The sequence below is a fragment of the Aedes aegypti genome, chromosome 1, assembly GCF_002204515.2.
Source record: "Aedes aegypti strain LVP_AGWG chromosome 1, AaegL5.0 Primary Assembly, whole genome shotgun sequence".
NCBI classification, from domain to species: domain Eukaryota; kingdom Metazoa; phylum Arthropoda; class Insecta; order Diptera; family Culicidae; genus Aedes; species Aedes aegypti.
The window spans coordinates 284,560,161-284,632,249 of NC_035107.1; the positions used below are offsets into that span (position 1 = coordinate 284,560,161).

Here is a 72,089-nt window from a genome sequence, read left to right on the forward strand (position 1 = left end):
CGTAGGTGGTTCAGTCCTAGACCATTGTATGAGGGTTGCCTCTTTCCCGTCAGTTACCAAAGCCAGAGACATGGGACTGATCTCTGCTTCTAAGACAAGATTGACGCATCTTCCAACAGTCTAAAACTGTCCTTGCCACGTCCTTGCGAATGATGAGGAATAGGTAGGAGCGATTAATTGAATACCTACTTAAGAACGATGCAGAGAACTCTATGACCTCTTATAGGTGTTACGGAATATTGTGGAATGTTAAGGGAAGGGTGCGGCCATAGAATACGTTTGGTAGATGTTCTGGCCAACAAGATGCGCCTTGGCAACAGATCGGAACAAACTCACCAAACTCCATCTTCGATTCTCCTCAGCGAATCATTGCTCGTAACTCACACACACCAAACACGCGTGAAACTTTGGTTGCTTTTCTCCACTGCAATACGACTTCAACATTTTCTCGGAGCACTAGACTTCAGCAATGTTCATGAAGATTTTCTTTCAATTACTTCGGCATAAAATATCATTCAAAAAGAGTAAGGTAGAATAAGAGGGGGCCCAGATAGCCGTAGCGGTAAACGCGCAGCTATTCAGCAAGACCAAGCTGAGGGTCGTGGGTTCGAATCCCACCGGTCGAGGATCTTTTCGGGTTGGAAATTTTCTCGACTTCCCAGGGCATAGAGTATCTTCGTACCTGCCACACGAAATACGCATGCAAAAATGGTCAGTGGCATAGTAAGCTCTCAGTTAATAACTGTGGAAGTGCTCATAAGAACACTAAGCTGAGAAGCAGGCTCTGTCCCAGTGGGGACGTAACGCCAGAAAGAAGAAGAAGGTAGAACAAGAGATTTAAGGGGGAAGCCCCATGTGACATAGTCATTTGGCGTAAGGTCATAACTGGGGTGCCACCATATTTATGCTTTTCGAATAGACTGCTCTTCATATTATGCAAAATGGTCGTTCTGCTATGTGGCCTTTGATCATACAATTAATTGTGTCAAATGACTTTAGGCCAAATCTCGCGCAACATTGAGAGGCTCTCTTTGTTTATTTTCTCTTTAATCAATAACTGAGTCACATTAACCTCTACTGTTGCGTTTTTTGTATGAAACGCTAGTCAAGGAAATTGCCTTTCGAACTATAGTGGAAAACATCAGAAAAGCTTTAGTATTCCACTGTTATAATCGAAAGAGAGCAAGAGAGGAGAGAATCTCTCATTTGTACATAGGTCCTTTAGTAATGTTCAGAGAGAAATGCCTTTATCCCAATTGAACTTAGGCTATGTCATTCGAGGTAGCCCTGTAAGAAGAATACCGTAACCACCAGAGTTGAGGCTTAGGATACGGACTGATAAGTTATATAACACACCAATAAGATGACTGGTTAGAGCTTTGGCTATGATATTATCACTGACAAAGAGAAACGTTTTGCGCCATTTAATGATTCAATTAGAATGACGAGTTTATTATACTCTCTTTGATCGGTACGATTTGTTTTGTTATTTCTCCGAACAAAAACGATTACAAAATTTTGCCTCGCAACGGAAAAGCCTAAACTGGATAGAACAAGGTAAATGCACCTCGTTAAGCTTAATGTTCTAAAAAAAAAACGTTTTGTAAATAGTTGCACAAATGGAATGTCAGATTAGCGAAAAAAACAAAATCAATCTCTTGTCTAAGCGAAAGGGCACATAAGAAAGGCCAATAACAATAAATAATTCGATAACTACACTCGCTGACCGTGTAGGTGTTTAATTCCTATCAGTTTTTGTTCAGTTCAATTATAATTAATCAAGTCACATCATTTTTTGAAAATGATTTCCATTTGACGCTTATCATCGCCTATATTCCATCTTTTTGTATTAGTGGAATAGTGAGAGGTGTATAATTAGTCCTTATTTCGTTCCGACTAAACGAGTGTATAGTTGTCCCGGATGTGTATGTTAGTAAATGTTACTTGAGTGCTAGTGGGTGGGCAATGTTTCGAACCAGAATAATATTTATAGGCTTTTTAAAATCTACATGAGACGTTACATTTTCACGTTTTTGCCTACCGGATGTCTAATTCGAATTTAAATAAATATCAGTAAATCGCGGTGTCCGACGGCAAATATACTTAACCTAGTACCAACAGAAAGTAGCTTTTCGCGCAAAAGACGAACAGCCCTAGTTCTTCAGTACATTATATAAATGGTTCTTCTTTCTCACTGTTTCGTACGCGACGCTAGAGGTCGGTGGTTGATCGATGGCATGTGGGATTCAATATCAACGGGAAGACGTCATTAAGCTTAAAATTGTTTGGGTCGAAATGATATGAGTAGATTTTAGGCAATTATCTATTGACGAATAAAAGTGAGGTTAAATTTTGCAAAATCTATGTTAAAGAATCACAATTGGCGTTTGCCAGACAACATATTAGTGATGAACATGTAGGAAAAACGTTTTTTTATTGGAATCTTGGCCAATTTTACATCATTTAGGCGACGGCAAATCAGAATTAGCTTATTCAACTTCCAAATTCTCGAAAACATAACCCAACTTTTATTCGTTAAAGTGGTGCAGTATTTTAGAAAAAGAACAAGTTATGTACGAGGTATTATACCTATAATAGGTATACCAAAAACTGTAGTACAAGAACAAATCTACACTGTTACTGCAATAGGGCCTAACTGACACGAGCGATTTCTCTTCATCTATTCTTCCTTTCGCGAATAACTTCGGTAAATAAGACAATATTTCTTGTTAATACAGCTAGATATAGTGATTGTTCATCGTACAGGACAAAAATATGTTATAAAAAGAGAATCAGTTTTCTGCAATAACGCAAAGAGAGCAACGATGAAGAGAAATCGATGAAAGCAGATAATCCCTTATCTATATAAATAAAAATGGAGTAGTGTTTATATGTCACGAAATGGCTTGAGAACGGGACAACCGATTTACACAATTCTTTCACTGTTGTTTTCTTGAAGGGTTCCGACGTGTTCGTGCGACGAAGAAGTTTAGAGAAGTTTTCGGGAAATTTGGTAAAACGGGAGAGTACTAATATGCCATTTTGTATGGGAGGTATCATTGACATCTTCCAACAGCCTACTTGATGGCAAGACGAAGTTTGCCGGGACCACTAGTGAAAAAATAATGCTGAAATAAGATCCTAAGTAACAAACAGTCAAACAAAGTCCTAAGTGAAACTGATTTGGGTGTTTGAACAAACATTCTGACTGCAGATAAGGTGTCATTTTTAGATTGATTGTAGGAATATTCTTTCCTTTAGAGGGATTGTACCGTAAAACGGGTTATGTTTGATAATGTGGGTGATAATGTGGAACCCAAAACATACTTGTAGAAATAAAATAATTTGTGTTAATTAATTGAGCAAAACGAAGCTATTTTCGTTTAAATCAAGAACATTTGCGGCTTTATAGGGATTTAAATTTTAAAAATCGATGAGGTTTCAGTACTATGGAAACGCCTACAAACAATCTGGTCTACGATCACGGTGGTGTGGTTAAAAAACGGCAAAGTTGTCTTGCGTAATTAGTAATTAATGAACAACCTCCTACTGAAATTGCATTACAGATTTCTTCTTTGAGAAATTGTTCAACGAAGTCCTCAATTTTGTCCTAAATTTTAGTGGGAATTTCTCTAATGCCTCTATGCCTTTATCAATAACTCCACAAATTCCTCTCCAGGAAAGTCTCAATTAAAACCTCAACCAATTTCTCCAGGTATGTTGTTCTTGAATTGATGGAGTAAACTCCAGATAAAATGTTGGATGAATTTCATGAGGAACCTGAAAGATTGGTGTGGCAACTTCAGAGCTTTTGTGGGTTTACATGGAGCAGTTCCTGTTGGAATTCTTGGTAGATTTCCTATAATATGCACAGAAATCTTTTTACTCTTCCAAAACTGGAGCGATATGTGAGTAGAAAACTGGAGAAATTTCTGGAGGAACTTTATGAGGAATCACTGAGCGTAAATGTTGAGAAATACTGGAAGAATTTATGTAGGAAACTCTAGATTATCCTGGAGCAATTATTCAAAAAAAAAAAAAAAACGAAGGATAAACTCCAGGAAGAGATCATGGAGAATTTTCTAGAATTACCAATAGGGAGTAATTCTTAGGAGAATTGGTGGGAACATTTAATAGTAAAAGGTACTCCAGAAGGATTTTTTGTAGGATTTCTTGAAAAAATATCTAAACGGGTTTCTTAAACATTAGAGCATTACGTATTGGAATCCTTATCTCCCTGATTATCGATTGGAGAATTTGGAAGAATAATTATCAGTAGAAGCTCTAAAATAAATTTTTGGATGATTCTTGAGGATAATAATGAATTAATTAGCGTTACTACTAAGGGTTTCTTAGAGGGGACTTCGTTGAGAAATTTTTTGAAGATATCACGGTGAAACTTCTCTTATAATTTCATGAAAAAAAGTAATCGATTTTTTTTTAAACCTGGAGATATCTCTTAAAGATTTTCCTGTGATGATTGGAATCTTTGAAATATTTTTTTTTAGAGTAACAACAGGAAAAATCGGAAGAACAATTATCAGTAGAACCTGTGGATGAAATATCTGGTGCCATCTCTGTAGGAAATCCTTAGAAAATTCAATCGTTTTCGGATCGATCCCCGAGAAAACTACTAGGAGCTTATGTTAAACTGCTAAAGGAAAGAGTTTTTTTTCCAATATACCTTCAGAAATTGTTTTGTGCGTTCCGCTTATAACTCTTTAAAAACATTCGTTCAAAGCCTATGCAACAATATCCTTCTAGTAATTTTCGTTGGAATTTCTACAAGAGTTTCTGGAGGTATCCTTGCAGCAAAACTAGCACAAAACTCTGGATAATACCCTACAAGGTCTTCTGAGAAGAGTCTCCTGAGTAATTTCTGAAGAAATTTTTGAAATATTTCTTGGTTAAAGTTTTTCAAGCAATCTATGTAGAAATTGCTTGAAAACAACTGAAAAAATCGGCGTAGGAACACCTAAAGGATATTATGTCGGCTACTCGAACAACTTTTTGAACAAAACTCTTCGAAATTCTTAAAATTTGTATGATTTCCTTAAACAATTTCTGTTGAAATCCTTGGATGATCTCCAGGAGGAACAACTGGAAAAGTTCTTGGAAGAACGACCGGTAGAATCTCTGAAAAAAGAAATGTCTCAACGAGATTTTGGGAGAATACCTGAGCAAATTACTTGATGTATCAGCGTTAAACTACTTAAAGATATCCGAAAGAAAATCCGGTACAAGAGGCTTTTGTTCCTCAGAAGATTATCATCAGCTCTACCAGGACGATGTATATGGTAGCGGGTAGAAACCGAGGCAGACCCAGATTTGATGTTGAGATAATGCTTGCTAGCCGGAAGAAAATCCAATCAGTACAATAGGCTTTTGTTTTTCAGAAGATTACCTAACATCAGCTTTACCAAGACGAAGTACATGGTAGCGGATAGACACCGAGGCAGATCCTGATGCTGAGAAAATGCTTTAGAGGGTTGTGCTTTTAAGTATCTTGGGTGAAGAGTCATATTACAGTTTCAAGTAGGGCTTGGCAAATGATGTAGCACCTCGAAATTGACAAACGGAAGCAAATTTTAGGCTTGTGTGAAACGCTGACTCTACTCTTCCAACATTGAACAAAAAAATCCAGCCTCCACTTTCCCCACCCAGAACCATTCGAACACCACCGAACCTAGCCCGAACGACTTCTAAACCTAAACCTACCGTAAGTCTATGCTGCATTCGGAATATATTAATCATCTGTGGTCTAGTCCTAAATCCTATCCTAAACGCAATATTAATAATCAATAATATAAATATACTTTTTTTTGTGGGAGTCTGCGACATCAGGAAAATATAAAGGCATTCCCAAATGCACGGGAGGAAATGCACGTACAAAAAGCAATATAGTACTTACGCACGCTCGTTCACACGGTGACCAACGATGATTACAACAACGGCGGCGGGTCGAGAAAATCAGACTTGGAAGTAGTCGCTGACGCCGGTGGATTCCAGTTCGCAAACCGACGGAGTGTTCGCTGCGCCGGCATCAGCCGGAGGGGTCACCGACGACCCCGTATCTTCGTTGGCACCCGGCGTAGCCGAACCCGCCGTGCCGGATTTCGAGAGGGAAGCATTCGACGAGGGACCGGCCGTCGAAGGCGTCTGACCCGAGGACGGTTCGTTGTGTAGTCGCTCGTACGGGTTCTCCTTCACGTTGAGGTACTTGACGGATTCGTAGTTCGGGTCCGATTCGCTGCCGGTGAGAGATTCGTAGTTGGAAGATAGTCGACTGTTGCTGTTGTTGGTAGCGGTGTTGTGCTGTTTGCTGTACCCTATCAGGTTATCCGGTGAGCTAGTGCTATCGGTGGAAGGAGTAGTACGGGTCTCCGAGATGCTCGAATAACCGGGCGACGAGGTCAGGTTCGGAGGCTCGGGGATCGTTGAGTAGTTCGGAACGGACCCGGGACCGATCGACGACGAGTTGACTGCGAGGGGGGCACTGGTGATGCTAGAGTAGATGTCCGATTCTTCACCCGGGTCCAGGTTATTGTTGTTGAGGCTCTGCTTTTTTCGCTTGGTCTCCTCCGTGATGCTGGCGTAGTCGTGTACAACTGCGGTGCTTTTCTTTTCCGATATCACACTGTAACCCGGATCGTAATCGATCTTTTCCTTTATACTGCTGTACCCTGGAGTACTGTCGGTATCGTCATCCTTGCCAAAGTCTAACCGATTTTTGGCTGTCCGCTTATCTCTTATGCTACTGTACCCATCGTTGTCCCTGGCAGGCCTTAAAATTTCGTAATTGGGATCGGAGTCCGACTCCGCCCCCTTTCTGTGCAACGTCTCATAACCCGGGTCATTGCTGCCAGGAAGACTCTCATACCCCGGTTCCCCATCCGCGGATTTGTCAAGACCGTGGAAAATTTCCAAGGAATTTCTCGAAACGCTTTGGATGCCCTGTGCCACCGCTAAGTTACCACTCCGTTTCTGAATTTGTGCGTAGTCTGCCGACTTTCGAAGCTCAGCCTTACCGTTAACACTATCCCCGGGAATCGTTTCGTAGCCCGGATCCTGCTGCTGTTTGTGTTGGCGGGTGTGTTTCTTGTCCAGCGTTTCGTAATCGTTCCCGCCGGAACTGATCGCTGGAAGAGGTTTTTTGCTCGGCGATCCATGCACGGATCCACTGCCTCCGTTCATATGGACCAGCTCCGGATCCGATAGGAACTGTTCGGCATCCGCAAGCATGGCGGTGGCACCGTCCTTCCGCAACGGTACGGGACTCGAGTTTTGCGAGGGTGCTTTCGAGAGCTTGTTCTTTTTCATGACCTGTGGAGGAACAATGTAAAGGGAGATTAGCAAGAAGGATCGCTGGGATAGTTTGGCTATTTTATTTAAACCCGTTGAAACGTTTTTTTATGTAAACCATGCAGCAGTAGAACATGTTCAACTAGATGAAATGGCCCATCCCTTCTGCAAGTATTAATGTATGTACGAATCTGCATATGAAAGCTATGATATTAGAAATCGACTAACCACTTTTTATTGAGCCAATTAATCATGAGCATCTGAAGTTACTTTAAAAATTTAATCCGCAATGCATTTTTTTTTTTCTTTGTCGTTTTCGTTTTTCTGGTGTAGCACTAATCCGGACTTCTCAACAGAAGAACAATTTCCATGTCTACTCAACACATCTGTGGTTGGTAAATAAACATGGTGTAGGGTGATTTTTTTTTTGTGTGGTATTCAGTTGGAGCTGCCTGACAGCTTAACTTGTCAAAGCTGAACCCTCGGTCTGGCTTTTGCCAAGTTTCCCCTCTACCAGGACCAATACTCAGACGGACTAGGCAATGGCGCCCACATGAACACTGTTTTTTATTAGTATTGTGACGTGGTAGTTTTTGAAAAGTACCCATATTCCCTTGCTTCTGAGAAAAGGAAGCATTATGAAAATCAGCAGCTCCATTAGAATTTGTTTGAAATAGTAGTGTAGATTTTGTTTGAAATAGTAGTGCATTACTAATACTGTCTAGTCGAAATGGTTTTGAATAATTTGTCATTCAAGTGCTATTCTGATTACTATTGTCTTTTACGTAAGATTAGAGTCTTAAATGTCAAGTGTCGTCAAGTCTTAACAAAATTAGGCTGTTTAGTAGTAGTTCTAGTTAATTTCATTTTTTGTTGTTATAAGTATTTATTGGTCATTACGTTCATATATCCTTAAAGAAAAAAGTCGCTTTCCTTGTCTGTTCAACAATTTTTCGAAACTAGCAAGTGTACCCTAATGATCGATCTCAGCGTCTTACTTTCCATAGTCATTTTTATAGTGAATATTGAAGAGTAAAGTTACCTTAGGCTTCTATTACAGTCTCCTACAAGATTCACTTTTCGGTGGCAAATGCAATGCTTCACAACGCCTACTTTCTACTTGTAAATTTTGCGAAAATGAAGCTGGAATTAGATTATTTATACCGCTGTTACAAAAGAGGTATTTCTTATTATGGCAATGTAAAAACCATATTAAAATAAGATTGTCGCCACTCATTTCTACTCAGTGAATCTACTAGTCATTTTCCTAAGAGTTCTTAAGTATTCCCTACGTCGTATATGATAACGATGTATCTAGCTAGCTAATAGTAAGAGTGGCTACGGATCATTCTGGTTAGCAAAAGGCAAACTGAACGTCACCAATAGTATTAATGTCCACTTGGAATAGATTAATTATAGATTAATTATTTGAAATGGGCATCAATTCTATCAATGACGCAGAATGTCCGTTGGATCACATCCGAGATATTATTGCGTCTATGCCATATGAATTATGACGCGGCTTTAAGCAAAAAATGCCAAAATGTGATACCACCACTACAGGTTACGCCTTTGGTTTCCATCATATGGGCTAATGGATTATGCCCTCCCATCGCGGCAAGGTCGCATGACCAAGGGGAGGGAATAAACATGGTGTAGGGTGATGAACTCGTTTTCAGTTGGGTGTAAAGGTAGAATTCCGGTGCAGCACTACACCATAAAAACGAAAACGACATTAGGAAGTCTTGAGAAATAAAATCAAACAATTGTTCTAAGAGATTTCTCAAAATGATCTTCACGCTCCTCTCAAGCTCCCACCATTTTTTTGGAGGTTCCTTTAGCAAGTTGTCTTTCTGAAGCTCTACGATAAATTCTAGGAACCCTCTTCAAAATTAATAAAAAAAAGCATTTCAGCATTGTTTTTTTTTAAAGGGCCTATCTGCATTCATGCATTCATTTCTCTTCATCGTTGCTCTCTTTGCGTTTTTTGCAGAAAACTGATTCTCTTCTTGTAACATATTTTTGTGCTGTAGGATGAAGAATCACTGTATATTGCTTTATTAACAAGAAATATTACAGATTTATTTAATTTAGCGAAGTTATTAACGAAAGAGAGGATCGATGTCAGTTAGACCCTATTAATGTAACAGCATAGATTTAAGAGTTAGCGGACATCAGACATCCACGAACTCCTCGGATTTGGAGCGTTAAGAACAGGGCTGGGAATGGTAATAGTAGTAGGCCTGAATTTCGCGAATATCACGTGGCTCTCTCACTACAGTAGTTTAAAATCGTGAATCTCATCAAGTAGCCTATGTTGGGTACCGTTGATGGGGGTGACAATGGGTCTAGGGGGTGAGATTGGATCAAAACGGAAAAATATGTTTTGTGAAATATTTCAGCTAATAACGCTGATATCACTAAAATTAATAATTCATATGTTGGGGAACATATTATTACACATAATTCATAACAATATACCTTTTTAGGAATATTAGTTTTTGTGTACTACATCATTAAACTTGCATGTTGAAACTAGACAAAATTTACAACATAAAATTTCTCCTGTACAAAGTATCACGCATGTACTCTAGCCTCTATCGTTGTATTAGTAGAATGTTGAAGGTCTTTTAATTACACATCACAGGTATTTTCCGGAATCTGTTTGATTTTCCCACAAAAAAAATCATTTTTTCGGTACGATGTCCAAAACATTGAAAACGGGGGTGAGATTGGGTCAAGCAAGAACGATAGTAAATGAAATTCCAAGTCCACTTTTTTGACATTTTACGGTGCCGGGTGTTCTCTTCTTTCATTAAGATGTGTTTATTCTTTCCAAATACAGCATCTCTGAAACATCAAACAAGTCTAGTTGAGTATTCCGTGCATTGAATAACAATACAACGCATTTTGACAACTTCTCAAACCAGCAACTGTGTTTCGTGCGCAGCAACATCGTAAATTTGTATCAAAAGGGTGTTTTTTTCTAAATTTGATTATTTATCAGTGTTTTCATATTATAGAAATATCTCACGGAAGTACAAATGAGTTGGATCGCTGAAATACTGGGATTATGACGTCAACTTCTGCCTGAAATTTATTGATCGTGGAATGTCGCACCGAAATTTAACTATTTTCGAAGGTTTAAAATAATCACTGTTTCAGTACACCTTTGGGGAAACTGAATGGGCTTGGGGATGAGACTTTGAGGGAAAAACCAAGAAAATTTATGTAAACTTGACGATAAATGTTGGGTTTCCATATTTTTTTTTTCATAGCTCTTCAATTTTCAGTATAATCTTTCTTTTAAGTGGGTTTATCATACTTGTGAAACATCTTAGATATCTTTTTGTCTTGTTTGCATCGTTTTTTGTCAAGATTTTTCAGTTGTGAATGGTTTTGAAATCATATTCTCAAAAACAAGTTATTTCAATTACAGTGACCCAATGTCACCCCCTCTATGGGGTGAGATTGGGTCATTTTTCATTCACTTGTGGTGCCGCTGTGAATAAATATTTTTCTTCAATGTTTTGAACAGTTGTTAATGTACCATCAAAGTACATACACACCAAATTTGAAGTTTATTGGAGTTAAATTGCGATAGTTATTCAAAACATAAATCGCACATATCCCTTTTTGACCCATTGTCACCCCCAACGACGGTACATGAATTTTCTAAATCAGTAGTGTCATTGAAGGCTATAAATGCGGGAAAAGCAGCGCGAAATAGAACATTTTTCTACAGTAGTTTTGGGTTGCCCTTAGCAACGAGTATTTTGCTATTTTCAAGACATTTTGCCTACAGCAGCAATAGGCGTGAGTTTCACTAGCCTCGCTGACTGTGGTTTTCTACGCTTGCCTACTGTAGTGTGAATCTCAGAACTTTTCCCAACTCTGGTTAAGAACTCTTCCAAATCCGACAGTCTTCTCTCACTTGAAACAACGTTAGTAAAAATCCTCAATAACTTTTCCTTCGAAACGCCATCAACCAATGAATGCCTTACCAAGTTCACAACAATTCAGAAAATACAACTGAAGGGTGGCCACCAAATTTGGATTTTGAAATTCCCGCTTTTTTCCAGGTTTTCCTGGTATATTTTGCCAAATTTTTCAGGTTTTTAACCCTTTCTTTCCCATGACTTTAATTGACTATTTCTATTTCAAACATAGTTTCTATAAAAAGCACTAGAACATTTTTTTAATCAGTTTAAAACTTATTCTGAAAGATTGGTGTGGCAACTTCAGAGCTTATTATTAGTTTTTGGCACCCACTCACCCTCTCGTATTCCTTTTTTTGTATGGATATTCTACACATTTTATATGTGCTGTAACAGTTATAGCATTATGAAAATGGTAAATGAGCCCTTATTCAAAACTTTGTTGATTAGATAGCTAGTGACAAATTAAAAGCTTTTAAAAATAAAGGATTGTTTTCAAGATTTGTTGTGGTACATAAAGTTAGCAACTATAGAAGAGTGCTATACCAATCTGCAATAATGAATTGAACATTAATTCCAAACTTTGAGTAAACATGTTAGAGAAATGGTTAATATTTATTAGCCCTGACAGTGCGAGACAAAAATTCAAAAAAATATTTCGAAACATTGCTAAGAAATATGGTGAAACATGTTTAAGGAATTAAATTAATAATTATTACGGATTCCTCATCACAATATCATTGAACATAACTAATTTCTACAACTTATTTTGGAGGTTGGTTCGTAAATAACAACAAATTCAAAACGATTTTCCCGTTTTTCCCGGTTCGGTGGCCACCCTGCCTTAGCGGGAGCGCCGTTGGCCCGGAAGCCAAAACCGTACGGGATTCTTCGGGTCAAATCCGGAACTCAAGAGGTAGGCTGATGGTACACAGCGCCTCGAGTAGTCGGTAGGACCAAAAGCCTAGACCTAATCAAAACGGCCGGACATTCCAAGGACGGAGATCTATCCAAAATGAAGTATCCAGCGATAGGTCCTGGTAGCTGGGTCACCGATACCTATTTCCATCAGGCCGTTCGATTTGAGGACTCATTAAGGGATCAACCACTGTCATGTGAAGAATAGCGTGGGATTTAGGAACGATCAGCAAGTTTTATAGCTTAGCTTAGCTTAGCTTAGACTGACTACACATATCAATGGTTGCTATTCCGTGATTGACCAAAGTCAGTGAAGATACACAAAGAATCAACTAGAAGTTCGGCTGGGATTGGCCATAATCTTCTTCAGTGTGCATAATTCAGTGCCTCTATTTATACATGGTCAATAATGGCGCCGGCCACGTCCTTGCAGTCAGGTGGGATTGAGGGAAGGAATGCTAGTGTGTAACCTTTGCTATTTGGAGACCGTGTTTTCCTCTGCATCTCCACAAAGGCTACTGGGAGGGATAGTTGTTAATGGGGAGGATTGTTGGGTCACAGGATTTACTTTGATAAGTGATTAGACCATGATAAACGATTATTTGTGAGATATAAACATGCTTAGGAATATAATATTTTCAATTGACATGAAAAATTTCCAAACAGGAGTAAATAATGTCGTTACATGAAGTGACGAACCATTCAAAGTTTGTTGAACAAATAGCTAAAAGCAACATTCCTACAGCTGTTAGGACGAAAGCTTGTGTAACAATATATTACTCAAATTGAAAAAATAAATCGATTGGCTGGACCACCACATAATATTCTTATGCCGACACTTACAGTGGCGAACCATTCAAAGTGTTTTGAATAAAATGAAAGTTTTGCAAGTCTATACTTCTAGCACAGACAAACAGACCGAACCATTCAAAGCTTTTTTTATATAAAAATAAAGGTAAAAAATGAATTAGAGTTTATGCCGACACTTACAGTGACGAACCATTCATAGTTTGTTGAATAATCATATTTATGTCTCACAGTTGTAACGATTAAATGTGCGGTCATATATATTTTATAGATTTAAAAAAAAGCATGAAACGAGCTCACCAATTGATCCTTCATTCTTGATTGAGCAGCCACAATTTTCAGTTTTATTTGAAGCATACATACTAACTGAGAAACGCGAAACTTTGTTCGCACTCACGCCACGCGGACCGAAAACAATTGGTCTTGATTCCGTCGCTCGCCCTGCAAGAGCATGTCACAGAATCGGAAGACCACACACTACTAACGTGAATATTTTTTCGCACTCGCATCACGCGGACCGAAAACATTTGGTCTAGATTCCGTCGCTCGCCCTGCAAGAGCATGCCACAGAATCGGAAGACCACACACTACTAACGTGATTATTTTTTTCGCACTCGCGTCACGCAGACCGAAAACAATTGGTCTAGATTCCGTCGCTCGTCCTGCAAGAGCATGCCACAGAATCGGAAGACCACACACTACTAACGTGAATATTTTTTTGCACTCGCGCCACGCAGACCGAAAACGATTGGTCTTGATTCCGTCGCTCGCTTTGCAAAAGCATGCCACAGAATCGGAAGACCACACACTACTAACGTGAATATTTTTTTGCACTCGCGCCACGCAGACCGAAAACAATTGGTCTAGATTCCGTCGCTCGTCCTGCAAGAGCATGCCACAGAATCGGAAGACCACACACTACTAACGTGAATATTTTTTTGCACTCGCGCCACGCAGACCGAAAACGATTGGTCTTGATTCCGTCGCTCGCTTTGCAAAAGCATGCCACAGAATCGGAAGACCACACACTACTCTTAGGAACGATCAGCAAGTTTTATATAAGAAAAAGTGCGGAAGAAATAAACATTGTAGGGACTTCCTGGCTCTTCCTAGATCAACTACATTTGGTACTGATCTGGCTTTATCTTATTCGGCTCACTCCGCAATTTTCCGACTTCCAGTACACAAACTGGTGCTGCCAACCGAATTAACACACCGAGTGACGTATCTACCGACAACGTTGATTTCTCCATGCTGATCCTTCCAAGGCTTGCCAATTTCATCGTTTAATAATTGGTTTCTGGAACAACATGGACGTCCACGCATCGTGCCCGTAGACCGCTACCGGAAGTATCAATGTTTTATGTAGGCTGGTTATTCAATTCATGAAAAGCTTTATTCGCAGCCGCTGCTTGCACGTAGCAATCTAATTAGTTTCGCCGGAAAATCATGTTCAAATGTTAAAATCAATAAACAAATGATGAGACAGCAATGTATACTCCTGCAATTTATATCTGGCCATACGCGACAGTATTTTTCGAGTTTGTGCCCTGTGGGAGGAAGAAAAATTGCCTGCTAGTTGGCTGGACGGCATCATCTGCTTTCTGTATAAGAAGTGACACATACTGGAGTGGGCCAATTACCGAGGAATGACGCTGCTCAATTCGGCGTACAAAATAATGTTACGTCCTTCGTCGGCGAATACCAAGCTGGTTTTCGTGAGGGCCGATCAACAAAGGATCGAATGTTTTCCGACGAAACTGGTTAAACTGATTCGTTAGATGGATCGAAATTAAGTGTGCGGGTACCGGATGAGATTTCGACCTCCTTTGTAACCTTAATAAGCGGTTTCTTCACCACCGCTTAGGCCTTAAACCTGGTTGAATCGTATGGGTAAACCTGGTTTACGGCTTAAGCGAAGGTGAAGAAATCTATCCTAAATGGATTAAAGCAAGGAGATGCGATTTCGCGTTCTAAGAGCACTTCCACAGTTATTAACTGAGAGCTTTATTTGCCAAAGTTGCCAATTTCGCATTCGTATATCGTGTGGCAGGCACGATGATACTCTATGCCAAGGAAATTTTCATTACGAAAAGATCATGGACCAACCGGGAATCGAACATAGATACTTTCAGCATGGTAGATACTTACAAAGCAACGGTAACCGCGGACTCTAATCATTCGGCTATGGAAAGCCCCACATCACAGTCATTGGCTCCCTGAAAAATTCAGGGCTCTACTCCCTACTCCCAAACCCAATCCTCGGTTTACATTTTTTGTTGTCGGGATATCTCTGCCGAATGACGGTTTTGACCTTCCTTTGTAAAAGCTCTAACTTGTAACTGTGTCCTCTCCATTTTCGATCCAGCGTAGAACAGCTATCTATTCGAAAATGTTGGAGTTCGAAGTTGCCATCTAAGGGATTCAGAGAACCTCCCAACCGTCCTTTCATAATGTATGCGTTCCACCCGCAGGCTTGATAGAAACTCCTTTGCGATGCAAAGAGCCCGCCGTTTTTCTGAGGAGAAAAATTTGCTCCCTCGCAAAGAGGCAAAGGCAGCACGCTGCTCTAGAGTATTTCACCGAACTCTGATGATGTTGAGGAGTATTATCAAGCCTGTCCACCCGAAAAATGTGTATTAATCTGGTTTTGTTTGAATGTGTTTCTAGCAACTTTGCAATCTGCGAGTTCCTAGGTTGAGATCGGTGGTACTACGGTTGACTCGCATCAACTTCATGGTTCTATGCATGCAGGAAAGTCTAACAGCTATCCGAAGCGTGAAGTCTTACAAGGCCAACGGGGTCGATCACATATCAGCAGATTTGTTGAAAGCAAGAGTCGCATAAACTATTTTGTTAAATCTGGGCCACTGATCGAGCTGGTAACCTCATGGAACTGCAGTAAGAGGATTTCATGTACAGAGTCAAGCACTTCGATACCTCGATAGATCTTATCTGGATATTTGAAGGGGAGATGCAGATATCACTGTGAAGCATTTGAACAGCTTCAATAGTAAAACCTTATTATCAATATTCAAAGTAAGCTCTGTGCAGGGCTCAATAAAAGTCAACAAATCTTAGAATATCAACACGGAAGACTCCTCCAACCACATGGTATCCAGGAACGTAATGAAGTATGTTGAAAATCTTTAGTGCTTTGACAGCTATATAGTTGCAGACGACGGAATCAGGATCGACACAACATCCATTTGAGTGACGGTCTTCGCATTCATCTCATTCAATCATTTAATATCAACGAACTGAAGACAATTGAAATAAACTCTCAATGGTTTTCAGGAAAATTCTTTGGGTCCATTTCTAGACTTCTCGAATAAGAGTGATAAACCCAAATCGTGAAATTAAAACACTTGTTATCAAAAATTACCCCCATCTCAACTCACCTTGGCGTACATTCCCTCCAGGTCCTTCGAGGGGCTCTTCTTCGGCTTGATGGCCGACCCGTTAGGTTGCTGCGTGCCGTCGTCCTTGACGCCGGAAACGTTCTCCCGCGAGGTTTTGTACTCGATCACCGACGCGACCGAGTTCCGCCCGGACTGCCCCGTCAGCGTGGACGTGTTCGAGCTGATCGAGGTGAGGTTCGAGTTGCTGAAGAAGCTGTTGGTCGACTGGTGCTTGAGGTTCTTTGGTGTCGGCGGGAGGGGCGAGTTGGCCTGGCGTTTCTCCGGCTTCGGTGAGCCCAGGTTGCCCACGGAGCTGGTGCAGCTGGAACTGCTGGCTTGCCGCGAGTGTGCGTAGGAAGGGTGTGCCTGGTGGGCACGGAGACTGTCGATCGGCGGCGGAGGAGGCTGGCCGGAGGATTCGTCCATCGTTCCACTATTGCTACTGAGACGGTTGTGGTGGGCGGTGGATATTGCACTTGCTAAGGAGTTTGGCGGAAGTGGCTGGAACGCGTCCAGCGAGTCTTCCTGGGGCATGCCGGCCGAGGGCCGACTAGACGCTCCCGTATTGATCTCCACCGAAACGGTCACCATGTTGGGCGGCTGGATCTGAGCGTAGGTCTCCGAACCGCTGGTGTAGAGATCGCCCTGGTTGTTGGGGTCGTCAATTGCTGCGTACATTTCGTCTGTAAGAAGTAGTGCGGAGATGAATCTTGGGTAATCTTGGGAAGAAGCATAGGAAACGTACCGGAATCGTCCGAAACTGTGGCGTAGTGGGAGTCACCCAATATCTGGCGCCTCTGGGCGGTGGTTTGATTTTGAGATTGAGGTAAGAGATTCGCCAGCGGCTCTCGGACGCTAATACTGGTATAACCCTCTGAAAAGACGGAGTTCATTATTTTAGAAGCTTCAGTTGGAGTGATAAGATATTTCTCACTTGAGGAATCCTGTGAGTCACCGCTGAAGTGTTGCTGCGGCGGTTGAACAATCGGAGGAGTCATATACGGCAAGTCTTGGCTTGCAGATACTCGCCCAGCTATAGCCGATGCCGCGGGAATGTCCTAGAAAGATATCTGATTAGAACGTGCCTATTTGAGACCGGAGGCTGCCACTTACCACTGTGGAAGCCTCTCGCTCGTCCAGCAAGCTTTGATTGGAGTCTCCTCCGGCGCCTCCAGCAACAGTGTTCGAAAGACCTCGTCGCGAGATAGGACTTAACAGCTCGTCGTCAACGGTGACAGCGACCTGTGCCGTTGAACCACTTGTTCCCGGCTGAACTACCTGGGCGTATGGATGCTCGGTTCGTCGGAGCTTATCGTAAGCATGCGGAGGTGACCGAACCCTCGCATATGGTGAACTGATGTCGTCCGCTTGACTGATGGAGCTGTGTTGTGAAACGCTGGCTTGCTTCTTCAGACTTGAAGTTGCTACAAATATGAGAGTTCAGTCAGCTCTTATCTCTTATAAACACTCAAAAACATCAACTTACGACTCCTTCCCTGGGGCAGATCCTGAACCTTATCGCCAACGGTCGCATACAATTCGGAGTTATTATCGCCGACTGGTTCCACTATCGGAATGTCCGGCAAACTTCGGTGCGGTGCATTGGAAGCCCTTGAAAATGACATGGATCAAGATTAGATTTAATATTCTTAAAACGGACTTATGTCTAAGAAGCGAATTCCGACCACACTCCAATTAGAAAATGGCACTACATATAACTAAGAACAAAACAAGCAAAAATCAACCTTTTACTAATGCTTTCCGGTTCGCTGCGATCGGGCTGGTCGGTACCGGAGCCGGTTCCAGCGCCGCCAGTGTCCACCGTGGTTCCCTGACTGGTGAGGGTGTCCTCCGGGTTCGTTAGCTTTACCATGCCTTCCAAGCCGAGCAGGTCATTTCTGCGGACAGGCCCAGGCAGTGCAGAGATGCATGATCCGACATCAGGACGGTAGTGTAGTTTTGGGTGGTAGTAGTAGTAGGTAGAGTAAGTACAAACGGCACACACATCAAACACAAACACGTGATAATACATGGGACAAACGGCACAAAAGAAGGTGAAGAGAAATATGACTGTTATTAGTAAATTTACAAACCAAAATTGATTAAACTTATATGTAGGATGAAGCATATAAAGAAACGGATAGTAAAGGATAGGGAAAGAAAAAACCCATTTTTTCATATTCTAGCTAAGAGTTGCACAAGCCCATGACATCAAGAGACGGATTTAATAGATGCAACGCAAATAAGTCTACTTCAAAGCAAGACAAATGCAACCGAACGGAATAGACCGATAATGGGTTCTAATTGAAAAATCACAGCACAGTGCTAACTAACACCGCTTATCGCGGAGACACGGCAAAAGACTCGTCGCGACTACCTGTAGGAGATGAGTCACGTGGAGCCAATTTCGATGGATGTAGGAATGAAGGCGTATGATTGATTGGATAATTGAATGAGTCTCTAGGACTAATGTACACAGTACTCACTTGCACACTTTTTAATATGAATTTATTCGGAACAAGTTCATCAAAATAACGAAATATCTTTCTATAGGTTTACTGCCATTCTATTTTTCTAAGGATACTTCCGAAAAATAATCTTCAGATTTCGTCTGAGACTTTCAGGAACACCTCCAAAGTCCTCAAGAAGTTTATCAAGGAATTCCTCCAGGAATGATAGGGAAAAATACGAATAAAATCTAAGATCCATTTCTAAAGCATTTTCTAAAGTAATCTCTGATAAATCTTCTTAAGTATAGTCTGATAAACTTCTGCAAGGGTCTCTGAAAAAACTTCTGCACCTTCGAATAGTCTAGGAGTTTTTCACAAATTTTCCTAGGAATTCGTGAAGGAATTGCTAAAGAGCCTTTGGTTGGAGTGTCGTGTAGAAAGGTTTTTTTTTAGGAATCTCTAGAGCACGTACGATTAACATGGCGAGAAGATTATTCCACAGCAATGTCACTAATGTTATTTTGAGAACTGTTTTTAATTCAACGGTAGTATTCATATTACTAATCCTCTTATAACTCCGTTAACGACATACAAAAGTTATACAGAGGTTTTACTCAGAGTTTGACCAGGAATTCCACAAAAATCGTCCAAATGCTGTTTCAGATATCTTCAAAGAAATTCTGATAAGAACATTTTTTCAGGATTTATTTTTAGATGGTCTTGCAGAAGTTTCCGTAAAAATTTCAAAAGCTTTTTCTAATCGAGAGGCCCAAACCGATAACTTCTCTCCGTTAGCCAACCGAGAAAATAAACCTTTTTAAACTTGTTTGCTTATGAAGTTGTAAAAAAACATCAAATACAGTCAACTCTTCCTTACTCGATATCGGGTTAGAGAACCATTGTAAAAATTGTTTTCGTGGCTACCTCGATGGTTCCTTGGATCGCATTTGCGCTGGTTTTAAGTTCTATAACTCGATACCTCCCTAGCTCGATGGTCTCTTCAATATAGAGTTATCGAGAGTTTACTGCAATTAAAAAAAATATGTTTAGAGAGGAAATCATATATTCAACAGGAAAACCCATTTCAACAATACCGGAAAGAAACAGCCTTCTCGGAAAGAACCTGAAAATTTTCCTATTTCAGTAGCAAGCTTGAAATTTGAGATAAAGATAAAGTTCGCATTAACCCAGCAACTTAACAAATTCGTCCAGCAATTCATCCAGATAGTTTTAGGAACTTGCAATCAGAAGACACAGTGTGTTTGTTTGACAAATTGAGACATGAATTAAAAAAAAATACGCGTTCTAGTGAGACTCGAACTCACGACTCCGTGTACGCTAGACCGGCGCTTTAACCAACTAAGCTACAGAACACCTTATGATTCTGCGGAATAGAAAGCCAAACTGAATCCGAGTACTAACTATGAACACATCTCTTTTCGCAAATCCATGTCTCTTTCGGACTTAGATGCCAAACCCTCAACACGCTCACGTTTGTATCTCCCGATCGCAAGTGGTCTAGCGTACACGGAGTCGTGAGTTCGAGTCTCACTAGAACGCGTATTTTTTCGCAAATTCATGTCTCAATTTGTCAAACAAACACACTGTGTCTACTGATTGCAAGTTCCTAAAACTATGTTTCAGACATACTAGCAAAGCTGGTATATGCCAGTAAAGGGCAAACATTCATTAATGTATCCCGAGTTGCGTCCTCCTGGCGCAGTTGGTCGTAGAGCGTGCGACCGCACTGAGAGCTCAACGCATACTGAATTTCGTGCCGGCAAGTATTCGGCTTATAGGTATGCGGCTGTAGAGCGTAAGAACTCAGTATCCATAAACAATTCGCTCTCACTTGCGATCGGGAGATACAAACGTGAGCGTGTTGGGGGTTTGGCATCTAAGTCCGAAAGAGACATGGATTTGCGAAAAGAGATGTGTTCATAGTTAGTACTCGGATTCAGTTTGGCTTTCTATTCCGCAGAATCATAAGGTGTTCTGTAGCTTAGTTGGTTAAAGCGCCGGTCTAGCGTACACGGAGTCGTGAGTTCGAGTCTCACTAGAACGCGTATTTTTTCGCAAATTCATGTCTCAATTTGTCAAACAAACACACTGTGTCTTCTGATTGCAAGTTCCTAAAACTATGTTTCAGACATACTAGCAAAGCTGGTATATGCCAGTAAAGGGCAAACATTCATTAATGTATTCATCCAGATGTTTTTCCGAGAATCACGCCAGGAAGATTTCAAGTAGGATAATTCTCCGGGAATTTTTCCAAGGTAATTCCACTGATACCCCAGGTAAACCCTTCACGTATACCTCCGAAATTTCCTCTAGGCACTCCTTCGGGAATTAATCCAGGAATTCTTACAAGAAATTCCCTTAAAAGAGATTAAGGAAACCCTTCAGAAAATTATGCAGTAACCTCTTCGAAAATATATACACAGATTTTGCATAAAATACCACCCCTTCATAGTCATCTACCACGGTTTTATCAAGGCATCTTCCGCAATTCTGTGGATTTTTGCGAAAATGCATCAAAGGTTCATTTAAAAATATCATTAGTGATTTCTCTGGAAATTATCCTTCCTAATGCAGAAAAAAAAGTAACACATTATGCATTAAGGATCAAAAAAGACCCATGACCTTGAAACGCTCTCAAAAACCCATTTTTGAACCGATTTTCGTTCCTTTAGCTTTATATAAAAGATATGGAACTCTAGGATGGAACCCTGGAAATTTTGTGTGAGTATGACCATTCTGGGCACAAGTGAACCTGGAACCTGTTTCAGAAGAAGCTGGCTGGTATATCATATTCAGCAGTTCATACACATGTATATAACAACGACTCAAATTTCATGGTTTCATTCCGATTTACAAGAGCACCAAGAGGACCAACATTTAGATTTTGCCGGATTTGGTCGAAGTATTCCGGAACCGGTTCCGCTAGGGTGTAATGTGGACATTTTCAGACCATCATATAGTCGCATCATACCACGTCTCAAAATACACGATTTTTCATCCAGATGTAAATGGATACCATGCCAAACACCTGGCGTTACATCCCTACTGAAACAGAGCCTGCTTTTCAGCTTAGTGTTCTTAAGAGCACTTCCATGGTTATTAACGGAGAGCCTTGTCATTTGACTATCTTTGCCTTTGTATATCGTGTGGCTTGCACAAAGATACTTTGTACATGGGAAGTCGAGAAAATCTCCAACCCGGAAAGATCCTCTACCAGTAGGATTCGAACCCATGCTGCTCAGTTTGGTCTAGCTGAAAAGCTGCACGTTTACCGCTGGGCTTCCCAAACATAAAATTATTATTCAAAGTTCAAATATCATTTCCGTTACGGCCAAATCCGAAAAAATGGTTATATAGTAAACTCTCCATAATTCGATATTGAAGGGACCATAGAGTAAGGGAGGTGTGCAGTTGAAGATAGAGTTACTGTGCACGTGCTGCAGCCTTATGTGCAGGAGCCACAAGATCCAACATAATCTCTACTGTAATCCTTACAGCGATTTCTTAAGGGATCCTGCAAGCTGTTTCCCTGAGATTCCCCCAGAAAGAAATTTTGTTCGCTACCAGACCATAGTGCTCCAGAAATACCTTCAGCAATTCGTCCAGAAATTTTGCTAGGAGTTTCTATAGGGATTCCTCCAAGGATTTTTCCAAGATTTGCAAGAATATTTCTACAGGGATTTCGCCAAGAGTTGCGGAAAGAGTATCTGCCAGAATATCTCCAGTGATTCCAGTAAAATCTTTACTAGGATTTCTCCAGGAACTACTACAAGGATTCCTCAGGGAACTTTTCCAGAGATTACTTCTGGAACTCGTCCTGATAAACATCCAAAATTTCTTTCAGGATTCCTCAGTGAACTTTTCCAGAGTTTACTTCTGGAACTCGTCCTGATAAACATCCAAAATTTCTTTCAGGGACCGAACAGAATCACATAATAAGATTATTACATATTGTAACAAACGCTGTTACAAATAACAGAAGTTGATAAGAAACTTTAAGGATTACTCCAGACTACCAGACTCCTCTGGTAGTCTTTTCGAGATTCTTTCTAGGAATTATTAATGAGATTTCCTTTGGAATCACTCCAGAAATTCTCCTGGAGATATTTATCTAGGGATTCTGCAAGAAATAACTTCATGAGTTCCTATAGGCACTCCTTAAGATTTTCATTAAGGAATTTTCTCAGGCATGCATCTATCAAAATCGCTACATGCATTATTCTTAAGTTTTTCAAAGGTAGTCTTCCAAGGATTCCTCTTTTTATCAAATAAAACTTGTTTTTAAGGCACTTACTCGTAAATGCTTCCAGTGGACAATTTGTTCTTTGATGGAAGCACCACACAAGGCAACAGACTAGCAACGCCCAATTTGACAATCGAAACACGTTCCTGACGAAAAGTTTTCCGGATTGAAGCAGGAATCGAACCCGCACCCCTTGGTCGATGCGGTTAAATGGTTTGTAACTCAAGAAAATAAATCCAGCCCCTTGAAGAATCCCTGGAGAAATTCTTGCAGGAGCTCATCGAGGGATTTCTGAGGAAATCTCTGGAGGAATTCCTGAAAAAAATCCTGGAACATCAAATATGCTTTTTGGCTACGCAGTCTTTATTTTTTCAATTTCATTAAAATATGCAAGCTCATCCCTGGAACTATTTCTAGAGGAAATCATTTAGAGATTATTCTGAATCAATTCTTTGTGAAATTCCTGAAGAAAAAACTGACGAAATCTGCAGAAATTGCTGAAGAGATTTTAATAGAGATATCACTAGCCCCTGTAGGAATCTCTGAAGAGCTTCTGGAAGAATTCCTGAAGAATCCTTCAAGGTATCCTACGAAAAATCACTGTAGAGATTTTGCTGATTGAATTTGAAGAGAATTCTCTTAAAAAAACTTTGTAGACATTTTTCTGGAGAAATTGCTGGAATAATTTTTGGAAAAATCTCTGGAGTATTCCATGAAGAGATGTTCCAAAAGGAATTAATGTAGAGCATTTACTGTAGGAATTTTTGTAGAGATTTTCCTAAAATAATTCCAGAAGTAATTCTTAGGATAATTTCTGATGGAATTCCTGCAGGAATTCATAGGAGAATCTCTTAAGAAATTTCAGAAAGAACTCTTGGAAGAACCCCCGAAGGATTTTTTGGAGGCCTAGAACGAGCCCCTGGAGAAATTCCTGAGGAATCCCTGGTGGTTTATCTGGAGACATCATTTCATGTCGCGATTTTCCTCGTGGTAGCTCAGGGAGGTATCCTACAAGAAACTCCCAATAAATTTGTGAGTTGTAGAACACCTGCAAGAATTCTTGGTAGAAAACCCTGAAGCGGTCCAGAGAGAAATCCCGGAAGAAATATCCGGAATATTTCCTGGAAGATGCTTGAGAGGACTACTTGGAGATATCTTTGTATGTTTCCGTGGAGGAATCCTCGAAGGAAATTCTGAAGAAATCACTAGTGAAATTTCATGAGTAATCCTTGAAGAAATTGTCCTAGTGTAACTCCTGGATAGATTCCTGAAGAAAACCTTGAAGATATGGAAACCACTAATTGAACTTTAACATACTCTAATTATCCCTTCCAAAAATTTGAAAAGTGTAACCTTGAAGATATCTCTGCAAGAATCCTTGGATGATTTTCTAGAGGAATCTTTGAAGGAATACCAGAAGAAATCGCTTGAAAAATCTCTGGAGAGAATCAGCAGCTTTCCTGAAAGAATTTCTGAATCAGATCTTGGAGGATTTCTGGGAGAAATTCCTGGAAGAATTCTAACAAAAATTTTACTGGAGGAATTCACGAAGGAATCACTAGAGACATTCCTGCAGGAATTCTCTGCGAAATCTCTAAAAGAATCCCTGTAAATATTTTGTATTTGCAGGAATCCTTGAACGAATCCCTTATCGAATACCTCGAGAAACTCCTGGAGGAATTGCTAAAATATTCCTGGAGGCCTATCGAAACCGGTCTAATGTATTATGGCGAACAAAAGTTCTTCCTGGAGGAATCTCTGGCAAAAGCCCTAGTGAAGAAATTACTGTAAAGATTACGGTAGAGATTATCCGAGAACGTCAGGTGCCCTATTTGAACAGGTCTCAAAATCGCGATTGATGTCAAAAGTGATTATTCGCCAGCAACAAAATGTCGTTTCACTTATCCAAAACATGAATTGACCTGTCGAATAATTCTAATTCCTTATATTATATATTTTTTTTAATTTGGTAATAACGGAAATGGAATTCGAGTATGATAACTTTGTGTTCGAGAGGCCCATATAAACTCAGAAATAAAAATAGTCACAGAATTACTTAAGTTTATGCATTAATGACTTTTTTCTATCTGCCTCTTTTTCATTCTGTTGTGAATTTTCACACTAACTGTCATTTCGACTGGGTTGAAGCTTAGCGATGCTTCAACCCTGGTGAATTGACAAATAGGAATAAAATCCCCTGCAGGATGAAAGAGAGGCAGATAGAAAATAGTCATAAATTACTAAAGTTTAGTCATTCTGTGACTATCCGTGTTTCTGAGTGTAGTCTTAGCGGTAAACGCGCAGCTTTGCAGCCAGATCAAACTGAGGGGGGTAGGGACCGTAACGCCAAGTGTTTGGCATGGTATCCATTTGGGAAGAAATCCATTGAGTATTTCGTGGATCTTTAAGAGTTACATAACACATTATTAGCATTTATTCTAGGATATCCTTCGAGAATTCCTTCATGTACTTTTATGGAAATAACTCTGATGGAATTTCTGGATCTATCCCTAGTTTATTTTCTACAATAATTATTGCTAGGTGAATTCCCGAAGAAATTTACTGGATGACTGTAAAACTTTGTACGTAGTACATGCTTCACCAAATGTTAAAGAACCCCAAAAAGTTTAAAATTTCCGGACATCATGCGTTACTGTTAATGTGATTCTATAGTTTAAAGGATGGGGTTGGAAGTAATCGTTTGAATACTCGGTGAAGCGACTCCATACGTAATTCAACTGACTGAAATGGATACGAGTAACTGACACAGAAGATGACTGCAAGTGGTAGTCGAAATACGCGTATCTGTCAAAGATAAGCATTTAGGGCGGAATTAAAAGGTATAAGCAACTCAAATCTACTTTTAAGTTTCTCTATTTCTCTATTTAGCTACAATTTTCGGGATCCATATACGATTAAAACCTTGTACATTGCTTATGTAAGATCAGTTCTAGAATATTGTAGTATTGTGTGGTCTCCGCATATAAAAATACATGGTGATAGAATCGAATCAGTACAGAAGCAATTTCTTTTATATGCCTTACGCAAATTAGGCTGGACAACGTTTCCACTGCCATCATACGAGGCTCGATGCATGCTTATCGATATTCAAACCTTAAATGAGCGTCGCGAAATAGCCATGATTTCATTTATCAATTATATTGTATCGCAGCGTATTGATTCCACCAATCTTTTATCATGTTTGAATTTCTACACGCCCGCTAGACAGTTAAGAAATCGGAATTTGTTTGCATCAAATAATCATCGAACTAACTATGCAAAATTCGGCCCAATGAATCGAATGATGTCTCTTTATAATCAGCATTGCACAGAAATTGATCTGACCATGTCGCGAACAAAGCTAAGACAATATTTTAATTCCTTAAGATATAATACAACATAGAATTAAGCAAATGTGTAGTCTACTATTGATTGACGAAATAAATAAATTACAAAATTATTGAGATTCTGCTCAGAGGCTTCGAATACATTGAAAATAGTTGACTTAAGGAGGTTTTGTTTTTTTTCCTGGCTAAGGTATTGCAGATGTTTCGGGGAAATTTGAAGGAAATTTTGAAAGGATCTCTAGATATATTGCTGAAAGGGTCTTTTAAAGAATTCATGGAAACACATTGTATGAAACATCGGTCAGATTTCTGAAGAAGAAACAGATCTTGGACTATGTGGCGTAATTCTAAGAGTATACTCTTGAATAAATTTTACAGTAATCTTTAGAAATTTACAGAAGAGTATTCTAGAAGTTGCTTAGAAGAACATCAGCAGTATTTTTCAAAAAAATCTTATGCGATGATTTTATGGTAGAATTCTTCTACCTCCAAGTGTCCTGCTCAATATTGCGACAGAAACATGTTGTGGATTCTGTGATAATGCTACCCAGGATGTCGAGAGAAGGGGCCCAGATAGCCGTAGCGGTAAACGCGCAGCTATTCAGCATGACCATGCTGAGGGTTGTGGGTTCGAATCCCACTGGTCGAGGATTTTTTCGTAAAGAAAATTTTCTCGATTCCCAGGGCATACAAGTATCTTCGTACCTGCCACACGATATACACATGCAAAAATGGTCAATCGGCAAAGAAAGCTCTCAGTTAATAACTGTGGAAGTGGTCATAAGAACACTAATCTGAGAAGCAGGCTATGTCCCAGTTGGGACGTAACGCAAGAAAGAAGAAGAAGAAGATGTCGAGAGAATCTTGCCTTGTATAGAAGCAGAAATCATGCACAAAGTTCAGTAAGAATGATTGTAAGGATTACTAAGGATTCTGTTAGAATCTCGACTAAAATTTGTGTTGAAATGCTGTCTTGAAATTTGTGCAATTGTTGTTCGTGAATCCTGCTCAGAATTCTGTTAGAATTTCACCTAGGATTATTGAAGTCATTGATCATCAAGTATCAGGATTTTGAGAGAATCTTGACTTGGATTAGAGTAGAATCATGCACGAAGTTCAGTAAGGATGGCAAGGATTCTGTTAGAATCTCTACCAAGATTCATGTTAAAATCATGTCTTGGAATCTGTGAAATTGTTGTTCGTAATATTCTAAGAATTCGGCTCAGAATCTTGTTAGAACTTCACCTAGAATTACTGATGTTAATGATCATCAGGTATCAGGGTTTTTAGAGAATCTTGTCACGGATTAAAGTAGAATCATGCACAAGGGTCATTAAGGATGGCAAGGATTCATTTAAAATTTCGACCAAGATTTATGTTGAAATCTTGTACTGGAATCTATGAAATTATTTTTCGTGGTATTATAAGAATCCTGCTCAGAATTTCTCCTAAGACTATTGGTTTGAATGATCATGTGACCATTCTAACCAGGATGTTGCTTTGTTTTGACTAAGTATGTCTAAACGCTACGGTTTTTATCAGAGCGTTAATGATTGATCATAAATTTAATCACAATTTGTGATTAAAAATTGTGATTGATTTGCTGTAAAGAAGCCCAGAAGCTTTTTTTGTGGGATTTTTCGTTAATCATGAGTAATTTCCATCATATTCTAGTGTATAACCTATTCGTTGCATACTTCAAGGCGTTTATTGCATACTGTTGGGCATGTAATCATTGGTCGATGAATGATTAATCATTAATCATTGATTAATCATAAAAATAGTGATTAAATGACTTTGGAAGCGCCTTGAAGTATACAACAAATATGTCATGCAGTTGAAAGCAATTAGCTTTACCAATGATTTAAGAAAAAAATCCAAATGGAAAAGCTTTATGCATGATTTACCGTATAATCATCAAATTTTTAATGACGACTAATTCAACGCTCTGTTTTTTTATTGAAGCAAGGTAATTTGTAATTAAATTTTGTCTATCAAGTACGTTAGTTAGCCTTGCTGTAAATTCACGGAATAGAATGATGTTCCGTTGAAATGAAAGATTTTATACCTTGGAAGGATTTTACAACTACAATACTGTCGACAAATATGGAAAACAGAAATCTTTCACATCTACGACTGTTGTAGACCTAAGAAATTCGTGACAAATCGTTATATTCGCTTCTTGATTCACCCTTTTTGAAGTAAGCAAGCCCTATTCCATCATACACTGTCCACATTCACTTAGGTACAGCTCAATCTCAGGCGACCTCGGTCCCCAACAGCACCGCATCCAATATATGCAGCGTTGAGTTGTGGAGCTACAAAGTGCATTTGATTTGATTTACCTATACTCAAATTGCAGTCTCAAGAGGACATGCAGATGTTCACTCAGTCAGCTCCCGTCTCAAAGAACAATGAAGGAAGGCCGATGTGACTCAAATTCCAAACCCTGCGCGACTCTGTGGTCGAGATTTGCTCAGGTGAGCTCACTTTTGCTTGTGCCCTGAAACGGTGAGGATTTGGGAGAAGTTGAGGTATGTAAAGGGTGAGAAGGGATTGAACGGAAGAAATTAGATCATCACTACGACTCTGAACGGCAGCGCGCGCGTTACAATACGCCTACAAACGAGAGTGGTGTATACTATGGATTGGATACGTATAATATAGGTAGGAAGGTACAAACAACAGCTAAAAGACAGCCAAACACACGTCCCCCGAATCGTGAATCGAATCGAATCGTAGGTAGGAATAAACTTAACAACATTGGCGCTATACTTACTTGATCTCCTGCTTCCGGCAGCAGAGGCATGAGGCCAGGGTCGTGACCAGAGTTACCATCACCACCACCGACAGGGCGCAGTACATCCAAAAACTGCTCACAGCCAATTCCGCCAGCTGCAGCATCCCTCCTCTGGCTTTGGGGTTTTACTAACACACAATTTGGCACTTTGCGTTGAGATTTCCGCCAATTTTCTGTACCCGCACTTTGGTTGGGGAGCTCACTTTCCCCTCAATTGTAGTTTGTTTGAATCGTGGACGGCGTATGCGAACAGTGATAGCTGCTCCAGGGCAACGGAAGCTGCGACAACGTTGGCCGAAGAGGTACTCATCGGAACTGCCGCGGTGGATAACATTTGGGGCTTAGATTTCACTTGGTGGAGCACTTTTGTTCTACCTTTGCTCTCTTCACCTCGACCACGACGATTAGTCTTTAGTCAGAGTCACTTTGTTTTACGAGATACATCCGCGTGATGATTCACTACCACTGAAGCTTGTATAGGCGACACTCTCTAGTGTCGATATGCGCGGAAGACGGATCCGGGAATTCACAAACGAACAAAAATCACACTGTCTCATCGCTGGATTGCACTGCTGCAGGTCCGAGAAAGAAGAGGAATTTAGTATACGGCAGGCAGATCGAGTTTCGTTGCACTTTGTCTCAATCACTTATGCATCAAGCGTATTAGTTGGGGATTGGCTATACGTAATCCGTTTCGGTGGCAAGTGCTGCCGATTAAAAGTAACTGAGCGAAACCTTGATTGCAACTGAACTGGTATTCACTCTAATGTCCGAGACATTCCGACCCGCTCCCATCGATTTCGAGGCAACCCAACAAACTGGCGGCACCACCGACCGCGCTCCGAAGTGGCAACGGTCCGGGCTGGAAAGGAAGGTATTTCGCTTCGCTTCGTATACAGGGGTAGGGTGGTCCATAATGATCAAACTACTAACACCTTAAGTTACACCCAGTATTGGATAATATTCGAATACTATGTCCATCATTTTCGAGGGATCTCCGCCCTAAAGGTGAACATTGTTTTCTAATGTTCTTTTGCCACATCACATTGTATCTGTACTTGAAACTTAAAATCTTATCTGTACCTGCACCGATCAGACAGCACAATAATAGTGACTTAAGTTACCAAAATTATCATAATAGTGACCTAAAAGTGATTCCAAAACTACAAGTATTAGTCATAAAATTAACTACAAATGAAAATACGTTCTATGTCCACATTAACCAATCTACATATTGGGTGAATTGGGAATATAGAGACCTGCAGTAATTTGAAATATTAATAGTTTAATAGTTATCTGTCCGGGATAAGACTTGATTGCAATTAATGGTCATAAAAGTGACGCAGTGAAGATTTCACTTCTCACTGTTTTTACGAGACGAGTGTTAGCTCGGTAAAGGTTACTATTTTATATTTCTAATTTGCATCAAATACGTAAACTCCGGAAAACAAACTCGTGGTAGATTTTTTTTCGAAATTTATGTTAATGAGGAACTTACTGGCCGAAATTTATTGAAGATTTTGTAGCAGAGGTAAAAAACGAATAACTCGAGGGTAAATTTTCGATTGCAAACAACATTGTGGCAGATTTCCTAAAACATAAATCGTGGATGAATTTCAGAACATACTGAAAAAAAAATCCTGAAAGAATCGTAAATTTAAAAACAAATAAAAAAATGAAAACTTAGACTAAATGTGTGATCAATGTTGTTAGACTCACACTCAAATTTCAATCAATGAGCTCTCCCGCAAGAGCATTTTCATTTCGCAGATTTCATGCAAAATCACTCAATCACACTCAAGCTGTCAAAAATGATTCATTCATAAAAACCATTAAAAACTCAAAATGGCAACCAAGCCGAGGAAGTGCAACAAGTTCATCGAGTTGAAGAAACGCATCGCTGGATTATACAAGGATATTGCTTTTCTAAAACAATGTAAAAAACACAGGCTTACACCCGTAAGTCATAAGGTAATTGTCAAAACAGCCAATAAGAACCCAGACATAATTAAAGACATAGAGATGCAATTATTGAGACGATCAATAAAGGCACTCTACGGTAGAATTAACGTGAAAACTTTGGAATGCTATTCTCTACATCTAAAATTAGCAAAAGAGTTCCAAGATAATTTTCAAATTTCCCTAACAAAAATAAAAATAGCAGAATATTGTGAATCAGAGAGAAAACGTAAATCTTTAACAGAAAAATTTAATAAATTAAGTATCAAAATCCAAAGTTTTCACGTCCTTCTCAAAAATCTAACATACATAACATAGATGGAATAGTGGTTAATTGTTCATCTGACCAATTCACAGATGAACAATTGACCCTACTCAACAAAGGACTCAGTTATTTGCCAGACATCGCACACGTCGGACGCTTTTCGTTACCTCTCTCGCTTTCGTATTCGCAGTTCCTGGAAAATGTCCGGTGCGCGGGTAAACACACTAGTGGTGGATTTTAGTGTTCTCCCTGTTCGCCCTGAAGTGGCGAAGGTGCACCAGTTTTTGGAGCAAGAATTAAAGCTTCAGTATGACGACGTTAAGAGTATACAGTTGCATCACGCACGCAACTGTATTCTCATTGAAATGAAAACGAAAGAAATCGTCACACGCTACCAATTAGAACATAATTGGAAGCGAACAATGCTTTCCAATAATGTGAAATTTCGCATTCCGGTCTACGTTGATTGCGAGGCGGTTACGGTCCGGGTCCATGACCTTCCGCCATCGATGAGCCACGTCACAATCGCGGACCATATGTTGAAATATGGAGAGATGATCTCCATACGGAAGGAAAAATGGAAGCATTATTTTTCCGGAATTTCCAACGGAGTGCGAGTACTGAGAATGAACATTCTACGGCATATCCCAACGTTCATTACAATTGAAAATGAACGTACAATGGTCACTTACAATGACCAGCCGAAATCTGGCCAATCATCTCCTCCTGGCAAGTGTCCGGAGCCAAACACTAATTCAAATGTAATTCCGCCAACATCGACAGCAACAAAATCACCCGAAGGTTTATTCACTCAGGATGATTTCCCGCCAATAACGAATGACCTGCAAAAAACAACATCTCCCGTTCCTGAACCAGTGCAAGCTAAACAGAACGACAATAGCGAAAACAACAACGACGATGACTGGACCGATGATGAAAGTGCTTCAAACTCCTCTTCCGAATACAATGGGGCAACATACAAGCGACGGCGATCGAGGCAGATAAACAAAGGGTGTAGAACGAAAAAGGCTTGCTCCAATCAGTGTTCCCCAAACACGGATCATGTGTAAATGTTTTCATCGTTGGATGAAAAAAGCAAAAAAAAAAACTTTATTTTGATTTTTCTATACAATGTAGAAAGTGATAACCGGCTCTGTTAAGCTGAATACGGCGTGTGAGCCTTAAAATAAACGAATTGGTAAAAAAAAAAAACAAAGGACTGACCTACGCTATACCAGCAAAACCTGACACGACACATACAGTCATAGACATTGAAACAGCAATCAACACTAATAATCTACAGACTTCACAAATCCAAGAAATCAGAACACACACCGCAAACATCATCCGCAACACGAACACTACACCCCAAAACAAGGAACACAACATAATCAAACAACTCAACACAAAACCAGTTTTCTATTTAAGAGCAGATAAAGGTAATTCTACTGTAATTTTTGATAAATCTAAATACGAAGAAATAATGCAGAACAAAATTCAACATGAACCTTACCGAATTCAAAGAACTGATCCTCTTCCAGGAATGGTAAGACGTGTTGACAAAGCGTTAAAAGAAGCAAAACCGGTTTTGGGTAATGTTGTAAACTCACTGAAGGAATCTAACCCTTCATTGCCAAGAATTAAAGGACTTCCTAAAGTTCATAAACAGGGTGTCGACTCAATTTAGAAAATAAAATTCCCTGACTTTCCCTGACCTTCCAGTTGTTTTCCAGAAAAATTCAGACCATACTGATTTGCTGGTTTGGTATGTTTTAGATCGTATGAATAAACCGAGCAAATGTTTTTGCTCCACTTAAATACACGACACCTGTCAGATAACTTTCTTGAACATTTATTCAAATTAATATGATACAACTGTGCACTAGAGTATTTTCTTTTCAAACATGAGAATTCGTATGAATAAAGCGGTAAAAGCTATAAGGAGTAAAAGCTCAAAAAATTATGAGTCACATATTGACCATACTCATTTGAAACCGTCAAGCGCAAAATATACGTTTGAAATTGTAAAAGAGGATGTACTCGCATACTAGCTACCCAGATATAATTTTCTGATTACACCATTTTTGTATATAATACGCAACACTATCAGAAATTCCTGTTTTGATTCTCAATCCAAGTATTCCTCCAATACTTCGTCAAGAATATTTCTCCTAGAAACTCCTTAACTTTTTTCTTCAAATATAGAGGGACTAGGGTCATAATCAACGCATGGGTAAGATGGACCTTATTCTTCGAAAATATGCATATTTCATCAAACTTATTGCACTGAATGATATCTGTATTGTTTATGAACTTTATAACGATATCAAGGAAGAGCCTTTTTGCATTTGAGAACGATTGTCAATCATTAAGGATATTGTTTTTCTGACTTTTTTTTTAAATACGGACACGTTAATGCTTCCAGTGGGCATTTTGCCCTTTGAAGGCAGCATCACACTAGACAACGGACTAGCATGAAACGCCCAATGGCACAGTCGAAAAACATTCCTCACGAAAAGTTTTCCGGCCTTATATAAAACTTTAAAACTAGTCGAGGGTAACTCAACATTATTTCCTTTTTATGGACTTAAAATATGCATTCGCTTAATGTGTTTATTATAAACATTTCAGGATTATTTCAGGAAAACTGCAAACTTTTTTTTTAGGAATCGTAAAGATTTTTGTTGCAAAATGTATTATTTTATTTTTCATAGAATACTTTCAATAACTTTTCACGAAGATTTGTTAAGGATTATTTATTTTAGCTTATTATTTTAGGATTCTCATATGTTTTTTCCCCCAAAGAATTTATCAAGATATTTTTAACGGAATACATTTTGAGATTGAATAACGCACTAATAATAATTTGATGTTCCACCCTCTTGAATTTGTCGTGCCTCTAGCAATGCTCGGAGGAACTCCTCTAAGAATTCTTAGAGGGTATCTCCAAGTAATCTCACATACTGTCAATGGATTATCAAGCAGCTTCCTTCAAACCAAATTCCTGAAATTTCAGCTTCCAAGCATTTTCTAGATTCCGTGAGAATTTTTGTTGAGGAATGTTATGATCTTCAGAATTTCTGAAGAATTTAATGAGTATAAACTAAGAAAAACTGGATATATTTGTAAGTATGCTCCTGAAGAAAATTCTGAAATAACGCTTGAACTCTAATTCACGACATTTTCACAACAATCTAGAAAACTGAAATAGAAAAAACGAAATTGAAATAAATAGCAAGATGGAAAAATATCAGTATAAAAGCACTTTGCGGTATTATCTTAATATATACTGTTTCCAAAAACAATCTGATAAAGAATTTAGATTTTACCAGTATTACTAGGATATTATGAGCAAGCTTGTAAAGATTGACATGATTTGATGGAGAAAAATCCATTTTTTCTCAAGATTTTAAGCAAAGTTAGCAAAACTAGGCAATGAGCTGATTTAGGAAATTTTAAAACTAAATTGCTTTGGAGCAATCTACGCCAACTTTTTGGAGCATTGTTAATGCTGTTGATATTTTTAATTTTATACAATTTTGGATTATGAAGGTAAGTATAAGTAGTAAAGTACAGTATAATCTACTATGCATAACAACGTTTTCTCAATGGTGTACTGATTTTTTGAAAGAATGATTATCATTTGTTTCCATTAGTAGGGGAATTCGGGGTAAAACCGACACCCTAAGCTTATTGACAAAATTTGTATACTTTCGCTTGTTAAACGAACCCAAAATTGTTGTAGAATCACTTATTGGTTATAAATCTATCAATCCTTGCAATCGCTGGATGATATACTATGGTGACATAGTGATTTAAATCATATTGATATTTTATCATTTTTAGGTGGGACAATTGAGAGTGCGGGTAAGATCGACACCCTGTTGGGGTAAAACCGACACATCCACTTTGAGTAGAATTTATACGTTGTGAACATCACCATCACATTGCATATTTAAAAGAATTCTTTAAACATGACTTTCGACATTTATGACCCCTTCCTCTATAGGATTATTCACATATTACGTAAATTATTGAGGAGAGGCTGAAGATCTACTTAATATATGTGAAAATTTCAAACATCCCATGCTAAGATTATAAAAATGGGGTGAATACACATGGATATTAATAATGTGTGTTCATGTAATGCTTACGAAGATGAAGTTGTAGCGAATGATTGGTTGTGAAAGTAAATACTGTTTTATTTTAACAAAACAGAAAAGTGTTATTATTTTTAAATAATAAAAACTGTTGAACCTGTTGAATGGTTTTTAAATAAACAATAAGATTAATTTATGTGAAAATATATCAAATTCTATTAATTCTTCAATTTTAAATGAGAGAACCTCCTTCAAGCTTCATCAAATAAGTTGAAACTTGATAACACGGAAACATTTTTTAATACTTAATGATAGTTTGTGGGATAGTGTCATATTTTACATGTTAACAAGTTCGCCATCCGTGAACTTCACTGGAATTCGAAAATAAAGACTCACATAAACTACAGAAATAGTCTTCCAGTTAGAAAGATACCCTGAAGTTGGATTATGAAGCAAAGAAAGGTGTCGATTTTACCCCTAATGAAAGTGTCGATCTTACCCCGAGTGGACATTTATTTTTCAATAATGTTTTCAGCTGTCGAAAAACCAAAAATTAATTTCTCCTTCATGTTGTATCAATGTAATAATAGTAAATGATGATGTAGACGCAGAACAAATAATGACATTTTAAAAATTTCACATGCGAAATAGTTAAAGAATAACAGCGAAACATTGCAATTGCTGTTGCTTCTATGTTATCCAATATGATTTTGTTGTTTATTTTGGCAGTTTATTGGTAGCGTCAGTTGTAATGTCATTCGAAACACAACATTTCACAAGATAAGATAGAGCGTGGTGGAAACTGCATGAAAATCTGCTCTAAACATGAAAAATCAAAGGGTGTCGAGCTTACCCACAGTGTCGGTTTTACCCTGATTTCCCCTACAATAATGCTGAGGTGGCCCAATCAATAACTTTGCAGACAATCAACTGGTTTTATGCTGTAGTATTTTTTTCCCTTACCTCTAGTGAAATTCCCTGACTTTCCAGGTCAAAAATTGAATTCCCTGACATTCCCTGACTTTCCAGGTTTTTCCAGGTAATCGACACCCTGATAAACCTGGTAATGAAATGCGTGAGATTGTTTCAGCTATTGGATCACCCACCCACAAGATTGCAAAGTATTTAGTCCAGAAATTCCAAAATTTTCCAAAAAAGTTTCATAGTAAAACAGTTAAAAATTCCAAATATTTTACAGAAGTAATTGAAAATCTAAAAATAGCCGATGATGAAGTTTTAGTTTCTTTTGATGTCAAATGTATATTCCCTGGCATTCCTGTTAGAAGGTGCCATAAGTCTATTAGAAGATTGGCTACTTAGTCAATATGAAGGCACAGATTGGATAAAACAAGTACGTACATACATTAAATTAACTAAACTTCGCATGGAAGAAAACTATTTTTTCCTTTAGAGATGAAACTTATAAACAGTTAAATGGAGCCCCAATGGGAAACCCTCTTTCTCCATTTTTAAGTGAGATTTTTATGGCAAATTTAGAGAAACGATTAGAAGATAAAAACCAGCTCCCGAAAATCTGGTGGAGATACGTTGAGGATGTTTTCAGCATAGTTAAAAAAACACACCTTACCCCAAGCTTTAGAAACAATTAATAAGGCTCACAAAAACATTGAATTTACTTACGAAGTGGAACAGGATAACAAATTACATTTCTTGGACTTACTTATTGTAAAGGAACACTCATCAATTACATTTGAAATTTATAGAAAACCAACTAACACTCAACGTATTATTCCAAACACATCAAATCACTCACACCAACACAAAATGTCTTCCTTCAATCACATGATACATCGAATGCTAACAATCCCCCTCAATGAAACTGGTAGAAGAAAGGAACTTAACCACATTTTTGAAACAGGACAATTAAACGGTTACACAAGACAAACAATACAACAACTCATTGACAAAAGAACACGAGAACAATACAAACGTTCACTTACTACTCTGACACAAGAACAACCAACACTCAAACCGTATAGCCGTCAACTACAACGATGAAACAAAAAAGCTACGCCCAATCCTACGAAAGTTTGGTCTGAGTTAGTTTTTACCAGTAGAAATAACCAACTCCAAACTCTCCTAGGCTCAACAAAAGACCCAATTAACAGTTTATATAAATCAGGCATTTACCAAATTACATGCGACCACTGCAATAAAATTTACATAGGACAAACAAAACGGACTCTCAATACACGTTTTAAAGAACACGTAGCAGAAGTTACTAAAGCACACAAAGACACAGAAAAAGGACATGTACACCATTTCAAATCGAAAGTTGCAGAACATATTTACAATGAAGAACATTTCCTTAACACAAAAAATATCAAACTCTTACGACATATTTCAAATCCTTGGAAACTTGACGTAGCGGAAAGCATAGAAATTTTCAAACAAAACAACAATAAATTACTAAACAAAGCTCAAGGAAATGGGTATTCTTGGCTGTTTAAACTTATACCTAACCTTCACACACACAATACATGAACACATTAATTGACCACCTGCCAAGCAAGCAGGAATTTCTAATTTTGACAATCCTTTCATTTGATTAGGTACACAATTAAAAAATGACCCCCTGTATGCGATTACAGGTAGAATCCAGTTCTAACATACCCACCCACTTTTTTTTCTCTCGACACTGAAGAAGTCTGTAAGTCGCAGAAGAAATAGGCCTATCTATAAGCAACACATATCAGAGTTTAAAGGTATTTGCTCGCCTTACTAGTGATTTTAGTATTTTATTTTTTTTTTTTGCAAAAGTGAAGTGTTAAAGTTCAATTTGTAGTCATTAAAAACTCGTAAACACTGAATGTTTTAGTTTAAGTCAAAAGGGTCAAAAAGAGTTATTTTCTACCAGACTAACAAGAAATTATGGATTTGTGTGAGAAAACTGTGGATATACGAGGCTATGAAATAAACAAATGAGCCAACTCCAGGACTATTTGACTACTGAGTTGCGTGGTTGATAACTCACGCGTGAGTTGAATTTGAGTTTCTTACAACACTTTTTGTGGCAGATTTTCTTAAATTCTTAAAATTAATCCTTTCATCTATGTAAACAGTACCTCAAGAATGCAATTGATTTTCTACAAACACAATAAGATAAATTTAAAATGATTCTATACGTACCTAAAAATTCTAACTTTCAACTGAACGTTTTAATGAATAAATTATTGAAAACAAACCAAGTCTGTTGCTTGTAATTACCGAGCAAACGAATGGATTAACACGTTAATGAATGCTACGATGAAGAGAAGATCTTCCTCTATCTAGTGATGATAGTTTTCATCCTGGTCCATTCATTTGTTTAGAAACAAGGAGCTACACACACCAATGGCTTTTAGGGCGAGATCACAAGTTATGCGAGAATTTTTTGCGTTGCATTCGAGAACATCCAAGAGTTTTGGGGTAATCATAATTATTTGAAAATTTCAAATAAAATTAAATTCAAATTCCAGATTATTTTTCTAAAATCATTTTGTCTGACTGCTTTACTGATCAAATATAGGGATGATTTTTTGGTAATCCGATAAAATTTCATACTCGAAAAAATCCTTACTGAATAGCTAAAGTAGCGTTTCGCTAGCGGCGCAGCCGGAATTGTTTGTCGATTGTAGAGAGTTTTCCGAAAGAAATGGTTAGCTCTGGGGGATTTTGACGCAAAAATCCTTTGTCGTTAACATATTCTGACTAGAAATCCTTTATAAGATAAGGATATAAAGGATCACTAATTCTGACCTGAATTCCCTGAGAATTCCATGTTGAATAAATTTTCCTGATAATTCCAGGTTTGCCTGGTAATAGACACCCTGATAAATGTCATCGAAAACATAATTTTGAAAAATTCTTTTGACAAAACAACTTTATAATTTCTCATTTCTAATAGATTTCTAATATCTAATCTAAAAGATATGGTAATCAGTAATAAAATAATAAGCGTATATTTGGTTGTTTATAATGTTTCGGATAATTAAACTCCCCCAAACTACTGTGTCAAATTTGAGCGTCTTTTCTAGGGGGGCTTGAAATTCGATCAAATATCCGTAAAAACCTTTACCAAGTACATTTTTGGCCATATGGTGCGCAGTAGTCGACAAAATTCTTTCCTGGCTTGAAGATTCTTCTATCAATAGAGAAGAGACGGCAACAGCACTGAAGTCTTTTCGGCAAAAAGAGTGTACCTTAGTATAGAATTTAATCTGAAATTTTCCCAAGGAAAATTAAAAAGGTGCTCCTGAAAACATTATTTTAGAAATTTCTCAAAAAACTTCTAAGCCCTCCTGGAATTCTTTCATGGATTGTTGCATTGATTTCGCTAAGATTTTGTCGAAGATTTCCGTTGAGACGCGAATTTATCCACTAATTTAAAACCAGGAGAAAGTTTTGAAACACTAATATATAATAAAACCAGAAGAAAGTTTTTAAACAATGTATTTTCTACAATAACAATCGGTGGAGTATGGGTGAAATTTATTTAAACGAAGTACTGGTACAGATCCTTTCAAAGATTTTAGAGTAGTCCCTATGTGAATTACTAAAGGTAGTAGCGTTTGAGTTTTCAAGAATTTTCTGGAGAAAATTCCTCTGAGCATCCCATGAAAAATTGCTGGAGGAATTTTTGTATGAATTCCTGGGAAAGTTGGTGGAGGAATCTCTAGAGCGATTTCTTCACTATCCTAGTAGAAATATCTGGATAAACAACATCTTAGAAGAAATTTCTAGAGAGCCTTTTGAATAATCGCGTAAGATTCTCTGAAAGTTTCTCTGGAGACTCTAGAATTTTGTATCAGGATTGACTGTGGAAGAAGTAGTTTTAGAAACCTTTTTTTTTTTTTTTTTTTTTTTTTTTTTTTTTTTTTTTTTTTTTTTGTCGGTAGCGATAGGGGTAGTACTGGCACTCTTAATCTGCCCTAAGCTCCTTCCCAGCATTTGCTTTTATAAGCCTCTATTGCGTTCATCACACAGACGTTCCTAAGCAATGTTGCTCAAATGGTCACTGTGTACGCTAGCAGCAATCAGTCCTTGCCGTAGTTTTGCAGTCTAATAGTTCTGACTACTATCAAACTATGATAAGGCCTGAAATGCTACTAGAGTGGTTAAAGTGAAGAACGAAATAGTTTTATTAAAAGGTCCTCATTCCCCATTTCATTTCATCACTCACTATCGTCACTTTCATTTTCGACACTTGCACGTATATCATCGATTATCACTCATCAACTTTCGTAATACACTTCAGGTATACTTTCCATTATATCACTTTTCACATAACACCATTGTTGGGAGTAATTACCTCTGGTAGAATTAAAACTTCTCGAGAGCAGTGTTCAAATTACACAGCTTCAAAGCTAAAATTTATTAATGAATTCACATTACAAAATACTTAAAATACTAATTACATTACTTACATTCTAGTTTTACACTTCAGCTTTACCAGAGCAACAAATTCACCAACCATCCTTATCCTATTAACCTCTATCAACAACTAATCTACTTCAATACAGTTCTATAATTCTACATCCATCAATGTTGCCAGTTTCACTACAAATTCATCGCAACATTCTCCCACCCGTGAAACTGGTAATCAATGAATTTGGATCAGCAGTTTAATTTGATTTGGAAACCTCTGCGTGTAGGTTTCCTCCTCCCTAAACAACAGTAGTTAAACAATGCGTACGCTCTGTGAGGCCCACCAGGATCAAAAACTGTTGTTTCTGTTGATCGCCGATCACACCTTTTCGAGAATTGTTTTCGTAGTTCAGGTGACGGAAACAATCCGATGCGATTGCATTCATTCATTACAACAACATCTATGTCCTTCTGATTTGGTGCGAATGTTTCCACCATGATAAATACACTCGTGTTGGATCGGTCATCTGAAAGTTTGGGCTCTATTGTGGATCCAACAGAATAGCTACGCAACATCATGACGGTTGTTTCACTCTTCGGAGTAGGCTTCACAGTGGTTTTCTGCTCTATGATGCTCTCGGTGCGCAAAAGCCCAGCTCGAAGATCAATCCGCTTGGCATCAGTATGTGTAATACGTGTAAGCGTCGGTAGCGACGATTCCGTTGGAGATGCTGAACGATGCAGAGAAGCTGATACCATCATATGAGGATCCTTGTCGGTACTGTTCTGCGTTTTAGTTTCATCACTATCTGGAACTCTATTTACTTGACCCACCGATGCTTTGTAGTCAACTTTTACACGGTATTTCTCTAACAATCGCTCCTTTTTTGCGCTGAACTCTAAATCAATTTGCCTTTCCGCAGCCTTGTAATACTTATCCAATTTCACTAAACTTCGTTCGTAATTCTGCTGCATTTGCTTTTCATTTAGTTGCTGTTGGATTCGCCATGATTTATATCGCTCTTCTAGCAATGCGATCTTCTGCTTTAAATCTCCCATGGCGAATTCATTTGAGTTGCCCTTAGAATCTTTGAAGAATGTTGGGAGTAATTACCTCTGGTAGAATTAAAACTTCTCGAGAGCAGTGTTCAAATTACACAGCTTCAAAGCTAAAATTTATTAATGAATTCACATTACAAAATACTTAAAATACTAATTACATTACTTACATTCTAGTTTTACACTTCAGCTTTACCAGAGCAACAAATTCACCAACCATCCTTATCCTATTAACCTCTATCAACAACTAATCTACTTCAATACAGTTCTATAATTCTACATCCATCAATGTTGCCAGTTTCACTACAAATTCATCGCAACAACCATTTTCATATAAATTCATTGTTATTACCATTTACCATCTGTTAGCATTACTAAGTAATTAAAAGATATTCTATTTAAATTTTTCATTATTTTTGTTGCTGTAGAGTCATTACTATTCCAACTACGATTTAGCACTATGATCAAGAAAGTTACAGTAAAAAAATCACTTCGATCCATTCTTCTGCACTCTCTGTTATTATTAACACTTTTATCATGCAAATTTGAAGAACTAGGCAATACAGTTTATATTCAGAGAAATGATTGCACAATGTATTATGGTCATTATTAAATTAGTAGGGTTCACATCATCATTATTATTTTTTAACAAAACTATCAGAATCACTTCTAATTTCATTTTCAAATTTTCATCACCATAGATTTCATTATAAAGTCACTATTAGCACCCTCACAATCACTAAATTTAATAACGACGAGTGTAACGCACAGTTCCACCAAACACCCATTCTTATGTTGCATTATAAAACGATTGATCACACGTTGGCTTCGAAACTTAACCACCATTACTGATTAGTACAAAGGATGCTACAGCTCGTGTAAACGAACTAAAACATCAACAACCAGCACTGGTTTATAAGCAACTAATGAGCCCTGGCGGTCCCTCCGTTCGAAGAGAACCTGATAATATGGCGAAACATATTAACAGATCCTCTGCCTGAATGCAGCCGTTTCATGAAAATCATGAACCGTTAGAGGTGTACCAAAGTATTGGGAAGGTGATATGTTTCACAGACGGGTATTATTATGGTGCACCTTCTACTTTAGCACCGTCAAACCCTGTGATCGTGGCCAGGGTAGTTTTAGAAACCTTTTCGAGCAAAAAAAAAAGACATTAGAGACCTTCTATTAAAAATAGAGACTCCGATTGAAATAGTGATCAGGTATCTAAGAAGAAACATGCTAGCTGCTTGCTATTGTTAAGAATTTCATCGACGCACCCTATAGTCGAATATGTAGTTGGAATAGTATTTCCCATATATTTGATCGATTTTCATCATACAAACTTCAAGCTCGTTTAGCTCTTCTTAAAGTTGACGAACACTCATTTTGATTTTTTTTTTTGGCGTCTAAGTCTAAATGACAAAAATATTAGGGGGTGTAAATTAAGACTTACACAGTAGGCCGTCCCTTATTTTTCGAAAATGCGAAATGTTATAAGTTCGTCATTGTAAAGTGCTCGTCTTGGTAAGAAAAAAATCTGGTAAAAATTTGAAGTCCGGACGCTAAGTAGTCCCCCAACTGCCCTGAAGGTATTGGGCGTAGATGATCCCGTGCGCGAAATCGAGCTCGCTGCTCTAGTGCACGCAGTACGAGTACGAAAAGCCACCAATAACAAATTGTCCTGCGCGCGTTGATAATCAACATAGAAGTTTGTTTTCTATGGGATGATTCAAATATTACGTAACGCAAAATTTGTCAATATTAGACCCCCTCCCTCTCCCACGTAACAGCTTTTCTATGAAAAATTTAAATTTTTTGTGTGGACCGTAACATTACGGAAGACCCTCTCCCTACCCTTGTTGAGTTACGTAATATTTGAACGATCCCTTTGTAGTTCTGAATTTTATGTCGGCGTGCAGTGTTATGAAGATAACCACAGTATAAAATATTATTTTACTTAAAATTCTATGCTGATTATAAATTTGTTACTGGTGGCTTTTCGTACTCATGTGGCGAACACTAGAGCAGCGTGCTCGATTTGGTGCACGGGGGTCATCTACACCTAATATCTTTAAGGTCGTTGGGGGACTACTTAGCGTTCTCGTACGGACTTCAAAGTTTTGCTGATTTTTTTCTTACCAAAACGAGCACTTTACAATGACAAACTTATAACATTTCGCATTTTCGAAAAATAAGGGACGGCCTATTACACAGTTAGATATTTTTCATATAAGAAATGGGCCACCCTATTACGGGGGCCATCAACTCCAAAACTAACACAATCCGAATCCGAGCACCACGCTTGCTAACTGGCTGGCTGGTTCGCATTGTTGTACTTTTGCGGAAGGAAGGGGAGCCAAAGCAAAACAAAACTTACAACCTACTCCTTCTCCTGCTGCTTCACCTCCTTCTGGGGCAATGCCATTGCCCTTCCGTCCGTCCACGTAGGCGTGAGGTTCACTCACAGAGCCAGAGACCACAGAGAGAGAGAGTTGTTTGAGATTTTTTTTTCGCTTGTTTGCTTCTATCCACCAAACCATTCGCCGCTCACTCATTGCACTAGTTGAGCCTTTCGTAATCAGATTGGTGGGTGTAGAAGGTTCATTTATAAGGGAAACTTCCAAATGTTAGAACCAAATATTCCAACAGTCGTCCCACAGATATGGATCAGTGTTTGGATAGAATAGATTTTTTCTTCAAATAGTTTAGTAGTACATCAGTTAGTTGTACAATTAAATTTAACGCATGTCTAAATTATTTTGAAGAGCTGCTATCAGTAAATAATGAAAACCATGTACGGGTAAGGGAATCTGGGGTAATATGCACCCTTGAGGAAAAACGACCCACGGTGATCTTTAAGGCTATTTGGGAAGTACTTGGAGCAATTTTTCATCAGGGACTACGCAGGATACGATCTAACAAGAAAAAATCCACGGAAAATGTCTCAATTTTTCCGAAATATCCATAGAAACTCCACAAAGTTGTTTTACCCCGGGATGCATATTACCCGATACCCTTACACCAAAGCACTCCAATAAACATCAAAGATAAAATAAATGCAATTACAGAAAGAACTGAAATTTGAATCAGAGACTTCCTCTAGGATGCTAATTAAGATCCAAGACTTTGAAATCTGTAATAGCGCGGTTTACTCGTGACTTTATTACAAATACAGTATTAAGCTAGTAATTTCAGCCGAGATAAGCCAGCTTCGGGCTGCAAATCTCGTTGATAAAGATAATAATAATAATAGTAATTTCAGCAACAACGGTGTCCCCAAAGTTCTAATCATGTTTTCTTGAAATTCTGTTTCTTCATATGATTCACAACTGTGGAACGATTGTACTATTATTAGGCAGGCTCAAAATAAGCAGAGATTAGACGTAAACCACTTTGGCACTCCCGGTCTCCCACTACGCCTTGATGTTCGAACATCGGAAACCAAATCCAAACCACCTAGGTACATCAAAACTCGTTGGTTCCGAAAGGTTGCTCTCAGCGGCGGATTCAGCTTTATATGATACCTTGAAGCCGTTTCATCTATAGTCTCTATTGCCAACCCGTGCTTGTTGGCGCACTGCGCTATCATCGTAGTCGTAACGTAATGCCCCGAAAGAGAAAGGCCATCGTCACGACTGTTAGGTAGGTACGTTCAACCAGTAGGTACCTTCCCCACTCTTTAGCGCCGCGCGTTGACGTCGTTCGATGTTGCATCTGCTCTCCTACACACTCCATCCAATAATGGGACAATTCCATGCAATGAATGGATGAACGTGGAAACCTTTAATTCTGCTTTTGTTCACCTTTTTAATCCGCGAGCACTAGGTATATTACCACGGTGGCACTAACACACAAAACCACTTGCCCTAGCGCGGAATTCTGATCTGAGATCTCGTCGGATCGAGCCTCCTTCCCGGGGGCACACCACAAACACTGTTTTTTTTTCGTGTTTTCTTCTATGCACCTTAGGGTGTACCAGAAAAAAAAATTAATGTTCGAAAAGTTATGGTGCTCAACCCTAGATGTATGCTAATTTGCATTTCATTTATTTTTTGCAGAACAAATCAACTTTCAAAAAATCGTTTAACCGAGTGGATACGAGTAACTGACACTGAAGAAGACTGCAAGTGGTAGTCAAAATACGCGTATCTGTCAAAGATAAGCAATTAGGGCGGAATTAAAAGGTACAACGTATTCCAATCTATTTTTTTGTTTATCGATTGAAATTCTGCTCAGAGGATTCGAATACATTAAAAAGAGATAACTGAGTTATCAGGATGACTTTGTTCTTAACTCGTTATATTTTATAAGGACATTTCCTGCTTAATTTATGACCTTGCCCTAAAAGTCATTGGCAACCATGTGTGTAGCTTATTATTTTTGAGCGAACAAATGGATTTACACGTTATTTAACGAAGTAATGAAGAAAAGAAAATCCTCTTTTATCTTCCAATAGACCTGTGCGCCGCCGCGCAACGCCGCTGATCCATTTTACGTCACGTCAACGCCGAATGTGGTATTGGCGGCGCGCCAATCAGCACTACGCCGCCGATTTTATATTTTCATGCCGATAAATGACTCGGCTCTTAAAATTTTATACATTTAATCAAAAAAAATGCTATGCAAAATAATTCAATGTTGCTTAATGAATTCTCATAAGGATTCTTACAGTAATTCATCAAAGAGTTTATTCAAGAATTCGTCTTTGTATTGCTTTAGAAAATTCAGGAATTGCTCTATCAACTCCTTAATGAAACCTTCCAGAGATTTGTCAGGGATTCACACTGGAATACCTACATAGATTTCTTCATGAGCTCTTTCAAAGTTTCCTGTACTAATTCCTTCAGATAATACTTCAGAATCCCTACAAGACTAGCAATTACTCTTAAAATGCTAACAGAGATTCCTTTAGTAACCACTCCACGGATCTCAAAAGATTCATCAATAATAATCAATTGAAAGTCCTCCACTATCAAAGAATCTTTATGGGAGTTTTATCATATATTTCTCGAAGAATTGTAGGGAATTCAGGAATTGTCCAGGAATTATTGCCAAAGAAATTTGTTCAAAGTTTTCTCTCAAATGTTTATTTGTGATTTCTTCGTGAATAATTTCGCAGATATTTCTAAGATATAAGGTTTCTTAAGGAATTTATTTCAGATTTTTTCCGTACCTTTTCAAATATTTTATTTTTTCTGAGAATCTGTAAGAATTCTTCAAAATATTCTCTCATAAATTACTTTAAAGATTTTCCCTGCAGTCTCTTTTAAAAACAATTGTGTTATAAACAACAATCCGTTGATTTCTTTAAAAAAATCTGTTTGCATTCTTAAAAAACTCTTCTGGATTTTTTTTATATGTGTCTGTACTAATTCCACCCATAACTTATCTACGAAACGCTTATGAAATTCCTTTAGTAATTACTCCGGACGTTGTTATATGGATTCATCGACAAATTTTAGCAATCCCCATAGCAATTTCTTCAAAAATTCAAAAACTAAGTAATGGATGACTGATTAGAAGTCTTGCGTAGCAACCAGTTTGTTACTGGGGACCTTGAAGCTAATTTGTAATTCACTCTTGGGCTAACCACCAACCAATCAAGACGTTTTTCAACAAAAACTTGTTCCTTGTTCTTCAAAACCACTACGTATTTTCTCTGAGCTCAAGAATTCTACCAACAGTTTTTTTCGGAATTTTTCATGGATATACGGAAGTATTACATGGATATACGAAACCTACATTTCTTTAACGAATTTATGAGTAGGTTATCCCCTAAGGATTACTCTTGAATTTTTTTCAGAACATTCTAGATCAAATCTTATAGAGTTCCTCAAGAAATTACACGGATCTCCTTCATCGACTTCTCCCGGATACTTCTTCGACTTCTGCCAACTGTTCATCCAATTTTTTTCCAAGGAAAACCCTTGAAGAAGTATAACAATTTTCAATTTATCTATCTTTACCACGAGTAATTAGTAAATTAATGTTTAGTGGTTCCACAAGTAAAAATTATCACATTTTATCCCAAAAATTACTTTATGCACATGTTTATCGCTTTTTCCGAGCGGATGGATGATAGATTTCTAATCTTGTTATTGACTCGACTTCTTTTATTGAATTATGAATTATATTAACAGAAAATAATAACAATTTGTCAATGAAATAACATGACAATTCAGTAAATAACTGGTTCAGTTATTCATAACCGCTCGAGTTTCAGGTATTTTCCATAGTATATATATTGTAATTAATATTTATACACGTTATTGTTAATATTGATATTGATGTTCCATATATTATTGAAGTTAACTCTCCCTTACTCGATATTCTGTATCTCGATATCGAGTTAAAAAACCATATTAAAAGTTGGTTTTTATTACTAACTCGATGGTCCCTTGGACTGCAGTTGCACTGGTTTTGTGTTCTGAAGGTCGATACCTCCCTAACTCGATGATCCCTTCAATATCGAGTTAGGGAGAGTTGACTGTATTAAATTAAGTTTTAACCAGCGAAAATGTATTGTGTTTGCTGGAGGCTAAGGGAGTGATTAGTATCGCCCACTGTAGATATTCCTCTTAGAGCTCCTTCAGAATTGTTTCCAGGATTCAAGTAGCAAAATTCACATATATCTTCACCTTGCACATGCGTAACACAAAAAAAAATGCCATATGGCACCATATGTAAATTTGTTCAACAATGATCATGATGCATTATAGATCAAGAATTATTCCACATTAATTTTTCAAAGAAAGTAGAACCTCTTCTACGCCTTTCTAACGTTTTTACAAGTATCGTTCATTTTTTTTCATCAGAAAATGTGTTTTTTAGAACTAAACCAGAGATTCGTTCAAAAGTAACTCCAAGAACTCCTCAAACATTTTTTTATGGATACTTCATTATACTTCTTTAGGTAATTCGAGTGTAGAACTAGCCCTCGTGCGTTAAAATACACTCAAATAAAGATTTAAAAAAAAAAAAAAAAATCTTTAGGTAATACTCTAAGAGTTCTTCCAGAAAATGCTGTTTCTTAAGGGATTCGTCCAGAAACATCTCTTGAGATTCCGCTTTCCTCGCATTTTCTGTGAGATATGCTCCTAGGATTCATCCCAGAACTCCTTCAGTAATACTCACAATGATGTTCACTAGGGTGCGGCTTATATTTCAAAAGTTCTCAAAACCAAAAATTCGTGAGCTCTACTGAAATCAAATCACATTAAAAGAGAAACCTCAAAATCTGAGCCAAAAATATTAACATTTAGAGGTGGCGCAAGCGTGTTGAAGGTGAATTTTCAAGTTATAAAAAATTACCTGCAGTTAAGTACACATAACTTTGTTATTTTTCAACCGATTTCAAAACTTTTAGCACCATTTTCTTTCAAATTAAATTCATAAAAATATTGTAGAACATCGAATTTGTCTAAAATCAAAACTTGTCTTAGTTAAAAATACTTTTATCCAAATTTTTTCTCATTTTGCTAAAAAAATCATTTTTGTTTGACAATAACTTCATTAAAACTCAATCGATTCCAAATATTTTTACATACTTTTGAAGCAAATTTATTTGTTTTCAAACTGTACATACAACATTTTTTTCTAAAAAATATTTTTGACTTAGGTATTCAACAAAAACTACCCAAAAACATGATTTTTCAATGAAAAAATCAAATTTCTTTGGATTATTTAAGTTTTTTTTTGCCGAAAGTAGCATTTTTTCTATGAAACTTAAATATGTAAAGCATCTTGCCTTAATTACGAGTTGAATAGTGCATATAATTTTCAACATATGCAAACATAATTTTGTTTCAAAATTATTTAAAAATTGTTGCAAAGTCCTTCCCAAAGGTTTAAATGAGAAAAATCAGTTTCAGCTTAAGAGACAATATTTAACTGCCAAAGACTTGACAAAACTGATATTTTTCGTTAAAAAATAATGTTTTTGTGCAATTTTTGCTGAATAACTTTGTCAAGACATTTTTTTTAGTGAAATGTGATATATGAAAGGTTTGAAAACAATTAAATTAGCTTCAAAAGCATGTAAAAAGATTTGGAATCGGTTGAGTAATCATGAAGTTATGGTCAAACAAAGTTGAAATTTTTAGTAGAATGAGGAAAAATTTGGAATAAATTACTTTTAACTAAATCTTGTTTTAATTTTAGACAAATTTGGTGTTCAACAAAGTTTTTACAAATTTAATTTTGAAGGTACTGATGCTAAAAGTTTTAAAATCGATTGAAAAATAACAAAGTTATGTGTACTTCACTGCAGGTCATTTTTCATAACCTGAAAATTCATCATCAAGACGTTTGCGCCACCTCTAAATGTTAATATTTTTGGCTCAGATTTTGAGGTTTCTCTTTTTATGTGATTAAAATTCAGTAGAGCACACGAATTTTTGGTTTTGAGAACTTTTGAAAAATAAGCCGCACCCTAATGTTCACTACCGAAAAAGTCATATGGCACCATATGTAAATTTGTTCAACAATGATCATGATGCATTATAGATCAAGAATTATTCCACATTAATTTTTCAAAGAAAGTAGAACCTCTTCTACGCCTTTCTAACGTTTTTCCAAGTATCCTTCATTTTTTTTTCATCAGAAAATGTGTTTTTTAGAACTAAACCAGAGATTCGTTCAAAAGTAACTCCAAGAACTCCTCAAACATTTTTTTATGGATACTTCATTATACTTCTTTAGGTAATTCGAGTGTAGAACTAGCCCTCGTGCGTTAAAATACATTCAAATAAAGATTTAAAAAAAAAAAAAAAAATTCTTTAGGTAATACTCTAAGAGTTCTTCCAGAAAATGCTGTTTCTTAAGGGATTCGTCCAGAAACATCTCTTGGGATTCCGCTTTCCTCGCATTTTCTGTGAGATATGCTCCTAGGATTCATCCCAGAACTCCTTCAGTAATACTCACAATGATGTTCACTAGGGTGCGGCTTATATTTCAAAAGTTCTCAAAACCAAAAATTCGTGAGCTCTACTGAAATCAAATCACATTAAAAGAGAAACCTCAAAATCTGAGCCAAAAATATTAACATTTAGAGGTGGCGCAAGCGTGTTGAAGGTGAATTTTCAAGTTATAAAAAATTACCTGCAGTTAAGTACACATAACTTTGTTATTTTTCAACCGATTTCAAAACTTTTAGCACCATTTTCTTTCAAATTAAATTCATAAAAATATTGTAGAACATCGAATTTGTCTAAAATCAAAACTTGTCTTAGTTAAAAATACTTTTATCCAAATTTTTTCTCATTTTGCTAAAAAAATCATTTTTGTTTGACAATAACTTCATTAAAACTCAATCGATTCCAAATATTTTTACATACTTTTGAAGCAAATTTATTTGTTTTCAAACTGTACATACAACATTTTTTTCTAAAAAATATTTTTGACTTAGGTATTCAACAAAAACTACCCAAAAACATGATTTTTCAATGAAAAAATCAAATTTCTTTGGATTATTTAAGTTTTTTTTGCCGAAAGTAGCATTTTTTCTATGAAACTTAAATATGTAAAGCATCTTGCCTTAATTACGAGTTGAATAGTGCATATAATTTTCAACATATGCAAACATAATTTTGTTTCAAAATTATTTAAAAATTGTTGCAAAGTCCTTCCCAAAGGTTTAAATGAGAAAAATCAGTTTCAGCTTAAGAGACAATATTTAACTGCCAAAGACTTGACAAAACTGACATTTTTCGTTAAAAAATAAAGTTTTTGTGCAATTTTTGCTGAATAACTTTGTCAAGACATTTTTTTTAGTGAAATGTGATATATGAAAGGTTTGAAAACAATTAAATTAGCTTCAAAAGCATGTAAAAAGATTTGGAATCGGTTGAGTAATCATGAAGTTATGGTCAAACAAAGTTGAAATTTTTAGTAGAATGAGGAAAAATTTGGAATAAATTACTTTTAACTAAATCTTGTTTTAATTTTAGACAAATTTGGTGTTCAACAAAGTTTTTACAAATTTAATTTTGAAGGTACTGATGCTAAAAGTTTTAAAATCGATTGAAAAATAACAAAGTTATGTGTACTTTACTGCAGGTCATTTTTCATAACCTGAAAATTCATCATCAAGACGCTTGCGCCACCTCTAAATGTTAATATTTTGGCTCAGATTTTGAGGTTTCTCTTTTTATGTGATTAAAATTCAGTAGAGCACACGAATTTTTGGTTTTGAGAACTTTTGAAAAATAAGCCGCACCCTAATGTTCACTACCGAAAAAGTCAGTAAAATTAAAACTGTCGCCACGCGTAATTGAAAAGCAAATTTCACCATGTTTTATTTTTTATCGATATATGATATAAAAAGAAAGCTCTCTGCAAAATTTCAGGAAGAAATCTCTGTTTTTCGATTTCTGACATTTTTTTTAATGTACTGACTTTTTCGGTAGTTCCAAAATCCAGTTATTTTTACCGAACAGATTGAGTGTGTATAATATATCAAAAATATTCTTATATATATGAGATACTATCAGGAATTTGCTACCAAGAATACTTCCATGAGTTTTCTTGCGAGGATTTCACCTTAAGTTTCTCCAGTTATTTGGGTTTGTTGCCAATATTTCTTTAGAGATTTTTGAAGGTTTGCAAGATTCTTCAAAGATTATTCCAGATAAGCGAATACGGGACAACAATTTCAATTGCTGTATTTTTTGAATTATTATAATGGTGCATTAACTGTTTCGTCGTTAAAGCTAAAAAGTAGGCTCTGTCTCAGTAGGGACGTAACGCCGCAAGTAAGAACATTTTCAAAAATATTGATGATCAATTTTCTCCACGCTGATGACGCCGCCGGTATAAAAATGCCCTCACGCCGCCGCTGATTAAAATTATTTAGGCGCACAGGTCTATCTCTCAGTAGTTATAATAATAATAGAATTCGTCATATTTTTGTATCATTTGGTGAAAATTATTATAGAAATTGCGTTATTTTAACTACTAACGAAACGATACATGTGGATTTTTTTGTAAAGGAAGTTGTCTCGAATTTCCAGGGTATAAAGTATCTTCGAACCTGTTACACGATATAAACATGCAAAAAAATATGTGATAAGGGTCAGAATCATATAAAGTTTAAGTGATTTAAGTCTGATCAATTGTCTATTCAGGTGTTTCAAATCTGCTTCATATTGTAGTGTTCCCAGTATATTTTACTTCATGTGCGAGTGATTCAGGCCTGACTAACATCATATTCAAATTATTTAAATCAGAACCACTTCATATGCAAGTGATTCAGGATTGACTGACTTTATATTCAATTGATTCATGTTTGATTCACTCAGTAGCGCAACCAGGATTTAGCTCAAAACCCCCGTAAATTTAAAGGTAAGGTTTTTTTTGGGAAAGTAAAACGGGTGTTAGAAATTTCGAGCAGACATTTTTTCTGGATTGAGATTAAAAATAACGAAACATTTGTAAACTTAAACATCTTTCGTCCACCATAGGAATACTTCTTCTTCTTCTTCTTATTGGCATTAACGTCCCCAATGGGACAGAGCCTGCTACTCAGCTTAGTGTTCTTATGAACACTTCCACAGTTATTAACTGAGAGCTTTCTTTGCCAAAGTTGCCATTTTCGCTTTCGTAAATCGTGTGGCAGGTACGATTATACTCTATGCCCAGGGAAGTCAAGGAAATTTCCATTACGAAAATATTCTGGACCCCCAGTCGGTCGCAGACACCTTCAGTATGGCTTTGCTTTGAAGCCGCGGACTCTAACCACTCGGCTAAGGAAGGCCCCGAGACTTGTAATCAATCAGGTCTGGTAAATTTGATTCGGCGGAACTCAACCATCAAATTTAATATTTAAAAAAAAATATTTTGTTCTACAAAAATGCTATAATTTAATCTTTTATTCTAGAGTTGAGCAACATGATTTTTCGAACATTGATTTTTTCTGGGACACCCTATTCAGCATAGGTCTTCAAGCTTTTGGACTAAATCCGATCTCACTTTACCTTCTTCCCCTCGGCGCTGGCGAGACGCGGTTGCGGGGCATTAAAAACACAATCGTTGAATTTTTCTACACTCGCGCTGTTATGTTGAATTTATGTTGTGTTGTGTTGTGTGTGAAATGGAAACTCCGGAAACTCTCTCTCCCTCCACCTATTTTTTTGTTGCTTTTGCTCCGGTATGCACTTCCAACTTCCCCGAAGGGAAACTTTACCAATTTACAAACGCACTTTTCACCACCCAAAATACGACAAACGGCACACTAAACCGGCAGAAAACTTGCTCGGCCGCGCGGAGAACATTTTGACGATCAATTTACGGGTGTCTGGAGGATTTTTCCGGCGGAAAACAGGATTCACTGCAGGAGGATTCGGAACGCGATCACGGCGACGGTGACGACGACGAGAAATCGAAAAAACATTAGACGGAGGCGATGATTTTGTTTGACGTTTCACTCTCGCAATTTTGTGCGATGTTTTTTTCAGGGTAGTGAATCAAGTCTTGGGCACATCGAATTCCATTGCGCAAAACAAAGCCAAGCATTGACCAGTGGTGGAAAGAATCATGCCGTTTACGCAAAATGAACCAATATTAAGCAGGATCCACGCTCACACGCTCACGAACCAACATCGACCGATTTGGTCACAGATTCTTGCATCGGAGAACCAAAACAAAACAAATGTAAAAAAGAGCGTGATTGCTGGATGAGCAGAGTCTGCTCACAGCCGTTCTTTTTTCCGTTAACGCACGGGACGTCATCATAATCACCCTATCCATTTCAAGAAGCAAATCTCAAGAACCACTCCATATATCGATGCGAAAAATGTTTCACTATAATTTTATATATGTAGTGCACAACCCGATACATTTTCAGCTTCATCGGTTCACTAAAACTCGAGATTTGCTTCCACAAAGTTTTGATGATAATTGTTAGAGTGAGACGGAAGATAGGGAAAATAACACGGTCTCCCGTGTCCCCTTAATGGGTCCATTCACAAATTTCATAACGCTGAAGGGGGTGGGTGGGTGTCCTCGTGATGTTACGGCTCATACAAAATTTGTAAAATATTCATACAAAAAGCGTTACGAGGGGGTGGGTGGGTGTCGAAAATGGCCATTTTTGGCGTTATGAAATTTGTGGATAAACCCAATAGCTATTTTTGTGAATAATTGGATGGATTACGATTATAATAGATAGATTACAAACTAATGTACGACAGTATTGAGAAAATTGACCGATATGTGGTGTTATTGTAGAAATATCACAGGGAATCGGACGCGTGATTGCATGTCAAAATAAAATGATGCGATGCCCTTTACAGTGCTACAGTACAGGCCGTATGAATAAAATGTAGTAAAGTTGATTTTACTACATTCTCGGTAGTAAACGCTATATGTGGAACACGAGTGGAACATGGTTGTGTCATACACCTTTCGAACATACTACACGGAGACTCAATTTTGGGTTGTTACAACGCAATTCCGTAGTTGAGCCCAATAACTCAATTTTGTCTAAATTTCTAAGGTCCCCACTAGGTAGTTTGGCTTTAATTCCATTAGAAAAATATACTCAATTTTGGGTTGATTTAACGCAAAATTGAGTTCTTTCGACCCAAACATAAGAAAAGTTGCATTTACCCAAATTTGGCTTATTGGGCCAAAGTACCCCCATTGGGTAGATGCAGCTCTCTCTATTTTTGACAACATTCGTGTGGGAGAAAGAGAAAACCGAGAGATTTTGGGTTGAAACTATAATCGATATACTTAATTTTGGGTAAAGTAAACTCATAAATTAGGTAAAAATATTTCTCCGTGTACAAACAACGCATTGCTATGAATAAAGGTAGCATTTACTACAAAGCTACTGGTAGTTAGTTTCAGAGGTTGCTACACATGCTTTGAAATTGCAGAATTGAATGGAATAATTTACTTTTGAGTAAAAATCATGAGAAAACGATATGAGTTTTGATATTTCGGAAGGTATTTTGAGTTTTGTTTAGGAATTCTGAGGTTACGAAAACATTCGCCCCGCCAATGCTGAGATTCCGAAAAGATTACCGGCAGTAGCAATTTGTAATATCCGTGTGAATTCTGGCATTACGATAATTATGTTGTTTTCTAGGAATTTTAGGATGTCGGTAGGAATTCAGATATTTATAATGTAATTCTGAATTTTACGTGTAAATTCTGACATCTCAGATTTCCTTTGGAATTCCGAAATTCCTGTAGGAACTTTGGGATTCCGATTGGGATGTCGGATTTTTTATGGTAATTCTGAAAGTTTAAATACCATTCTAGGAATATTGCGGAAATACTAGGTATCTGGTAAAAACTCTAGAATTGGGGTGGGAATGGGATTCCGAATATTAATCTCTTGGAATTCTGTGGGTATCTTTGAGACGGTATTGCTGTAAGAATCTATGAGATTGCGGTGGGATTCCTGCGAATTATTGTGTGAATATTTGTAATTCTGAAAATCAATCTTTGTAATTATTGTAAAAACCTTTAATAAGATTCCGTTGATCTCCAGTTCCGTTGGAATTTCAAAGCAAAGCTTTAATATAAACGTTTTGAATATCGGTAAATATTTTATAGATTTCAATGGGATTTATCGTAAAATCGATAAGAAATTTAATAATTTCAAAGGGAACCCTGGTGTTTTAGGGGAGATCCTCATTGAATTCTAACGACTACCAATGGAATCACTACAATTCCCATAAAAATCTCGACATTCTAAGTTCTAGACATTCCAAGGATACTATCAGAAACCCCCCAAAATAACGAGAATATCACAGAAACACTTAGAACTTCCGGAATTCAACATGCTGTTAAGAAAACACACGGGGAGCATCAAAATTCTACCACAATTTCCCCAGAATCTCAGTACTGGTACTAGAAAATATGTGATTCCAAATTTGATAGCTGTAATCTCAAGATCTCTTCAAAGATGTTAAGCTAATTATTATATAATAATAATATTAAAAAAAAAATCATCAATCACTGGTGTTGTCGAAGACCGAAAACCACCCAGAAATTTATTTGATGTACCATCATCATAAAATCATAAACATAAAGAGAATACTAGACTAAACGCAAAATTACACTACAAATCTTGTCATATAACAGCACCTTCATGATTTGTGAAAATTGTCGCTTAATCGATTAGATTCCATGGATTTTCTTCATATGCATGATTGTATTAATTTTAATCGTCACTCTGAATAGATTGTTCTTTACGTGCAGAATCACTCTGCACTCTGAATGGAAATTTCTTAACGTGCAGCTTCAGTCACTGCTCATGTTCGAAAGAAGTAAGTACTACATGTTCGAAAAGTTTTTTATTCATACCAAAAGTGTAGTAAACTTTGTGGATTTTGTTTTTGAGTAGATGCTACATGTAGTAAAGTTCAAAGTTTTTTATTCATATCACCCAGTATATGGGTTCGCGCGATCGTGAGCAAAGACAGCAAGAACGCAATCGCACAAAATGAACCACCGATGCGGTAGCATTTTTCTGGTGTGCATGAACAGACTCTGTTCACCGTTTTACAGCACTGGCATTGACTGGTCCGCTGGATATGATGATAATAGAGGTAAGAAACTATCGCTAACTGGTTGACCGGGACCCGACATGTTTCTGAGCGAGAACAAAGGGAACAGCAGCGACATTCGTCCTCTATACTTTTCTATCTCTATTATGATGATACATCGCGCGGCTCATGTAAAGTTTCCAAAAATGCGCATTTATGGTTTATTCACAAATTTCCTAACGCCAAAAATGGCCTTTTTTGACACCCATTCACTCCGTGTAACACTTTTTGTATGAATATCTTTTTAAATTGTGTATGAGCCTTAACATCACGAGGCCACCCACCCACCCCTTTCAGCGTTATGAAATTAGTGAATGAGCCCTTTGTCCCGAAATTCCACGCGGTGAATGATCCAGGAAAGGAACAACCGCGATTGTTCGTTTCCCCTAAGGAACGCCGCGTGTCCTTTTGTGCAAATGCGCTAATAAATAAGACGGTACGCGTTGGGCCTCAGAAAACCGTAGCGGCCAACGCTAAGCTATTTAGCAAGACCAAGCTGAGGGTAGTGAGTTCGAATCCCACCGGTCGAGGATCTTTTTCGCTAAGGAAATTTTCTAGATTTCCCCAGGGCAATGGTCAATTGACATACACAGTTCTCAGTTAATAACTATGGAAGTGCTCAAAAATCCTCGGCTCAAAAAGCACTAAGGGCTTATTCGCAAATTTCATAACGCTACAAGTGGTGGGTGGGTGTTCTCATGTTGTTACGGCTCATACAAAGTTTGTTGACCTTTCATACAAAAAGCCCCCAAAAGTGGGGCAAGTGAAAAGTTTACCGTTTTGAACAATAAATTCAAAAACAAACATTTATATTCACGATTTCTATTAGCTTTAACACTTGTTAAGGCTTCCCAATGAACAATAACATAAGTAACATGTAAACAAAGAAGATGTTATTCTTTTCACTTCAATTCTCTTCTGTTCAGTTATGTTAGTTGAAATGATTCGACAACATTATAACTGCAACATTTCCAATGTTAGGTCTTACATTATAGGACAGCAATTGCATTTCTGCGCTGTAGAATTTCCACCGCTCGTTATTTGTTTTTGAGAAAGTCGGATATGACGTCAGATAATTCTTCGGGAGAAATCAAACGGAATCCTTCAATAACGTATTTAGGGTCTTTTTTATGTGGATAGACCTATACCCCAATGGCTGAAAAATCTCAGAAATCTCTTACCTATCGTAATGTTCTCAATGACCTCAAAGGTTTACGCATGAGTTTAAAACGTTAATTCACATATTCAGTAAAATATATCAATTGTTTTCACTTACCCCATTTACCCACTTGCCCGGCGGTACCTTATATGAAACAATTGCTTCAGAAGTTTCTATATGTTTCTGTTTAACTCTGAAAACCAAAAACCTTGGAACGATTAATACGAAAATATCTGGTGAAATCGCTGAACAAATTCCTAAAAATTCTAGTATTGCGCAAAGGGGACGGACCTGGTGTAGTGGTTAGAACACACGCCTCTCACGCCGAGGACCTGGGATCGAATCCCATCCCCGAGATAGTCATTAAAAATTTCAGTGACGGAAGGGAAGTAAAGCCGTTGGTCCCGAGATGAACTAGCCCAGGGCTAAAAATCTCGTTAATAAAGATAGAAAAAAAAAATATTGTGCAAATCACTGGAAAATTCTTTGTTGTGGTTTTTGATGCTGATCTAGGAGGCAATCAAGATAAAATGTTTGATTTTATTATTTATGTTATTTTATGATTATTCAAAGAGGTATCCTCTGAGAAAAAAATAGAATATACCTTTAAAAAACATGCAGATATTCTTCTAAAGTGAATATACACTTATTGGTATTACATTGATATTACAATAAAACCGCGTCAACAATTCCACGCCATACAACTCGGTTCGCAGCTGTCTCCTTCCATCCTCGGCTGCGGTCCACACTCGGCAGATCTTGCAGCACCTGGTCAGCTCACCGTGTCCGCTGCGCTCCTCGGCTTCTTGTACCTGCCGGATCGGAAGCGAACACCATTTTTGCAGGGTTGTTGCCCGGCATTCTTACAACATGCCCCGCCCAACGCATTCTTCCCGCTTTTGCTACCTTCAAAATGCTAGGTTCACCGTAGAGTGCAGCGAGCTCGTGATTCATCCTTCGTTGTTACAAAGGCCAGTGCGACTGTCTCTCTTTCGGATATACACTCCTGGTACGATAAAATAGAACTATTCCTGACCAAGGAAGGGTTCATGGAAATTCTTCAAGATCCGCGGCGCATAATAAATGGAGATGAGACTTCGTTTCAATTGAACCCGAAAAACAAAACCGTCTTCGCTTTGCGTGGAAGCCGCAACGTCTACGACGTCGAGAGAACTTCTAGTAAGCTCAACATAACAACCATGTTTTCGTTTTTCGCTTCCGGAGAAGCCATCCCCCAACCATCATCTACCCGTATAAAACAATCCCAAAAGCTGTGGCTGATTCAGTTCCTTCAATGTGGGGAGTGGCTAAATCTGATACCGGATGGATGACCACCCCTGTGTTCCGTGATTATATCAGAAACGTCTTGGATCCCTATCTAGTGGCCAAGAAGGTGAAAAAGCCTGTCATTTTTATCATTGACGGCCACAGTAGCTATATCAACGTTGAAACATCTAAGTTATGCCGACAACTTGGGATTGTTTTGATCGCATTGTACCCTAACGTTACAAGGATAATGCAACCGGCAGATGTTTCTGTCTTCAAACCAATGAAAAACGCATGGCCAAAAGCTGTGCAGAGATTTCGCGAAAAAAAACCCTGAAGGCTGCGTGAACGCGCACAATTTTGCAGCGGTGTTGCAAGATTGCCTACGTAATTCGGTAACCGTGAAAACCATCAAAAACGGCTTCCGAGCTTCTGGACTTTACCCATGGGATCGGAATGCCATTGATCCATCTAAGTGCCTGGGAAAGTCTACCGTTCGCGAGAATCCTGAAGAACCGTTATTTGAGCCTGATGATGTTGAACCGACTCGGGAAGCCGCCGAAACCTCTGCACAACTCATAAATGCGAAGAGGACACTCGAAGAATGCGTGACAGCTATCGGTGAGACAAGAGTGAAAAAATACAAGTCACAGTTCGTTTGTTTGGATAATGATGAAGATGCAGCGTTGTTCAAAATATTTTCAACGTTGGAACAAAACTACCCAGATGTATTCAAAACCATGGAGGATAACGTACCCGAAAATTATCCGGTGTGTGATTTTGTTTATGCTGATATTAACAATGGAACGCCAGATGGGAATGGAGTTGCTGATGGGTTCCATCCCACCTCGGAAGAACCGTTGATGATGGTTGCTGATGCTGCGAATCCTGGCCCTTCCAGAACCTCAAGTATGAAAGGAGCAGCTGACGGATTACAGGCTATCCCGGAAGAACCGTCGAAGATGGTTCCTGAAACTGCGAAACCTGGCCCTTCCAGAACCCCATTGAAGGAATTCCTGAATACACCTCCAACGCCAAAACGGACAGCTAAACGAGAATACAAATCCAAACGCTATCACGTGCTGACTTCGGATGAATTTGTACAGGAATTTGAGCAGAAGGAAGAAGACAAAAGGCGCGCCGAGGAAGAAAAAGAGAATCGTAAGGTTATCCGAATGCAACGGAAGGTAGAAGCAGAAGCGAAAAAGAAAAAGAAACAAGAAGAGAAGAAGTTGAAGCAAGATATGAAAGATAAAACTCGCAAGAAGAAGGCTTAGGTAGCACCGAGGTGAGCTCATGTTTATTATCCCGCATTTGATATATTTCCGTTCATTTGTTGTCATGAATTGTTATAACTAGTTATAAATAAACGTTGAAATCGATTCTGGACTATTATTTTATTATTTATTCTTTTTTTTTGTACAAGTTTAATGCTTGTTTGCTATTCTTTCAATATATGTATTTTGGGTGGCGAAAATTGACTCTCAGGAGTGGCGAAAATTAAAAACAGGTGGCGATAATTGAAACAAATACGCACTTTGAAATAAACATGATTTTGATCGAATAGTTACAATTTTATATTGAAACTCATTTCTCTCATGCTTAAATGAGGTTTGCTTTTTATAATGTATTGATTTTTTCCGAAGTTTTCACAAAATTCTCTATGTTATAATCAAATATCGGCAAATATTCTCTTGGGGTGGCGAAATATAGTACTTCTACCCTATAGCTAAAATAAATACCCTATTAGATGAAAACGTGGAAATTTGTTTTTTGTAAGCTTTGTTCCTATTATCAAGTCAAAAATTGCTGGCCACTTTACAGTTAACCATTCTCTTATCACTTCGTCAAGCCCGTAACACTTCAAACTGGACATTATATCAATTTCGAATTCGTGTACATTTTCCAATTAAATTGATTGACTATGATTTATTCACATTTTGAAGTGATCAATTTATCATAAAATGCACTCGATAGATAGCATTGGTTCTGTAGAACATATCTAATTCAACAACGGTAACATGCAACTGCCCAGCATGCGTGCACCGGTGTCCGGTATTTGCGATAAGAAAGATGCTCAACCGTGCACATACATAGATATGTGTGCCACGCTTGCACATTAGAGAAAAGAGAGGCCTGCTATCTTATCTGGTGTCTCCATCGAGACACTTTCCCGAGTAGCTGGCGGAACGAGGTGTGAGTAGATACCCGGACCAGTGTTCGTCGTCGTCTACTAATGTCGCTAGCGCTGTTCTGATAAGACATTCTGCGTTATCTATTGGAGAAAAAGTTTCCACCGATTCCTCGCCTTCGGCAGACAGTTCACAACCAGCGACAAGTGCAGAAACGTGTCCACCGGCACAGCAGCTGACTCCCGTCTCCGATAGCGACATGCTGCTGATGATGGGACAGATATTTGAATTTGAATAAGCGGCATAGTTATACCAAGTGACGAAACAAGAGCATCGGAGAGCGTGGCGGGCGGCCTCTGAACATGTTTTGATGCCGCTACGACGAGAAATTGCGCGCCGATTAGTGTTGTTTTGTCAGCGGTGTATTTGTTGAAGACAAATCGTTATCTCATTGCATTTTGTACGACTCGGCCAGATAAGCGGTCAATCTTATCGAAGGCAGCGTAAAGGACTGAATTGGCCGTAATCGGGCCAATGGTTTCTGTTGAATCTGCCGGAAAAGGTGGTTTTTCGCACTGTAGAAAACTTGATAATCGTTTTGGATTTGCAACAAGATAGGCATGTCCAGAGGGCTAAGCTAATTCTCGAGTGATCAACATGTGGAACGTTGCAGTGATATGGTGTATTTTGTGGATCGCGAATTTGGCTGTGGCGTACGCGAACAATGGTATTTGATTTACGTGACCGATGGTGATTGAACAAGTGAATATTACGTTTCGATTATATGCTTGTAGTGGCTGCGCCAAGTACGCAAAGCTGGGAACTCTTCAATACGGTACAATGTGGCGAGACGACTTGCAGTATTACAACTCAGGATTGCATCGTTGATCGATGCGAATGTAAGCCGAATTTAGAGCAAAGGGAAGATGGCAGCTGTCATATCTGCCCTATGGAAGGCCAATCTTGTACTGGATGTTGCTTTGGGGATGCAATTTGCTACGGAGGCCGATGTCAGCGTTGTTACGTGGATCAAAATGGAGAATGTATGTGAGTAGTTTGAAGCGAACTCTAGATATTCGACGTCTTCTTTAATTCTATCTATCTGTACAGTGCACAAACCTCTCTGTTCTTTCTGACGGCGGCACAAGTGGCGCTGGCGACGGCCATGGTGATCGGTGTTTCCGCACTTGCTACGCTCATGTACAAAACCTTTCGGGCACGGTCAAGGTACGATTAATCTGTGTTGACCAACTTGTCACTCATAAAATTTTATCACTCTCTCCGCACAGAAACAACAGCCAACGACCCCTCGGGAGTAATCTTAATCGGACCGGTTCGAGTCGCATATCGCTGTCATCGATCCAGATTCGGGTCCTTCGACGGTTGCGCGATCGTCCACCAAAGTACGAAACGCGGCATAACTACGAGTTCCATCAACGGGAACAGGCCGCACCGAGAGACGACCAATCACGAACCAACACAACGCCGGTCAACCAGTCAGGAGGGCGTTCCAATCCCATTATTGGAGCCCCGCCTCCGGCGTACGATGGCGATGTGGCGTCGCTGGTCGACTTCCCGCCACCGTACTCAGCGGAGCCGTCGCATCCAAGCGCACGGGTTGCGATCATAGATGCACGACGGAATGGCGATAGCGCCGACAGTGGTGTAACTACTGGCCACGATGCAGGTGTTGTGAACGGAGCGTTCGAGCATGATGGAAAGATCGAGGGAAGTGCTGATATTAATCTAGTAGACAATGGTAAGGATAAGACAATACACATTTGAAACAGTAGGATAATTAAGCAGATTCTAGGAAGAAAGGGAATTGGAAGAAGGCCACGCTTAAGCCATTAATAGTTTTAATAGTAGTCCATTTTCGAGTGGCAAGTTGTGGAAATGATTAATCACGAATACCCATTAGGTATCATAGCGGTACCAAACAAATAACCAGGGGAACTTTAGGGGTAAGTTAATCCTTGTCTGTGTTCTGAGCATTTTGAAGTACTTTTTCCTTTTTTGGTAATGAATCTATTTGAGATTTTTTCAAACGTTGATGCGGCTCCGTGATTTTTTTTATTTATGCGTGGATTTTTTTAAACATTTTTGCAACAGGTTTCTATAGTAATGTAAAATATACGTACCATGATTTCATATTGATCGCAAATTCAAATCGCGGCAACACTATATTACACATTGCTTAATGAGAAATTTGACCGCATGATGCTGTTGGCTCAGAAAATGTAACTATATGGAGCTTATAAATTAGTTACGACGTTCTATATCTCAAGATTAGGAATAATAATAACTTCAGACAAGTAGCTCGTTGAAGAGCATGTCTGCTTAACTCAAAAAAATGCCTCTAGAAGGCGTTGGTAAGCTTCAAATATTTAAAATTTTCATTTTAGTTGTTTGCAGGCTTTGGAAAATTTATCGATCATTGACTCACAAGCCATAATTTCATCCCATTTATCCACCTGCATTCATACAACACGCATGACATTTATCGTTCGTGGAAGATAACGAGCCATGAACAAAAACAAGACAGACAATCAAACAAACAAACAAACAAACAGACACGCTGTTTGGCGCCGATCACTGTGTGTCAACACTGGTACCATTCGCTGATCAAGAAACAGAGGCGAATATTTTTTTTATTTTCTGTGCTATTTTTATTTATTTGGTCTACATCTTCAGTTAAAACTGTACAGACTGATACATATAACTAATCACTGTAACAAAAATTAAGTTGAACTTAAACATCGAAGCACTAATTTCAATGATCATACAAAGCTTTAAACAACCAAGCATACACAACAAAAAAAACATGTTGAACGTGAGTGTACTATAATATACATAAAAATATCATCGTGGAGCCAAACACAAACATGAGAACAATCAAAAACAACATTCAAAATTAAAAATAAACACTCGAAGTTTATCTATCTGGCTTCCATGTTTTCCCGGGTCGTTCGAAAATGCACGGTACATTATTCCACTAGGCCAAATGTGCGGTTGCAATGCATTTACAGTTGTGTTCAGAATAATAGTAGTGAAAGCCGATTTTCATACAAAATGCTCAACTTTGGCATGCTGTAACTTTGTTTCCATATGAGCAATCGGCATGAAATTTTGGCAGTGAACTACAAATATGCTCAATTTCATTATCACAAAATTTGAAAATTTTCAGACTACCGGCTAAAAAGTTAAGCACCAGGTGAAATCGCTCAAAATAATAGTAGTTTTTCTTTTGTAAATTTTTGTTCAGCAACAATTTTGTAAAAAATTGTATTGTTTATACATTTAAAGCTTGGGTGGAAATGGTTGAAACGATGAGTAAAGAAAAATTCAAAAACTCAAAATACAGCAGATGTTTAAATTATTAAAACTACTATTATTTTGAGCGATTTTACCTGGTGCTTAACTTTTTAGCCGGTAGTCTGAAAATTTTCAAATTTTGTGATAATGAAATTGAGCATATTTGTAGTTCACTGCCAAAATTTCATGCCGATTGCTCATATGGAAACAAAGTTACAGCATGCCAAAGTTGAGCATTTTGTATGAAAATCGGCTATCACTACTATTATTCTGAACACAACTGTACATCTAACATGACTTTGAACGATGCGTAATCGACAATGCTGTTCGATGTCCATTTCGGTCCTAGCTTACGAACTCCGATTAAACCAGTTGCATCCACTTCCAGCGACTGAGAAACCAAGTCGGTTATTTCGTTCTCAGTCACTATCGAGTCTCATCGATATTCGTTAAGAATAAAGAGAAAGTTCCACCACGGTAGCAAGTAGATGTTCCCGACGTATGCGCTTGTGACATCTTCTCAGATGTATCACTGATGTTATTTCTGGAACCAGCATGTAGTTGTAGAGATTGGTTTGGAGTAGAATGGATCGGTGGTAACTCATTCGTGCCGGCGATTTTGGTTGAAATGTCGGTTAATTCGGCAGTAACACATCGCAGCGTGTTATCGGTTGTTTCACTTCTGCTGTTTTTTACTTCGCGTTGACTATCGTGGAAGTTGAAAAGGCAATCATCGCATAGCCAAACAATATTTTTGCTCAGGCAACAAACACTTGCCTCTGAAAGGCCAACACATTAAGCGTGGACGTTCCATAGCACTTTCCTTCACACACCACAAATAAATCGGTTTTGCCATCCACTATAAGCGAACATTTCTTACAAGCCATGTCGATGAATGAGTGTGTAGAATTGGCTATAAACAATGGCGTGCACTAAAGCGGATGGCAATTCAGGTTTGGTTTTCGTGAAATCCCAGTAGCACTGAAGTCACAAACAAATTTAATGAATTGTAATTGCATCCACCCTGTGTGGTAGCTAGAGCTGGTATATCGCATTTTAATTCAAATACTGCTTATGTTTAGTTGAGCGTGCATGTTTGGTTTGATATTAGCGTGCATGTTTAACATCATCGTGCCTTTTCATTTCAGTGTAACAAAATTGACAGTTCGAATGAGCGCGCAAACAGCTTGTCGCCTTGTCTCGTCGTCGTCGTCGTCGTCGTCGTCGTCGTCGTCGTCGTCGTCGTCATCATCATCATCATCATCATCATCATCATCATCATCATCATCATCATCATCATCATCATCATCATCATCATCATCATCATCATCCGCCAGCCTACTCCACTCTTTATCCGCCAGTCTACTGTCCTTCCGTCAGGGAGCCCACTGGGGAAATGCCTTTTTTTATCCACAAGCCTACTCCACTGCCCTTCCGTCAGGGAGCCTACTGGGGAAATGTTTCTGTTTTTATTTATCCGCCAGCCTACTCCACTCAGGGAGCCTACTGGGAAAATTTCCTGTTTTCTTTTTTTATCCGCCAGCCTACTCCACTGTCTTTTTGTCAGGGAGCCTACTGGGGAAATGTTTCTTTTATTTATCCGCCAGCCTACTCCACTGCCCTTCCGTCAGGGAGCCTACTGGGGACGCTTCATGTTCCTCTCATTTTGTCTTTTTCACAAATCACACCTTTCCAGTCGCATACCTGGAATAATCCTACCATCTGCGCCATTGTAGTATCCGAGATTTGCATCTGGACAACAATCGGCCGATTCAGCCATCAGCCGATTCTCCAGTACGGCAGAAAATTGCACTGCCGTTTTCACTACCGTCGTCCACAACAATCTTCACTAAACTGAAGTGTCGATTCCGAGACAAGGCGACAAGCTGTTTGCGCGCTCATTCGAACTGTCAATTTTGTTACACTGAAATGAAAAGGCACGCTGATGTTAAACATGCACGCTAATATCAAACCAAACATGCACGCTCAACTAAACATAAGCAGTATTTGAATTAAAATGCGATATACCAGCTCTAGCTACCACACCCTGGAGTTGTAGCAAATGTAACATACGACAACTAATTTAAACAGTGAGTTTACGGCACAAAGCAACGATTAACAACGGACTGCACTTTGCAACCAAATGGGTGTTCAATGGTCCAACAGATTATAATTAGGTTGTTAAAGACTACATTACCAGAAAATATGAAAGTTATTAGCAATTTTATGCAAAACATAAATCACCCGAATGGTTCGATACTGTTGTAGTCTGTGAGAGTAGCTGCTCTTGAACGTTCTCGTGCCACGTACCACATAAGAGAGTGAATGTTTACAATCATAGGGCTCTCCGAATGCGATGTGCCTCGAACTGTAATGGTTCGCGAACTGTTGCACTCTCCGAATATGGTTCGATCGGTTTGTTCTGATCAAAATCCAAAACACTGGTCGGGATCATGAGCTTGAGTCAACTGGAATATTGCCAAATTGCATGCACAATAGCGCCATGTGGCGGCAAAACTACTAACCAAACTATGCTGTTTCAAATTGCTTTACAGCTTCTGAACAACTCTGCTGAAGACACGAACTTTCTAAGCGGTCGGGATTATAAGCTAGAACCTGCTAGAATATGGCCAAGTTGCATGCAGTGATGCATTTCGAACTGAACGCGAGCCAAAAATGAACGGAACGCGAGCCAAATTTGCACGAGAACGCAGTAGACGGTGAACTCCCGAGCATGAGCCAGCCGTTGCTCAAGAACGGCTCGTTCAGATCACAATTAAGATCTGAGCTCTTATGTGAGAAATAACAGGTTGAACGCCGTGAAATTACTTGAATACAAAAATCATACTGCCTAAGATGCTTTCAACATCAAATACATAACTTTGGCATAAATTTCGTTGGTGTATTAGCCAGAATCGATTGGGTTCAATTTTTGGCTCGCACGGGTTCATATTTTTGAACTGAACAATGTTCAAGTTTGGCATCTTCGGACTTCGGATAGTTGTAGTCATGTGACTTGACACTCTGAACTCAGAATCTTGAATGAAGTTTATTGAAATGAAAGTAAAAGGAGAAAGTTCTACGGGTATGCTGCACGAGCGAAGTGAGTGCGTTTGTAAAACATTGCATGGCCATGTACCGCACATGTGGCAACAGTTACGAAGGTTTCAAAACAAGGGATTGAGGAGAGTTTAACTGCTGACTGGGAGGTCGCAGTTGTTTATGCATATTTTGGTACTGACTGTGAGGTCGTCGTAAATTTAGGAAAGCAATTAAAATAGGATATCTTTAATGAAAATGTTTACCATATGTGGGTCATGGGTACAGTACTGAATTATGAGAAATGTAGTAATGCTACTACACAAGCCTTTGTTGATCTCTGCGTTCAACAAAGTGAACTGGAACGCAAACTGAACGCGTTCAAATGCATCACTGGTTGCATGGGTACTAGTGCGCCACGTAGTGGCAAAATTGCAAACTTAACAGTGTTTCTTGAAATTGCTTTCAAAATTCTGAACAACTTCGCAGCAGACACGAACTTTCTAGGTGGCCGGAATCTTGAGTTAGGGATCATGCACAAATTACGTCACTCTCCAAGGCGGGGGGGGGGGGGTGGGGTTTGGTCAAGCCAAGCGTGACAAGCCTTATAAAATTTTCAAAGGGCTCATGAAAAAAACGTGACAAAGAGGGGGGGGGGGGTGAGGTGTCGAAAAAGTCGAAATTTAGCGAGACATAATTTGTGTACCATCCCTTAGAGCCTGTTAGAAAATGATCAACGTCGCTACCTAGCGGCAAAAATGGCAACTAAACAAGTTGCTGAAGACCGCAACTTCGCAAAAAAAAAATCCGAGATACAGCATCATTAATATTAATCAGATTAGATCAGCTTGTTGCCCGCTCATTGGGACATAGCGAACTTCAACTTTTTTCGTCGCTACACATTCTCGTACAAAATGAAGTTTGAAGTCAGAGTGCTTCAGTCGCTCCGATGGTCCAGCTGACTCGATAATGGCAATGGTTCATTGGTTGTCCTCGTACAATAGTGGCGGTTGCCCTCCTTGCACGTCCAACTCACCCAGTACCTTTTGAATCCAAATCACGCTGCGTCTGCCATAGCGGAACACTTCGCTTCAGTTGACGAACGCCCTGTCATTGACATCAGTCGCCCAGTTTGCATCGGTAAAACCAATAACCTGACGGTTGGACACTGACGACCGTTCGTAAATCCATAATCAGCTGTACCCTGCAGATATCATACAATCATCTCCAGTGATCTTCAGTTGGATTACTCTAGAACTGGCTGAAGTAATTCACCGTCGCACTCAAATCCGGTCTGGACGTTATCATCAAGTAGGTGAGACACCCAATCAGCTAGGGCTTATCCAGTTTCTCACACATCTCATTATTTTTCAATTGCAGACCCGCTTCCATGGGAGTTGACACTGGCTTCGACTTCTCCATCGCGAAACGCTTCAGAATGGAACAGCACGTCGCGCCTAATCTTCAAACACAGGAACATCTTTGCCTCACCCATGTCTTGCATCGAAAATTCCGTATTCATCATTTTCTTGATGGCGCCAATCATACCAAGGGAACGTGATACGATAAGAATGTCATTCACGTAAAGCAGCAGGAACACCTTTTCGCCACCAAGCTCACGCACGTACAGGCAACAGTAGCTCTCACATCGTTGAAAACCGATCCAGGACACGAACTCGTGAAATAGGTCATTCCACGCCTCAAGACATCAATGGATTTGTTCAGCTTGCAGACTTTCCCTTCTCAAATCCTAGGTTTCGGTGTTATATCCATATCGCTGCGAAAACTCTTTCGCGACTGATCTCGCGTTGTATTTTTCGATAGTGCCATCCGGTTTCATCTTGAGCTTGCAATCAACTTCCTTCCGCTCGGTAGGTCCACCAGCTCCCAGGTGTTGTTCGCAGCCAACGATTTCAGCTCTTCTTCGATGACTTCTCGCCACCACGGCCAGTCCTCCCTCAATTTCATTTCTTCAACGGTATCCGGCAGATTTTGCACGAAATTCTCAGCGTTCAGCCCATATGCCAAACAGGTATAATCCTCCAATTTTACCGGGGGACTCCGGACACGTGTACTTCTCCTCATATTAACCTCTTCTTTTTCTTCATCTTCCAGCGAAACAAAACCATTATTGTCATCGTTCAAGTTGTCGATCGGTTGACCAACTCGGGCATCGCTCTCCGACTTGATTCCATCTTCCTGCTCATCTCGGACTTCCACCGGCGATTCCGTTCAATTATTTAGTTAACATCTAAACAGATAACACTGAATCAACAATTTCACGCCACAATACTCGGTTCGTGGCCGCATCTCTCCATCCTCGGTTCTGCCCCACTGATGATGCGCTAAGGGCTTATTCACAAATTTCATAACGCTGAAGGGGGTAGGTGGGTGTCCCCACGATGTTACGGCTCATACAAAATTTATAAAATATTCATACAAAAAGCGTTACGAAGGGGTGGGTGGGTGTAAGAAATGGTCATTTTTAGCGTTATGAAATAAATGAATGAACCCTAACGTTATTGTCAGCCGTCAGCAAGGATCCAATGTAGACGAACTCGTCGACCACCTCGAACGTATCCCCGTCTATCGTAACACTGCTACCTAGGCGTGCCCTGTAGCGCTCGGACCCACCAGCTTGCATGCAGCGCCGTCCATTTTCAATTCATTGAAAGCATTTTCAGTTCCCAACTGACTGACTCAAGCTTCCCTTTCGATTGAAACTCTACTTTTTCGTTTCAATCCGGCAAACCTTTCCTTTCATCGCAGCAAGCGTAGTCTTTCATTTCTTTCTTGCTGCTTGTGCATCACGCGTCATAAATCAGAGCCTGACTGCAGCGAGCTGGTCTTTCAATCGGTAGTCTCTAACTTAAGGAGCTGATTAATTCAAATGAACGACGAGGTGGCCCGCATAGTTTCTCTATCTTAATTAATTACCTTACATGTTACATATACATTACTATTGCAAGAAATAGGTAAAATCTAATTTGAAACATTTTGAAAGATTTCAATGAAATCAAATGAAACGAAGTTCTTACTCTTTCATTTCACCTTTCTTGTTCGCTGCTTTCAATCAGATAAATAAACGAATAAGTGTGGAAAGAAGAACGAAGCGGCGCAGTTGTTCGTCACCAGCGAGACGACACAACCAAGCTTTCGTGTATCACAAAATGCTTTCGAAAATGCACAGCCCTGCTTGCATGTACTTTGCCTTGGACACATTCACCACCAGTCCAACTTTCGCATACTATCGCATGCCGCCTTGAAATCGATGAAAAGGTGATGCGTTGGGACTTGGTATTCACGACCTTTTTGGGATGGTTTGCCGTACAGTAAAGATCTGGTCCGTTGTCGATCGGCCGTCAACGAAGCCGGCTTGATAACTTCCCACGAACTCGTTTATTACAGGTGACAGACGACGGAAGATGATTGTAGATTCTTGTAGATGGGGCATATTACCCCTTCCTTCCACTCCTCCGGTAGCTGTTCTGTTTCCCAGATTGTGCCTATCAGCCGGTGAAGACATTGGCCAGCTTCTCCGGGCCCATCTTTATGAGTTTAGCTCCGATAACATCTTTACCAGCAGCTTTATTGTTCTTGAGCTGGTGAATGGCATCCTTAACCTCTCTCAAAGTGGGGGC

General features: G+C 38.6%; 2 protein-coding genes across 10 annotated transcripts; one reads left to right on the top strand and one right to left on the bottom strand.

The window, feature by feature from the left end:
* Window positions 1-3,543: 3,543 nt before the first annotated feature.
* On the bottom strand, window positions 3,544-54,365 carry LOC5576202. Of its 9 annotated transcripts, XM_021838017.1 has the most exons (10): window positions 53,953-54,365; window positions 45,784-45,944; window positions 29,207-29,799; window positions 18,112-18,264; window positions 17,853-17,977; window positions 17,480-17,790; window positions 17,301-17,424; window positions 17,112-17,240; window positions 16,367-17,049; window positions 3,544-7,323 (listed from the first exon to the last, which is right to left on the bottom strand). In XM_021838017.1, exons 3-10 carry the CDS (start codon window positions 29,329-29,331, stop codon window positions 5,971-5,973), a joined length of 3,003 nt encoding a protein of 1,000 aa, XP_021693709.1. In that variant the 5' UTR covers window positions 29,332-29,799; window positions 45,784-45,944; window positions 53,953-54,365; the 3' UTR covers window positions 3,544-5,970. The 9 variants fall into 9 exon arrangements, with proteins under 9 accessions (XP_021693709.1, XP_021693711.1, XP_021693710.1 ...); XM_021838019.1 differs by lacking the exon at window positions 45,784-45,944 and having other exon boundaries at window positions 54,178-54,365; XM_021838018.1 differs by lacking the exon at window positions 45,784-45,944 and having other exon boundaries at window positions 54,162-54,365.
* A 7,840-nt stretch (window positions 54,366-62,205) lies between these two features.
* On the top strand, window positions 62,206-63,889 carry LOC5576203. The gene is made up of 4 exons (XM_021838026.1): window positions 62,206-62,821; window positions 62,889-63,141; window positions 63,205-63,321; window positions 63,384-63,889. The coding sequence occupies exons 1-4, from the start codon at window positions 62,752-62,754 to the stop codon at window positions 63,877-63,879; spliced, it is 936 nt and encodes a 311-aa protein (XP_021693718.1). The 5' UTR covers window positions 62,206-62,751; the 3' UTR covers window positions 63,880-63,889.
* Window positions 63,890-72,089: the final 8,200 nt, after the last annotated feature.

Excerpts from the sequence above, each read along its gene's own strand:
- LOC5576202 (XM_021838019.1), bottom strand. The coding sequence starts at position 29,331 with ATGCTGCAGCTGGCGGAATTGGCTGTGAGCAGTTTTTGGATGTACTGC. Across the intron at positions 17,978-18,111 it reads CCGGAAAGCATTAGTAAAAG|GGCTTCCAATGCACCGCACC; the intron begins GTTGATTTTTGC and ends GTCATTTTCAAG. Across the intron at positions 7,324-16,366 it reads TGGAGGGAATGTACGCCAAG|GTCATGAAAAAGAACAAGCT; the intron begins GTGAGTTGAGAT and ends GTTCCTCCACAG.
- LOC5576203 (XM_021838026.1), top strand. The coding sequence starts at position 62,752 with ATGTGGAACGTTGCAGTGATATGGTGTATTTTGTGGATCGCGAATTTG. Across the intron at positions 63,142-63,204 it reads GATCAAAATGGAGAATGTAT|TGCACAAACCTCTCTGTTCT; the intron begins GTGAGTAGTTTG and ends CTATCTGTACAG. Across the intron at positions 63,322-63,383 it reads ACCTTTCGGGCACGGTCAAG|AAACAACAGCCAACGACCCC; the intron begins GTACGATTAATC and ends CTCTCCGCACAG.